The sequence below is a fragment of the Pagrus major genome, chromosome 12 (genome assembly GCF_040436345.1).
Source record: "Pagrus major chromosome 12, Pma_NU_1.0".
In the NCBI taxonomy this organism is placed as follows: Eukaryota; Metazoa; Chordata; class Actinopteri; order Spariformes; family Sparidae; genus Pagrus; species Pagrus major.
Genome location: NC_133226.1, coordinates 10,689,652 through 10,750,599, shown reverse-complemented (window position 1 = coordinate 10,750,599; position 60,948 = coordinate 10,689,652). Strand labels below are relative to the sequence as shown.

The following is a 60,948-nucleotide window of genomic DNA, read 5'->3' as shown; positions in this document are numbered from 1 at the left end:
TAAGTAGGGATATGTCAACAACTGTGAACAGGTATGCTCAAGATAAGGGTTAAAAATACTCCTGGTGGCGAAATGTATTTAGCTAACTGAAAAATAGCTTCATATGAACATAAAGAAATAGTTGCACATCTGACCTCTGCTTCAACAGTAGTGCTCACCACAGTGTGTAATAAGTCATTATTAAGTCATGTTTCTAAAATGACTATTGATTTTGTCCCAAGGCGTGAGAGAGCTGCCGAGGGCTGCGACAAGATGCACAGACAGATTATGAGTGAAGTTTCTATAAGGACAATCCCAGCAGGCAATCAGTTATCATCCACAGCTGATGATGAATCACTTTGCTGTTCTTTGATCATTTCGTGCTTTTCCCTTAGTGATAACCCCCTCCAGGTATTTTCGTCTTATTTCGCACTCTCCCTGGCAGAAAAATCAATGAAAGTTTGAAATACTTTGAATGGTTGATTTTGTCTGAACGGATAAAGACTGAATGAATGATGTATAAGGTTAGATGAGTGAATTTCAGAGCACACAATTCGAATGTCTCTCTGTTTTAACATCAGCTGAAACAGGGGGGGGGATTCCTGACTGCTTGACCTCATTTGGCTGATTCCGTCTCATGTTGTTGTAATTTACCACAGTCAGATTTTTAATGCAGGGATGTATATGTGTGCTCACGAGCATGTGTGTGTGTGTGAACCCGCTTAGCTCGGTGTCAGACCTTCGGAAAGGTGTATGTCGTAATACATTCAAGTCCATTAATGCCTGGGAATGAAACAGAATCCGAAAGAGGACACACACGTACACACACACACACACACACACACACGCTCCTGCGCTCACACACACACACACGCTCCTGCGCTCACACACACAGTGCTGTATGTCTCTGATAGCTTCTATTATCTAGGTCTCCCTCCTGGCTGCACATCAAACATGGATGAGCTCCAACCATAAAAGGCTCCATTTTCCTTTGATTTATACAAGGAATAAAAATCGGAAAGGTGAAAAGTCCAAACCATGCATATTTTATCAGCTGGCTGACACCAAAGGCAAGACGGAACAAATTTTAACGCAGAGCAAAACTTAAAATAGACCATGATAGGACCAAATACAGCAACTGCAACACCGAACCTCCTGACCTCGTCGGCCAAAAGCCTTCTAACCTGATCCTCTGTCAACCAAAGCTTGTTCATGAAGCCACAAATAAAGTGAATTTTAAGCATTTTACAAGCAAGTTTCACTTCAGGTATTGAATTATTCAAATTATGACACACTACTCAGACATTGAGTAAGCATGATCTCTTTTTAGCTATTTATACAGGAGAACAAACACGTGAAATAGAAGTCTAGACAGCAACGTAAAATGATATTTAATGATATTTTATATACGGTTCGAATTTTTCTCGACGCCGCAGAGATACAGCTTTAGGATATATCGTCCTCTGGGCCCAGTTTGTCTTGTTCCTTGTTAAAAGACAGCAGTGATTACAGATCAGTACTCTGGCAATGAGAGCCTTTATCTATGTGTCCCCATGGTGTTTCCACTAATAGTTCCTATGGCAGCGAGGGTGGGGGCTGGGCAGTGTGTGTGTGTGTGTGTGTGTGTGTGTGTGTGTGTGTGTGTGTGTGTGTGTGTGTGTGTTTGTGTGTGTGTGTGGGCACGCTGGCCGACCACTGGTGGACAGGAGAAGTGATTAGCTGCTACAGTAGCTACAAAATATATTTTTAAAATCTTTTTATATCATATCAATATGAGATATACAAATGTTTTAGATGTTTTTATAAAGCCACAAATGTGTATTTTAATCATATTTTTGTCATGTGCTGCCACAAAATTACCATGACAATTAAATTCAATTTGGCTGATAGCAAGAAAATCACATGGGGTACAGTATTTGTATCCCATCAATAACATGCCTGATCTTTTTGTTTGGATGGACAACACTCTTTACAAAACTCTTAATGGCAGAAGGTAGAATAAGCTTATGTTTATAGGCTGAATGTTCAGAATGACTCTTTTGTAATATCTGCATATTGAATGATTAAATTAATAACATGAATTTCCCAAACAATTCATATATCGTTAGATAAAGCTCTTTAAAAATGTAGTCACGTTTTACTCTAAATGTTTAAAGAGGATCTATTATGCTTATTCTTATTTTCTGTCATATATATAGTGCAGGATATTCATATTAAACATGGTCAAAGTTTCTAATAACAACACATAACACATTGTCTGTCTTTCATACCAAGGTGATTTACAGTGACTCCGACCAGGATTCTGATCTGGATAACATCTGAAAAAACTAAAATATTCACATGTTCACATTCACAAGGTAGACTCGAGGCAACGAGCACTAGCCAATCACAGCACAGTAGGACGGGACTAGCCGGACTGTCTTGGTAAAAGGTGCAACCCTCCTGTGCTACAGGTGCAAATACCTCGTCAGTCAGAGCAGTCAGCTAGCTAATAGTAACACTAGCTGTGGCTGCTAACTGAACACCAGCGAGGAAACAAGTAAAGCTGTCTGTCCATCAGGTTATCAGAGTTATTTTCTACATTAAATATGATCCAGTTGTGCTTAAATCAGTGTGTAAAGTTGTTGTTTATGCGCAGTAATCAAGTTCAGTGTCCTATATGGCTTGCCCGGGCAGGAGGAGGAGGAGGCGCTCGTGTCACTATCCGAGCCGTGGGTGCTGCCCCTCGGCAGGCTTACAGAAGTTTGACCACTCAGAAGAAAGTGGGCTTAAACGGCATGTTTCAGACAGAGGATGAAGAAAGGGGCAGCATAAAGGGCCGGGATAAGATAAATAAGGAACTGGTTTTTGGAACTAGGAATCATGCAGAGATACTCTAGTGGAGTCCCAGAATGAAAATATAGAGCTGTAAATGAGCACAATAGGTCCCCTCTAATGCTTTGAGTCAGAGCTGCCAGGTATACCACTCACATTCCATGCCGACACAATCACCTCACCTTTCCTTTTGTTCGTTCATCCACAGTCCGAGCCACCTATTCTCCTCCCCCAACTCAACCATCCATCTGTACTGTACATCCATCTGCGCCCCCTCCCTCCCTTCCTCCACCATTCTATTCATAAATTGCTCCATACATAGCCCCACTCCCATCCCCACTTTCCCTCCCTCGTCTCATCCTTCTCATCCTTCCTTCCTGCCCCCACCTCTTGTTCCCCACTCCTCATTTTCTTCCCTTCCCCTTTTCCTCCATCCATCCATCCCGCCTGAATAATGCAGCGGCCACGCAGCTGCACTGCCATTGTCCCTGCTTCAATGTTAATGTTGTGTCCTTGTCACAATTATTGGGTCACTAGCATCCATCACAGCTAATCATTGTCATACAGATACATGGACAAACAAAACACATTACGGGGAACAAAGGCACACACATGTAGAGAACAAAGGCACACATGGAGCAGAGAAACATGCCGCGGTTTATGACGCTCTTGTTGAATTAAATGATGCACTTTGGGATGAAAAGCACAACAGGCACTTAATTTTGGCACTGAAACAGATGACTCATGCAAATTGAAATGAATATAAATGCATTTGAATGTGTGATTCTTTTTAGATAAACTATAGGTAACAAAGTGCATTTATACTTTCAACATGACTTTTCGAAGATAAATATTCTCAAATATACTCAAATATCTAAATGTCATACAAAATCGCTGTTATGTTCACCTCACTCAACAAAAAGCATATTTTTTGTCACTCACACATTGTGTACGTAAACTAAATCATCTCTGGTATCATTTTTTCCAACAAAGCTGTGTAACGTGACATTAGTTCTTAATGGTTCTTTGCAACTTGACTGGATGCTGTTGGATTGGTTCAAACAAAGTGGATCTTGTGAATTACTGTCAGTGTCAACTCTATGGGAATGAATTGCGTTGACGCTAGTTGCTTCAGGAGATGAAGGGAAATTAATCGTTTCGTGGCACACTTTTTAAATAACATGCTTTCTAATCTTTGGGCTTGGGGGAAGCTATTTAAAGTCCACCTTAATTTCCGAGAGAGGATAGGAGTCATTGGCGTTAAAGTCAAATTTGGGTTGCAAGTGTTTTTTTGTTTTTGTCAAAATTGACTCAAGTCAAGGTCATGTGATTCTAACTACCCTAACCCTCATTCTATGGCTTTGGTTTACTTAATGCAGTAAGCAGCCTGTGAGTTATGTCTGCTCTCACCAAGACACACTGACACTGGCATCATGAAGAGCAGTTTATGAAAATGCTAAATTGATTTTTGCTGTTGGACACTCTCAGTCTTATAATTAAGAGTTGTTGTGATGGTTTGATTTGTAATTTCATGATGGGACCGTCCCTCTGAGTTTCAATCACCCCTGTGGTTTGGCTGCTTGCTTCAGATCCATGGATCAAGAGAATAGAGGCTGCCTGTGATGAAGGATGGGTCTTTTGCGGGATTATTTGCTTGATTTTCATCAAACAAACACTTTTCAGTGAAGGACTCAGTGTATGGATTAGGGCTGAGGAAGAACTGAAGAATTTGTGGGTGCAGGGCTGAAGGATGCCAGCTAATGTGGATTAGGTTAAACAAACCCATTAAAACATGAAAGGTTGTTGATAGCTGATGTGGGAGTATCAGACATCTCCTCTTAGAGACCAGGGGCTTTAGGGTATTTATGAGCATGTGTGCATGCGTGTGTGTGTGTGCTGCCAGGGAATCGATAGTGATGACAGCAGGCTGGTTTCTATTACCTATTTAATTATCCTCCATCAAACAAACATGATAGCACCTTGAGATCACTTAGACCAAGGTCCCTCACATCGACACACAGTGCTAGATACACACACTTTCACAGACAGAGAGAGAGAGACCTCACAAAAGTACAGGGTCACTTTAACTTTTACTATCATGGAAAATGAAAAAGAACCGAGGTCAACAAGGCAGAGGCGAAACACAAATACATTCACTAAAGGGAAGATCTTTAATTAACCCTGTTCTCTGACCTTTAGACGAAGAACAGAATGTAAATAAGGTAACACATGAGGCCATTTAGGTAAGATAGCATTATTTGATTCATTTGATTCCATACTAATGACCATGTTGAACGTCCCTGGTTAAATAATTGCAGGCAGCGGTGGAAGAAGTATTCAGATTCTCTACTCAAGTAAAAGTTCTAATCCCACATTGTGAAAATACTCCACTACCAGTAAAAGTCCTGTTCAAAAACTTACTTAACTGATAAAAGTATGTATTCTCAACAAAATGTGCTTAAAGATGTAGTTTTGAGGAAGACATTTTAAGAGAGGAGAAAAATCTTCATTAACTGATCTTCATGACTGAATAAACACAAGAGATTGTCCTTAAAGTCTCTAGCATGGAAGAATGGCTATTTTTATGGAAACATATCAAATAACTGTATTATTATCTTGTCAATATTGTTAATATTAACTTTCTGAGTTTAATTTTTTTCCCCAAAACCCACATAGTGCACCTTTAAGTACGAAATATAAAAGTACTCATTGGCCAGTAAAATGGTCCCTCACAGTGTTTTACCATTATGATGTCCTTGGTTCATATTACTGCTGCTTTAATGAGTTTGTTGCGTTTTACTGCTGTAGATGTTTAAAGTTGTGCAAACTTGAACCACTTCATATACTGCTGACTAGTTTAATCTGCACCAATGCATCATATTCAACAAGATCATTATGCTTGCCGCATCGCTGTATGCCCACAAAGTCAACTTTTCATGAGCTCAGATAAACAGCCCTGTTTTCAGCTTTGTGACAGTGCATTTTCCAGCTAATCCAAGAGGGTTTTTAATGACTTTATTTGATTTAAGAAGTTGAAGGATTTTCTCAGCCCATAAAGGAACAATTAATCCTTCAGATTAACACAAACATTCAGAAGCAATGCATTTGGAGATACGTGGTTTTCACTGGACAAGAAGGGTATGATTAATTGTAATCTGTAAAGTATCTAGTAACTTATGCTGTCAGATTAATGTAGTGGAGTAATAATATCTGCCTATGGGATGTGGTGGGGTGGAAGTATAAAGTAGTATAACACCAAGAAGGTGGAGAACATTACACCGGTCCTGAAATCACTGTGCAGTGAGCTTCCTGACTACCTGGGGTCTGCTAAAACTGTAAACTCATTTAAATCAGGCCTTCATAACCTTTTTTTAATCGTTAACTTTGCATTTTAAATGCATTTTTAAAAACTCTATTCATTTGCTTATATCTGCTCTTTAATTTATATTGTATTTTAAATGGAAAATACAAATGCAAGCATTTCCTAATGACTTATTTTTAATGCATCTCTTTGCCCCTGCGAAGCACTATAAATTGCCTTGTGTCTGAATGGAGCTATATCAATAAACTTGCCTTGCCTGCCATACAATGGAAGTATAAGAACCGCGAATTTGCTTATTTACCAAAGTACAATTCAGAGTAAATGTACTCAGTTAAAGATCACCTCTAATTGTAAGCGTGTGCTGACCTCGTGCCACTTTGCACCATGCCATGTGGCATCAAGCCTCGTTTATGTCTGTTAGGAGGCGACTGAGCCGTTGTTGTCTGTTGTCTGAAGCCATCTGACGAGGCGTAAATAATAAAGACTTTGTGTTTGAAATCAAAATATTTATAACAATGATGACTTGTCGACAAAAAAAAACAAATCAAGCTGTCTGGATGCTGCAGCTGGGAAAGAGCAACATGACCGCAGTCAGTGTCTGACAGACAGCTGTGAGAGGTGTGTGTGTGAGTGTGTGTGAGTGTGTGTGTCTGATTTGGCTGGGGTGCCTGTCCTCTCTCTGTCTCTCTCTCTGGCATGATTACATAACATGAGATCAGCGGTGAAAGCTGTGTGTTGTGTATGTGTGTGTACAGTATGCGCATGCAATCCGAGAGCAGGTTTGTGTGTCGTGTGACTCAGTTCGTATGTGTGACCTAGATGTGTCAAGCAGTCTCTCATGGCTTCATTAGGGCATAAACTGAAAGTTCAGAATCTATAACCTTCAAATTATCATCCTGCCCGCTCCCTGCAACTGTGTGTGTGTGCATGTGTCATTGTCATTTCTCTCTTATAGAGTTGGGAAATGGGAGGAGCAGCTCATTCTGAGAGTATTTTTCCCATTTTCGAAAGTTGTTTTTTAATGACACCCTCAATGCTCCTCTACACAGAAACACAAGAGTCTGCTGGATAATCACTTCAACTTCTGTATGGAATATGGCTGTAAATGCTGCAATATCCATGAGCCTAAAATGCAACAGTCCTTGTGTCATCGGACTCACACACATGTTTCATGCGGACAACAGACGTAGGTACAGTTGGTGGAATATGCCATGTATCCTGCATCATGACTCTCATGGGTGATGAACAGGCAAAGTACATGGAGTAGGACACAGTTGATTGACCCATTAATCAGGGAAAATGCCCACGTTGACATGCATACGCTCTACCATGAAATGATTGGACAAAAATATGCAGCTTGGCTACAGATCAGTTATTAGATCGCTTCCTGAGGAGTTCACGGTCAGGTTAATCAGCTTTGGAAATTGCGCTACAATCAGTTATCTGTTAGAAAAATGATTGTGGTTGGTCTGCTTGCTTTGGCATCAAAAAACGAACCCACTTGGAAGCAACCCGTGTTTTCAAGCGGTCTTGGTCCGGTTGTTTGGTCCGCACCAGGGTTTGATCTACAGCTTTCACACAAGCCCTAACAAACTGCACTAACCGTTTCAACCAGATACACTACCATTTACTTTGGAGGACAGTCTCGTCATATGCCGGCAGTCGGTTTCGTGCCACCGTTGCTACAGAGAAGAAGCTAGTCAGGGGTGAGAATCAGAGGTACAACACATTCAGAATACCTCGTTGTTGAGATGCAAAACAAAACACCGCATCACAGTTGCCGAATTCACCCAGAACTGATGCAGATGGGGGCACGGCATCAGTTCACCTGTTCGAGGTGCACGTTGGAGGGAAAGAGCATCTGAGAGTGAACTGATTCAAACTGTTCCATCAGCTATCAAATGTTGTAATGCTGAGTTTCTATCCAAAGAACCAGATATGTGCTCCTTTTTTTGTACCGCAGATTCAACCAGGAGAGTTTCGTACCTTTGAGGGTGCACCAGTGCCAGTCACCCCACACTGTCTGTGCAGGAAATGAACAGGGCTTTTCCTCCAGTCGATGCCTGAAATAACACCTCCTCTTTAGCAACTCTGTAACAGAGATAAGGAAGGCAGTACAGGAGAGTTATCACTTCCAGGACCACTGCAGCATTTCACTACCTCTCTCTCACTCGCCCTTCACTTTTCTCCCCCCCACCTCCTTTTCCTGAGTCCCGCCTCATCACTTCTCTTTCTCTCTTCCCACTCCTCTGGCGTTCTCTCATCTTTCTCTCTCTCTCTCTCTCTCTCCCCCCCCCCCCGCTGCATCCTCTCTCCCCCCTCTCTACCTCTCTTCCCCTCCTCCCCACATGTCTGTCTGTTCGAAACTGGAGCAACGTCTTAATCGAGGCTCAGAGACGTGACGGGAATTTCTAAGCAACCCCGGCTCTGCGGTACAGACACAAACACATGCAAGGAAACACACACATTCTGCTTGGCAGCCAATTAACAGCCTGCGATCCAGAGCCAAAGGAATAACTGCATGTTGATGAGCTGGCGGCTGTGCGCGTGTGTGTGTGTCTATGTGTGTGTTTGTGATGAGCTGGTGGCCGTCAGAAGCACTTACACAGATAGAAGGATATCTCTTTTATGTGTTGAGGGGAAAGAGGGGGATTATGGCGCATTATGAACCATCTCTGTGAGGGACAAACTAAGACAGGAACAAGGAAGTGCGAGATTCTCTTTGTGTGTGTGTGAGTGAGTGTGAGTGTGTGTGTGTTTGATGATGTCCTGACAGCTTCTTCTCTATTTATGTGTGTGTGTGTGTGTGTGTGTGTGTGTGTGTGTGTGTGTGTGTGTGTGTGTGTGTGTGTGTGTGTGTGTGTGTGTGTGTGTGTGTTTGTGCATGCAAGCAGCATTAGGGGCAACAATGCGGATGATTTACACGGAGCTGAGTCTGGCTTTCTCCTCCTCATCCTTCCTCTATTTTCCTTACCTTTCGTTCTGCTCCTCCTCCTCCTCCTCCACCTCCTCCTCACTTCTTCTATCTTGCCTTCACTTTGGGGAGTTCATCCAAAGGTGAACGCCTATCCCAAAAAAAAATGTATCTCTTTCTCTTTCCCCCTTCCAAAAAAACCTCATATATTCTCTTTATGTGTCAAAAATATTGACACAAGCCTTGACACAATATCCCTGAGCAGCAAAGCACCGTGTTTGCCAGTCCAGATTTCATCATCCGTCTGTGTTTTTTTTTATTTTTGAGAGAGAAGGAATATGTTGAAAAGGAGACTGTGGGTTTAAATCCTGCCTTCTGTGTTGTTGTCAGTGCCCTACTTTTCTGCACAGTCCCCCATGTTAGACTTTTCTGTATATTCTCTGGATGAATAGGTAAAAACCTGTCAGAGGAAAGGTGTGAAGTACTATATACAAGTGAATGAAATAATATTGAGTTGTGTAACAACCGCAGCACATTTTAAGTACACAATATTACAAGTCCAGCAAGAATCCATTGAAGATAACATCCGCAAAACATATTTTTTGTCTTTTTTTGTCTTTTTTTTAATTGAAATCCATCTTAAAACATGTAAAAGGTGCTTTTTTTTATTATGCAGCCACATGAGATCTGGCACACATTTTAAGTACACAATGTTACAAGGTCAGCCAAAAATCCATTGAGAATAACTTGTGCACAGCATTTTTTTCTTCTCTTTTTTAATTTTGTCCTTAATTTTTTTATTTTTATTTTATTGGTTTTTTTTTCTTCTTAGTTTTTTTCTCCTTCCTTTCATTTTTCAAGTTGTTTCATTGGAGTCCCTCTTGAAACATGAAAAGTGTTGTTTTTTTTATTATTGTTTGTTTAACTCAGTTTTACACTTATGCAGCCCGATGAGGTCTTTCACGTCTTGATCTCTTTATATGCAACCTGCTCACCACACGACATAGCAGTGCATTATGATCACTTCTTGCATAATAGCATCAATATGTGCGTGTTTCAGTTTTGATCAGTCGTGTCACAAAAATGAAAATGAGTACATGAATTCACAGTCACAGTTTGAGCAAGAAAGTGTGTCATCGTAAGCAGCAATATGTGTCAGTAAATTAATTTAAACTGGGATGACAGCTAGTGGCAAAGTGCTACGATGGCAGGAAAGTTGCCGAGGACAGGAGGATGAACATTTACCAGGATGTTGGTAAATATTTGTGGAAGGAAATGCTGCCATCTAGTGGACAAAGATGTAGAAGACAGGAGAGGATCAGAGAAAACTGAGTGCAGAACACTAAAAAGCTTGGACGGTCTCGTGCTGAGATAGCAACACTGTGTTTCATCTGTGAAGCTCAAAAAGCTAAACATCTACTGAAGAAGCTGTCTCTCATGGATTCCCTCAGAAGTATACTTGGTGGAAGGGGGAATGTAGTATTCACCCAATTTCTGTTCTAATCTGTTAATCTATGATAGAAAGAAGAAAAAAAAATGTCCCTATTATTAAGATTATTCACTGATATCTTTTACTGTTTCCTACATTCCTTAAGTTCCACATTTACTTATTTCTTCCCGTCAAAGAAACACAGAGACTGACCTTTAATTATCTTCCATCTTTGGCATTTTAAGCCAATTTCTCTCCCTATTGCACATAAAGACCCGCCCCACACACACACTTAAACATAACAAATAATATGTTGTGTATGTGCTAGCAGTGACATGTAGATTTGAAAATGATGTGCTTATCTGTTTATCTGTTTTTTCATCTAACAGTAAAGGTCCTGAAGACACACTGGAAATAAAAAGCATCCCTGTCTTCACCAGTCTGTATTTAAAAAAGTATGTTTTCATACACATACATACTTTCTACTGATGATTATTTTCATAAGATTATTTCAAACAGGAAACTTCCTGAACAATCAGGAATTATCCAGTGACGTCAGCCCTCCAGAGTAACAGCCCCACCCAGTGGAGAGCTGTGGTAAAGACAGGAAAGTTCCTGAACACTCTGGAGCTCCTCCAGTTAGAATATAAAAGCTGGGACAGTCCCACTGCTGAGACACAAAGCAACACAGAGGAGAACAGACACTTTAACAGTGTTTCATCTCACAACAACACCACTCAACACTAAACACTCAGTGAAGATGCTGGGCTCTCGTGGACTCCAGTCTGCCCTCAGTCCATTCATGGACTTGTACTGGCCTGTACGCAGTCTGTGGCCAGAGGTCAGACCTCTGCTCTACCAGCAGGATCTACTGCAGAGAAACCTACAGGAGCTCCGCAGCCGCCTGGAGCTGATGGACAAACTTCAACACAACATCCTGGAGGAGACGGAGCCTTTCCAAACCAGTGTGGCCGTACAACCGCTCTCCTACCAGCTGGAGAAAGAGGGAGAGCACTTTGGCCTGAGCCTGGACACTCAAGGCTTTTCCCCAGAGGAGCTGTCTGTCAGGCAGGTGGGCAGGAAGCTGAGAGTCAGCGGGAAGACAGAGAAGAAGCAGGAGGACGAGGAAGGCTCCTACTCTTACAGACGCCACGAGTTCAGACGGGAGTTTGACCTGCCTGAAGGGCTGAACCCTGAAGACGTCACCTGCTACCTGGCTCCAGACGGGAAGCTCCACATCCAGGCGGCCGAAGCTCCACGTGTGGAGGAGGCTGAGAGAGAGCTGACTATCAAGAGGAGCTTGGAGGAGAAAACACAGCAGAGTGTGTGTTCACAGAGAGAAGACAGCAGCACAGAGGCAGACAACAGCACACAGGACAAAGCTCAACACATGGACTCATCTACATGTTGTTAACAATGAGCTTTAAATCAAAATGTGTTTTATTCAAATGTTAAATGATGATCATATCTGTGCTTCTGTATTTGTATAACTGAGGATGATGAATAAATATATTTAAATTGAAACCATGTTTTTTCTGTGTTAAATGATAATCATATGTTTTAGCCTTTCTCGTCCTTTTGTGCCTTTATTTGACAGGAAAGCTTGAAGAGTTGACAGAAAAGGGAAGACAGAGAGAGAGAGAAAGAGGATGATTTGAAAAAAAGGCCCATGGGTCAGACACAAACCCTGGGCCACTGTGGGGAGGACACAGCTGCTGCACATTGGACACAAGCTCCACCAGCTGAGCTACTGGGGTGCTCCATATATATACTTTTTTATGTGTTTAAGTGAGATCAATAAATGTATCAAAACTGGCCTACACTATACTTGCCTTTTTTTATTATTAAAATTCCATTTATCAAGTACATCTAGTCTGGTTTAAAAAAGTTAACATTTTAAGAGTGTAAAGGACACTTTGTATTGTTTGAGGTGATTGAAGTGGAATTATGTGTTACATTCATTAAGTCTTTGGTGACGTGTTTGATTCAAGTGTGTAATAAGTGTCTGGATAAATCTATTTGAATTGAAATCATGTTTATCTGCCATTTTTTTTGGAAGAAACTATTCTTTACTTTTGCACATAGCTCTCCATTATATGTACACATTATATGTTACTGCATACTTCTATTTATTTTAATGCTAATTTAAAAGAAAAAAAGGAAATTTCGCTAATTCATACCACACAGTGGGTGCTATAAATAACTTTCTAGGTCCAACATCCTTTCTAGTATTGGCTAATTGTGAATTTCACCACAGCTCTCCACTGGACAAAGCCGTTACCCATAAACGGTGACGTCACCAGATGGATCCCATTTGTTAAGAATCTGATGTGAACATTGTAGCTACAGAACACAGGCACTGAGCAAAGATCTACTGAAGGGAAATCAATGTGTGGAGCTGCTTGTTATTTCTTTTTCAATCATAGATCATTGATTTTTAGCTCAAATTTCAGTTTTTTTTCTGGGTCAGCTGATGGAAATGATGAATGAAATGTCAAACCTTCATCCAACTGAGAAGAGAAAATGATGCGAATGTATTTGTTTTTCTTCTACATAAAAAGATTTTATAAATGAAGATTTATGTTTAGGAGAATACAAAAGGATTGGAATTTAAAACATGATTCATTATCTCAAAGCAAAACAAGAAGGTTTTAGAATAATTGTCCTGCCATGAAAAACTTGATGATTCTTACACAATGCATTTGCTGTTTCATAAACCTAACTAGATTTACTTGTTAAAATTGTATTTAAAAAAGAATGTTGATAAAAAAAAAAGATGTTTTTAAATATATAGTGTATGTTTTAATACATTTATTGAACATACTTTACAAATAAAAGGCACATAAATGATGGTCATTTAGCACTTTAGATTGAGTAACAATTGATTTAGACAATTTAGAATACATTGTTAACAACATGTAGATGAGTCCATGTGTTGAGCTTTGTCCTGTGTGCTGTTGTGTGTCTCTGTGCTGCTGCTGCTGCTGCTGCTGCTGCTGCTGCTGCTGTCTTCTCTCTGTGAACACACACTCTGCTGTGTTTTCTCCTCCAAGCTCCTCTTGATAGTCAGCTCTCTCTCAGCCTCCTCCACACGTGGAGCTTCGGCCGCCTGGATGTGGAGCTTCCCGTCTGGAGCCAGGTAGCAGGTGACGTCTTCAGGGTTCAGCCCTTCAGGCAGGTCAAACTCCCGTCTGAACTCGTGGCGTCTGTAAGAGTAGGAGCCTTCCTCGTCCTCCTGCTTCTTCTCTGTCTTCCCGCTGACTCTCAGCTTTCTGCCCACCTGCCTGACAGACAGCTCCTCTGGGGAAAAGCCTTGAGTGTCCAGGCTCAGGCCAAAGCGCTCTCCCTCTTTCTCCAGCTGGTAGGAGAGCGGTTGTACGGCCACACTGGTTTGGAAAGGCTCCGACTCCTCCAGGATGTTGTGTTGAAGTTTGTCCATCAGCTCCAGGCGGCTGCGGAGCTCCTGTAGGTTTCTCTGCAGTAGATCCTGCTGGTAGAGCAGAGGTCTGACCTCTGGCCACAGACTGCGTACAGGACAGTACAAGTCCATGAATGGACTGAGGGCAGACTGGAGTCCACGAGAGCACAGCATCTTCACTGAGTGTTTAGTGTTGAGTGGTGTTGTTGTGAGATGAAACACTGTTAAAGTGTCTGTTCTCCTCTGTGTTGCTTTGTGTCTCAGCAGTGGGACTGTCCCAGCTTTTATATTCTAACTGGAGGAGCTCCAGAGTGTTCAGGAACTTTCCTGTCTTTACCACAGCTCTCCACTGGGTGGGGCTGTTACTCTGGAGGGCTGACGTCACTGGCTCATTCGTGATTGATCAGGAAGTTTCCTGTTTGAAATAATCATGCAGTCTCAACAGTCATTGTTAAAGAGTCATGTTTATGTTGAATTCAAATCAACCAGTTAAAAAAATATATACTTTTAATGAAGGCCAGCGACAGCCGTGGCTCGAGGCATTATGTTTTTGGGTTGACCACTGCCGCCTGCCACAAATATCCATTTGGACTCAAGGATGAACTGAATAGATTTTGATGGTGAAAGGTCAAAGGTCACTGTGACCTCATAAAACACATTTTTAGCCACAACTCAAGAACTCATTCGCGAATTATGACAAATTTCCACACAAATGTCCAACAGGATGAAATGACCAAGTGATGACATTTTAGATCCAAAAGGTCAAAGGTCAACTTCACTGTGACGTCATAATGTTCTGTACATTATTCAACTCCATACCTCAGAAACAGAAGGGAGACTGTGACCATATTTCACATTTGTTCAGATACTGAATTGATAACTAATCTTGGGTGTCCATCTTGAAACTGAGGTGATGGTTGATATCTTGTCTGCATGTGTGTGAAGCATCCATGTTTTAGAATTTGTATCTTCTCTGCAGCAACATCCACATCTGCTGTCATGACTGTAACTTCATGTTCTATCAGAATCAGATTTATTTGTCAAACACATGAACACAAGCGAGGAATTCAACTTTTTTTGTTTCTCTCAATGAACTTACAATCTAGCAGACATACAGCAGTTATCCACCATAAGCTCATTGTTTCTGCTGATGTTGATCTTCAGGTGATTGTCACTGCAGCATGTAAAATAGTCTCTGAATGATGACAGAATGATTCTGACTGGACTCACACATGTCAGTCTAGTGGTAACTTCCATTTTGCCCAGAAAATAAACTCTACATGTTTTTTATTAAATTCCTTCAAGGTCTCACTGAATATATGTTATGAGGCTGAACAGACATGAATGTGAACTGCAATGTGACTGGTGCACAGAGGAATACAACCACGAGGGGTTATTATAGTTTTAATATAGACTGATGAAGACTTACACTTTTTACTTTACAGTGTCTGCAGTCATTTTTCTGGTAGATGATTATTTTCATAATATAATCATGTTGTTGTTAGAATCAGCACTGTGTTGTGTAATTTTATGTTTAATGTTAAATTCCAGAGATTGAACAAACTACACACTTTCAAAATTGGTCTATAATGCCAAAGATGGAAGATAATGAAAGGTCAGTCATTGTGTTCCTTTGATAGGAAGAAAGGAGTAAAAGGGGAATTTAAGGAATGTAGAAAAAGGAAAATATATCAGTGAATTATCTTTTTAATAGAGACGTGTTTTTCTTGTTCACATTTACAATAATACGTGAAGTATTTTGTAATTAGTTTCCAAACCAAAATATGAGCTATGTGCAAAAGAAAAGAATAGAAAACAGAAAAACATGATTTCAATTTAAATATATTTATTCATCATCCTCAGTTATACAAATACAGAAGCACAGATATGATCATCATTTAACACTTGAATAAAACACACTTTTATTTAAAGCTCATTGTTAACAACATGTAGATGAGTCCATGTGTTGAACTTTGTCCTGTGTGCTGTTGTCTGTCTCTGTGCTGCTGCTGCTGTCTTCTCTCTGTGAACACACACTCTGCTGTGTTTTCTCCTCCAAGCTCCTCTTGATAGTCAGCTCTCTCTCAGCCTCCTCCACACGTGGAGCTTCGGCTGCCTGGATGTGGAGCTTCCCGTCTGGAGCCAGGTAGCAGGTGACGTCTTCAGGGTTCAGCCCTTCAGGCAGGTCAAACTCCCGTCTGAACTCGTGGCGTCTGTAAGAGTAGGAGCCTTCCTCGTCCTCCTGCTTCTTCTCTGTCTTCCCGCTGACTCTCAGCTTCCTGCCCACCTGCCTGACAGACAGCTCCTCTGGGGAAAAGCCTTGAGTGTCCAGGCTCAGGCCAAAGTGCTCTCCCTCTTTTTCTAGCTGGTAGGAGAGCGGTTGTACAGCCACACTGGTTTGGAAAGGCTCCGTCTCCTCCAGGATGTTGTGTTGAAGTTTGTCCATCAGCTCCAGGCGGCTGCGGAGCTCCTGTAGGTTTCTCTGCAGTAGATCCTGCTGGTAGAGCAGAGGTCTGACCTCTGGCCACAGACTGCGTACAGGCCAGTACAAGTCCATGAATGGACTGAGGGCAGACTGGAGTCCACGAGAGCCCAGCATCTTCACTGAGTGTTTAGTGTTGAGTGGTCTTGTTGTGAGATGAAACACTGTTAAAGTGTCTGTCCTCCTCTGTGTTGCTTTGTGTCTCAGCAGTGGGACTGTCCCAGCTTTTATATTCTAACTGGAGGAGCTCCAGAGTGTTCAGGAACTTTCCTGTCTTTTCCACAGCTCTCCACTGGGTGGGGCTGTTACTCTATAGTGCTGTCATCACAGGATCGTTCCTGTGTTTTCAGGAACTTTCTTTCATTTGCATAGCACTAGATGTCAGTGAAATTCATATCATTAAATTAAAGTGGTCATTTACCCAAATTTCAGTAATCATTCTCACTTATCTTGAATGGTGTCTGACTTTGCTGTATAATAGTTTTGGTTTTATTTGTCCAGTTTGTCCTGGTATTAAGAGAGAGTATTTCAACCTAAGCCGCTTTGGCATGTAGTCTGTAGATAAATTTAATTACAATTACATCAAAATGTAGCCTCCATCTCTGCATTTCCTTATTAGTGCTCAGCAGCTCAGCAATCTTCCTCCTGTGGTCCTGAGATAGACTTATCTTCCTCTACAACCACATTACTCTGAAGCCACTGTCTGCCTATTAGTACCAAAATCAATAAGGGAAACCAGACAAGAATAGGCTTTAATATAATAGAGAGAAGAGGAGAGAAGAGAAGAGAAGTAGAATTTCATCCTTGTAATTTAAGAATTCAAGTGTAATCTATATTTTATTGTTTTAGAATTGTTCAGTGTGGACACTCAGTGTCTTACCTGTCCTCTCCTTTTTTGTTGGTGTTTTCTGCAACAGCCTCCATTCTATCCATCCATCTGCCAGTTTGTACAGATCCATCTGTACAAATGGCCAAATGACCACAGCATATTGCATAAATGGAAATTCACATCGTCTATCTTTGGTTTTGACTCAGAGACATGCAAACTAGTGCACTTCACTACTGACCGAGACTGAAGTGGACTATCAAACACTGTTCAATATTAATTTCATGCCACAAACAACTCTAAATTTAATGTGTACAGACTATACAGTAAATGCTTTGAGTAAATATTCACTTGAATTTAACTCGTAACTTGTAAGATGCATAATGCTTCATCTTCATTTTGGCTTTATATCTGCCTTTTTGAAGACATATTAGAGGACTTTTATATTTTTTCTATCTTATTTCTAAATGTTGTATTTCAACACCATAAACACAATACATATATAAGGATATTCGATATGATTGTTTTCAGAAACATTTATTTATCATTGAACATCATACACTTGAAGACAGCAACAACTAACATTTCTGCTGGTTGTATTCTCTGATAACACTCCCTTCCTATGTAGAAACAAAATATATCCTTAAATAGTTAACTCAATAACATTACCTCAGTCGGTCATATTCAGTTTTTCCACAAGTTAAATGATGCAATATGTAAGATCTGACCACTTGTCAAACCCATGCTCAAAACAAATAGGGGACAGCATATCACTAGAGCAATAGCTAGCTGCAGCTAACCGTAGCTGCTGTAAGCTAGTTAGCTCAGTTAGCTGTGAAGCTAGCCGTCCTGACTTGGAGCTCGGAGCACCGGGGAATTGTTGGTGTTTACACCGCTAGCACAGGAGCTATGGAGTGGGACAGGCCAGGGCTAGCTGTTAGCATGCTAACTTCAGCAGATATCTCTGTAACACATTACATAGGTGTCATAACCTCAAAACTATTATTCCTTGACCTTCTGTTGAAAATGTTAGTAAACTTTTGAATGTTTTCAACTAAAATTCTTACATAATGCACCTTTAAAATCCATAAAGATAAGAGAAATGTTGTTGTTTTTTTAGTTTTGTCGTTAGTAACAATTAGAAAGACATTTTTTAAATATTCGTTAGCAATATATTGTTCAGTAAAAAAGTGACTTAACTTTCATTGTTTCAAAATCAGACAACGTAATTTGCCTATACACTTCACTGTCCCCGGCTAAATGATAACCACTGTCAAAGTCAAGAATTGCTATTAACATTATCATCAATTTAAGTTATTATAGACTGTGCATGAAAACAACTGCATTGTTAATATTGGGCACAGTGAATGTGAGACATTTAAAAATGTATTCTTGGTTGGATCTGAAGAATTCAAATAAGAGAAAACACAAAACATATCCAAAGTATTCTCTTCACACAATAAGAAGCAACATTATTTTTTTGTCTTTAGAATGTAGTAAAATAAAACTCTTAAGTTAAAAGGCTACAAATAAATACAGTAGCTGAACTGATTTTTTAAAAGTACCATGTGCCCTCACTGTGTAGTCCCCTCATCATAAAAGCACCCTTTGAGGTAGATCAGTCTCCTCCTCAGTGTTGCATAACTCTTTGGGGGAAAGGTACAGTACAGCACATGTGACCATCACTGAGGTCTGCCTGCATGACATAAAGCTGCAGTCACAAACATGCACGTATTTTCCAAATGCATGTGGTGGTGCTCAATGAATCCTATTTGGCAGGCAAATGAGCCTCAGCACCGTAGATCCTGGAGTTTCTTCCACAGCGTTAGCATCTCTTTGGGACTCCGTCTGTGCACGAGCAGAACGGACTTGTAAGCGCAGGGATTGCCCCTGTCTGTCTCTGGGAGATCAAATGTTAAAAAGCCTGGGTGGTGGCTGGGTGAGAGCCCGAGTCTGTGCAGGCACATGCCCAGGTACACGTCGTCTATCGGGAAGAGGCGTACCCTCTCAGACACCTCTTTCAGTCGTAATGCAAGTGAGCTAGAATACACCACCCCACCTCCACCAGCATACGGTGGGTACCCGCCTTTGTAGAAACTTTCTGGGATGTAGTATTTAGTGGATGGCTCACGGCTTGGCATTGCGTAGTTGATTACATCCCCCACAAACAAATCCAAATCCATGTCAGTTTTGTTAGTATAGACTCTCCACAGGTTGTGCTCCTCCCACTGCTTGTGCAGGTAATCCAGAAGGACCCCTGTTCGTACGAAGACATCATCGTCCCCTTTGAACACAAACATGGCAGTGGGGCAGTATTGCTGGAGCCAGCGCCAGAACAGCAGGTCCTTTAGGGTCAAGTTAAAGAAAGTATCTCTGAAATCCCACTGCAGGATATCCCCGTATTTCTGATTCTCAAGCTCCAGGAGGTTTTTGAGGTCTGGGTGAGGACCTGTGCTCGAGTCCTGTCGTCCAAGCAGAAACAATGTGCGCACCAATCTGACTTTCTTATTGGATTCCCCCTTCACCAGCCCGCTGCGTCCCCACGTTTCACGGATAGCCTGCCTGTTTTCAAAGTTCCCTACTTGAGATTTGATGGCCATGAGCAGCATGGGAGAATCCAGACCAAAGTCACTATTGTTCTTCATACAAGTACCAGGCTGATTGATGAGGAGAGGATAATCCCTGCAGTGCATCGACCGGATAAATGCCTTCATTTGTTCCGGCAAACTGTCTAAATCATGCGCACGAGGGACTGAACACTTGTGTGACACACAGTCAGAGACACATTCATCTTCGATTTCTGATATAATCTTAACTTTTGGCTTCCTCAGTATCCCAGTAGTGTTTCCTCGCAGTATTGGATTGTGCTGACGATCCCAAGCATGCTGCAACTGGTTCCACAGGGCGCTGTCCTCCAGACGGAGGTTCCAGAAAGGGCCAAGTGGGTGAGAGGCCAATGCGGATGTGTTGGCAGAGTTCCCCGGGGCTATATAGTGGACGATTATTTTGGGGGGACTGTAGGAGATGGTGACGAATATGGACACCATGATGTAAACCAGAAGGTGGCCGGTCATCATGAAAGGCAGCAGGCACATGCACAGCAGTCTCCCGTTGCACTTGCAGCATCTGCCCATTGCCTGTCCTGTACAAATCAGATGCAAACCTGCACACAAAATAACACATAAGGACATATGTTGTTGTAAATAATCATAACGTAGACAAAATAAATACCCCTGCCCCCACTTAACTTAGACCACTGCAGTTACATTTGTCTACCTCAGAGATTTTTTTAGAGCTACGCTGCAGGCAACCCTCTGGAGTTTCTGTCTCCTTGGTGATGGTCCGGTGTGGCTTATTATCTGTTCTTGTCTACACACTCACAGCATCATCCAGTACATACCTGCCAGGAGGCATACAGCCCCTGTAGACACAGTGTGGAACATGTAATATGTAATATGCAACAAAGCGCATGAACTCCCTCTTTTCTTAGCTCATAAATGTTGGGTAAACACTGCTATGGTATTTTGCCCTTGGCTTCAAACAGTGTAATGATTATTGCTTCATACCTCCTTTATCAGTTATTTGTCTTTTCTTTTGCCTTTGACAGCAGCACTGTATTGTTTAATGACCTAATTCTACTTCATTTAAAATACTCAGTGTTACAGTCAGATAATAATAGCCTGAAGTCACCAGCACCGTTTCTCTATAGCCTTTACATTAACTTGTAATAATCTGCTGTAGAACACTGACAGTCATACTTACAACTATTAGAAGAAACCGTATTAAATCACTTACAGGTGTTTTCGTTGGTTCAGCCGACGGAGAAAAAAGACACAGTGACTTGTGGTCCCCTCTTCTTGGTTTAGTGTTGTCATCCGGCTTCAGGTTACAGTCTTGTTATAAGGTTGCAGGTCTGTAGCGCATCATTTATGTCCATAACGATGAACGATAAAGAGAAGCATCCTTTAGGTCCAAAAACAGGCGATCTCACAGCGCAGTAACAGCCGCAGCCCAGCAACAGGTCCCAGGTGACCGCGCGCACAGAGCATGCGCCTCCAAACGCTCCAGTGCGTGAAGAGGAAAAAATACTTCCCTACAGTCAGGTTGGACGAACTACCTGTGCTGACAAAGAGTGATCTGAGGTCGAGAGGGAACTTCATCAGTCAATAGGCAATGATTTCTCCTATGAGAGACACTTTGATTTGCATGCAGGTGCTGCAGGCGTATATTTGGTATATTTGCATGGTATGGCCAGATGGTTTTTGAAAGGAAAGGTTGACCCAATCGAAGCCATTTATCTCAGAATGACTCTAAAGGGGCACTTTGTGGTTTTGGAGAAAAACTTCAACCTCCGAGTTTTAATGTTTACAGTATTAATGAGGTAATAATACAAACTCGGAATTATTTATCTTTTCCATAACTGAATAAACAAGCTGTTGTCAGAGGAAACACTGTTTGAACTAGAAAGGTGGCAGGGTCCATATGAACATAGTAAAAGCGTTTGAAATTGAGTTGTCCTTTAAGGTCAGTTTGTTTATTCAGTTTATTCAGTCATGAAAACAAAGACAGTTTGTGTATTTAGTTTGTTTAGACATAAAAAGTGTGTCAATGGAGATCTATCTCTTCTGATTCAAATTTCTTCCCCAAACCTACATAGTGCACCTTTAACATGTCACTAGGCCACAAACACGAAAAAGCACTTAATAATCCATGCTGTGAAGGGATCAGTGCCCTTTTATACATTTGTATACAAATGTTATATATAACACATATTTATTTATTTATTGTTTTTTAGCATATATAGGCCTAATATACAAACAGTATATATATATATATATATATATATATATATATATATATATATATATATATATATATATATATATATATATATATATATATATATATATATATATATATATATTTGTTACATTAAAGGGATATGTTATATTTGTATGGTCTGTCAGCAGCATACTTTGCTTTATCTTTAATGTTACATCCTTTCATTGCAATGCAGGGGTGTTAAACCACAGATTGTGCCAGTTTTGAAAAGGTAAGTGTGGAAAAATAAGTGCTAACATTTGATTAACTATTCTAATCTATGAGATTTTTGTTCTATTTTGTTCTATTCCGTTCTATTTTGTTGTTTTCTATTAAATTCCATTATTCTCTGCTGACGACCTATGCAATTGTAAAAGGACAATCAAGGTACCCACTGATAAACATCACCAGCATACCTCCGTACATAACAATGTGTGACGGACACGACCTCCAGCCAATTGAACGCACGTCTGGCAACAGGTTATCGGCTGAACCCCGGGATTCAGCCAATGGGAAGAGAAAGGAGGCGGGGCGTGGTGCCGTCGCACTGCCGTTCATGTTTTGCGTGAAGCGATACATGTTTGGTTGAGCTTTGAATGAGGGGCCATCATCCCGGCGGCTCGGAGGTGGAAAATACAGTTTAAAGTCTCTCTGGGTGCGTTTAAAATGAACAAGCAGGCTTTTCTGACAGGTACCTGAGTGGCCATTCAGCGTCCTTTCACCTCCTCGTCGGGTAAGTGCGTTTTTATTTTTTCAAACAAAGAAACGGATTTGAATTGTTCGCGACAAAACATGCAACAGACCTGTTTATTTGTCTGTGACACAAAGTAGCAAGCTTGCTAGCGGATTTTTTCGTACTCTTTTTTTTTTCTTTTTCTTCTATTTTTTTGGAGGCGAGGGGAGGAGGAGAGGGGGGCTATCAGTCATTTCGAGACAAAAGAAACCTGAATAATCCCACTGTATCTGTACAGCACAGCAAATGACAGCCAGCAGCGAAATTAAGTCGCTTTTTGTGCCTTGTCAAAGTGTACATCCAGAAACCGCTAGCTGTTAAGTCTGAATTGTCGTATGTAGCGTTAGCTTATTCTTCAAGCCGTGATGTGTGTGTGTGTGTGTGTGTTGTGTGTGTGTTGTGTGTGTATGGTTTTGGAGAAGAAGTAACCCAAACAGACAGTTTCTCACACAAAAAGACGAGACGTTGTAGACAAAATAACGTTGCTTATGTTTTGCCCTCAAGGCCCTGATAGCCGTGGTCAGCATTTCGAGTAGACGTTTACTGTACATTCACATCAGCACGTTTTGTGCTTTTTGTTCCTTACATTAAGACTTTGTGTTCAGTTTGAAAGCCTCCGGCACACGACAAGGTCTTGTTGTTCCTGGGACAGCCCCTATCCGCAAGGGTGTTTGTTGTTGTAGGAGTTTATTCCTTCTTCTTTGTCTGTCCACATTTAGCACAGCGAGGAATGATATAAATAATCCTCAATTTTGTTAAATAATCACGTTTCAGTGACACCAATCTAGAACCAACCTACCGCATTTTACTTACACACCATGGTTTTCCTGCCTTCTCTTATTCTGGCATCAAAGCCTGTTCGCTAGTGCAGGCTGGACCCAATGGGTAGCATGCTTGAATGTTTAGACAATATCAAACAACCTCAGGTACTAAGATCAAGACTGTAGGTAATTATTTTCAGGAATGGTCTGCCTCCTTCTGAAAGCCACTCATACTCCTGTGCTATTAGTAAGCAGTCCAAGGGTTAAGCCTTTGAAATTAATTCTTAGAAGGAGCTTGGACTTTCAGAGTAGCACAGCCAAGACAGTGATCCCTTCCTCTCTGGCAGCTGAGTTGAGAAATCTGCATCACCGAGTGGTTTTACCTGTATTTATTTAAGTCTCATTGATCAATAATCCGCAGCACTAATCGACACTCAACCAAAGTTTTTTTGAGAGGACTGGGTCCAGTATTCAAATTTGATTTTAGTAATTGAATTTGAGTATTCTCTGTAGATGTTTCCTGGATTTACTCTGATTTCCTCATTAGGCTGGAGAATAGATCTTGGCAATAATATAGGATAATGTTACATTTGCGAGTTAGAGCTCATGTCAGTGCCCAGAGCAAAGTGTTATGTGGCCATTGAATTCCACATTTCATGAGCCGTTTTAGCAGCATTTCCTGTCTGATTATTAATTTGAAAATGATGAATTTACCATCTGCCAGAATGGTTGGATTGTCTGAAGAAAGGATATATGAAACTTAACAAGGTTGCAGTTGTTGTGAAATTCAGTGGCCCCTTTTATCTGACAAGGTTTTAAGACCAAGCTCCTGAGCAGGGTTCAGCACAGTCCGACGGTGCTTGGCTCTCATATGAAGGGGTGAATGCTGGTTTCAATAATGCGAAAGGTTTACTTTAGGATTAGCATTGGATTAGTAATTATTAGATGTCATACCTCAGACTTAAATAAATCTTTTCTTAGTAAAAAAGATGCTTGAATGTGAGTATAAATTCAGAGTTGTCTTAAATTAGTTTTTAAAGGTTGACCAAATAATAATAAAAAAAAACATATTGGGACACAGCATCATCCACACCCTCGCCATTTGGAATCATTTTGCAAAAGTAAAGGGTCTGGAATACTGTTCAAGTTTGAAGTGATTTGTGCAGACCTACACCTACTATCTGACCTGTGACCCAACAGTAGTTATGGTGAAATGTTGGTTGAAGATTAGAGGTGGGCAATCTGGCATTTTTAGATTGTGATCAATCTTGAAGGAGTCCACAATCTACTTTTCAGCAATTCGTAGAGATCACAGTATTTCATGTCACTTGACTTCAGTTTCCAAACCTCACAGAATCTCATTGACCAGCCAACTAGATGGCTATGCTGACTGTACGAATTACTTCACATGTCTCTTACTTGGGAGACCTATTGTGAATAATGCCATGTGAGTTATAACAAGCTTGATTTTTTTTTTTTTGATGCCATGCTGATCCCTATAAGATTAAAAAGAAGTTTATAACCTGTAATTATTAGTACCAGAGGGTAGGAAGGGCTAAGCTGTAGAAAGCAAAGATGGATGATTTACTGTTCCAACGTTCTAAGATTTGTTGTGTTAAAACACGTAGAATTTTTCCCTCCTCTTTGAACCCTTGTCGATAAAGTGTTGCAAATTAGAATCATGTTGTCTTCCTCTGAAACTGTATAAAACATATTTTTTGCAATCAAATTTAAATGTGCATACCACCACCTACTGTATCTGAGTGTGTAGATGCCTACAATAAGTCAATGAAAGCAGTTTGGCTTTATATTATTGAAGCAATTTGTCAGCCAGAATTTCACTGATACTGATAAGTAGCTGATACATAGCAGAAGTTATACATCCCTAGCAGTATTGTGTTTTAAAAGGCCTCTGTGGATCTTCTGTGTTGTGCCCGAATTAATTCATTAATTCACTCCACTTCTAAACTAATGTTAGCTGCTGTTGCTCTCTGTTAGTGGAGCAGAGAGAGACACTGAGATGAGGCACTCGAGAATGTGCATAAAGTCACATCCTTTGGACTGTTGCAAAGAAATCAACTCTCCAGCAGCATTAAACAACTTCAACAGATCTCCCACAGGCGTGTATAGGCTACCAAGTGAATTTCTAGAAATTGCTGATAAAAATTTAATTTGAATAAAATTGGGAATAGTAAAAGCAAGTTTTTGCTCACTTTAACCATCTTTAAAGTTGTCAGTAATGTAGGAAAAAGTGGAATTTGAAAATTCAACACTGGTGACAATGTGACATTTAAACAGACTGCATTACCAAAATTATTATTGAGTCATAGTCAAGATAGTGTATTCATAGTATATGCAATGTATAATTTTTGTATTTGTTCAAATTCTGATTGGTGAAACAGTATGTTAGTACTTGCCCAGTGTCAATTATCGACCTTAAAATAAAGGTATCTGTAAAATGATGTAAATATCACAACACCTTTTAATAAATACCTTGATTTTGATACTGTAGGGATTATTATTGATACTAACACAGTGAGATTTCTGATAATCAACAGTGATGTGGATAAAGTTACGCATTAGAACAAGTAGAACAGTCTGGTAAGTTCAGAAATTTACACTTGTAATGCAGTCTTTAAAACCAAGAAAAGACAACACATATGCCATATCTCGATAAAACAGTATCTAAAATCTCAGACGATATATAGTCTCATATCCTGATAATGACGTATCAATATATTACCCAGCCCTACGAGATGGCAACTTGTTTGTGCAAAGAGTAGAGCTTATTCATTTTGTCATTATAATCAAAAAAGCATATACTTGACTGCTCCAGATCAACAGAGGACCAAGTGCCGAATATAAAACAGAATCTGTTAATATGTGCAGGGTGTGTTGTGCTGTGACTGCCAGTCTGGCTGATAGAAGCACTGGTACATGGTGGGAGAGTAAGCAGCAGGGGGTTATGGTAGATATGCTAGTTATGGCTCTGGGCAGAAAAATCTGTCGGTGAATCTGGATGTGTGGGCATAATTGATGTCATCATTTCAAAAGAAAATGTTATGCAATGAGTTGTTCATCAGACTTTCATCTTCTGAACTGTCTTACTCTTTATATTCACAATCGTTAACATGCGCTTTCTCTTGTTTCTTAGGTTTCTTTGGATGTAGTTGATCTCGGCTCCCTATGTCGTGTTCTTCCCATCTCATATTTCCCCAAGACTCCTCCAGACTAATGCCTTAGTTCTGACGAGATATTAATTAAATACAATACATATAGTTGCCTACATATAGTTTTTGAAAATCTCCAGTAGGAATTCAGACAACCCATCACCCGCACACCCTCCTTCCCCTCTCCCTTTTTTTCTTCACATCAGAATACAAGGGGCATCAGAACACACTTAGGACACACAAGTGCACGCATACACACACAGGCCACCATGTCCTCCATCCTTCCCTTCACTCCCCCGGTAGTGAAACGACTCCTGGGTTGGAAGAAGACCCCAGCAGGGAGCGGAGGAGCAGGGGGAGGAATCGGAGGTGTAGGGGAGCAGAACGGAGGAGGACAGGAGGAGAAATGGTGCGAAAAAGCTGTGAAGAGCTTGGTGAAGAAGCTAAAGAAGACTGGGCAGCTGGACGAGCTCGAGAAAGCCATCAGCACACAGAACAGCAACACAAAGTGTGTCACTATACCCAGGTGAGATGAGGACATGCACGTACACACATCCTGTATTTCTATGTCTTCCTGACTCTGTCTTGTAAATGCTTACACACACAACATAATTATTATCACAGGGAATGGTAACAGCCATGTTTTTTTAAGATATTTATTTATATCTTTTCATACACATTGTACACACACAAACACATGTATACAGTATAAACATTAGCAGACAATAAGTTTGTCATCACACTCAGGGAAAACAGACAGAAGTGCTCTCTCAAATTGGAAACATTTGAATTTTGTTCAATAAATGTAAAATCAGATCAATTAATGACAAATAATTCCTGCACTAACACACTTGAAGTTGTGCTCACGTGTGCGCAAACACACGTCAGCAGTTCCTTTGTACTGGTATACCACAATACCACCAGTACAGACCATCACAGCGAGGTGTGTCAACACACATGGAGGCGAGAAGGAGGGCGACAGGCGCCCGCAAGCTTGCAGAAAGAAAAGTCTCTGTTGTGCAACAACAGGTCCACTTCCCTATTATGTTGTTCCATAGCTTGGCATGGCAGCAGAAGTGAAACCTGATTGGAGGAAACAGATGTCCAACACATGATGACGACCAAACTTGCCTTTGCGTTGAGCTTAGTCGAGATTTATGACCTATATGCAGCAAACGTATCCGTGCAACAAAAATTGGGTGCACCGTTGTTGATTGTCTGGTTGTGCCTTCGCTGTGGTCTTCTGCAACTACAAAACCTTGTTTCAGGATTGCCTTTCATCTCATCCTTACAATGACTGTTTAACACTCAATACCTCCTGACAACAGCATGAGTTTGTTTCGGCATTGGATGCTTCATTTAATGAGGTACTTTGGGCCTTTATCAGTTCTAAAGACATGCTATAGGTGCACCTGTAGTTGGAAAGAAATCTGCAAAGAACTGAAAAGGTTGCATTTATCAGGCATATTTACTATTTCATAAACAATTAACTAAGAAAGGAAACAAAGAAAAATGGCATTTCACGTTTGTTTGGTTAGTTTCTGTGCCATTCTAGTCCGTCAGTTGAATGAATAAATGCGTTGGTGGTTAAAGAATTTAGGAGTGTCTGTTGTGAAGACATAATTTGCCAGTACAGTTTTCTGATCCTTGTGGGGACTTTTCATACCCAGACCATGTCCATGCGACAGAATTAGCCTTTTTTTCAGTATGCACTCCTCGTTTTGTCTTGGCTGGTCTGAGTCCTTCGCCTGTTTGGAATTACCCTCTTCTGTGTCACGTTCACTGTCCTCCATGTTTGTTTGCATTACCTTCATGCAAATCTGCATTAAGCTGTATGAAAGAATGTGATGTGTTGTCTTTGCCACAAAGAGTGTGATTTACAATACAATATAAACAATAGTGCCTAATGTGCAATGACAGGCATTTTTCCTGTTGTAACACAATATATGTATATCATTATTTTGCCCAGCTCTAGATTTTTATTTAAAATAATGAAAGTCTGAAACTTAATACTATAAAGCCAAGCACTGCACACACAGCTGTGCTCAGTGTCGGATGTATGATATATGAGTCTTCTCATCACCTCAGAGTCTTGTCAATGTTGTCAAGGAGAAAAGCCACAATGTAAACAACAACTTTCTATCATATCTGTACATCTCTCTCTGACATCTCTCCCTCACCTTGACTTCAAATTGCTTCATATTTTTTTACAGGACAAAGTCAATCAACAGACTTGAAAATAAGCTTTGTTTGTTTAAATGTGTTTTCTTTGTTGTGCACCCGAAACTGCCAATACAGTAGATACTTAGCCTGAATGGTTACAGGTCATGTGTCTTCCAGTATAGATTTCTCCTGTGTCGCATGACTAGGTACACGAGCCAAGTCACCAGACCAGGTGAAACCTTATCATGACAAAGGTGGAAAAGTCAGGGGAGCCCCATGAGAAGCATGTGATTAACGTCAATCAATCCACTGAGGATCAGCAGAAAGGGGAGATAACTAGGCTGCTCAGTGAAGATTTTATGAGCTTCCCTTCTCAGATTTTCTGTGTAATCCACCCTCTCTCTTCTTTCTTTCATTCTTAGGTTCCTTTTAATTATAAACTATCAATAATAGAATTTGACCCTGCAGAGAAATTATCTTTTCCTATCCAACACTCCACACCCAAGTTCACCCCAAATCACCTGAGGCTGATGGGGATTCAGTGTCGAGGCAGCTTGATTTGAAAATGGTGTCTTGAACCTGCTTCGTCAAATTAATTAAGGACCAAATGCGGAAATCAAGCCTTCATTCATAGCAGGGATTACAATGCATTCTAGGTCAATCTGGTTTGCATTTGGCTACACGAAAATCTGAGTATTTGCATTTATAGCATTGTATTGATATCCAAGTGAGAAGCTGTAAAAGTGGCAAGAAAGATAAACATGGCCTGGTTAAGCAGAGGCGGTAAATTTACTGTGTGTTTACTTTTCTTTTATCATGGTAAGGTTTCATCTGCTATGACTCTAGTAATATCAGATAGTGATGTTCAAGGTGGGTGGAGAGTTTCTCAGCAGTATGCTCTCTACAGATTACTGGCTGATAACGGGCAGATCTACTCACAATGCAGCGAAGACCTTGCACTGACTTATATTTCTTAATATAGTTATAGAATTGAACTAGTGTTTGAAAATCAATGCTGGCTCGGTTCAGTGCAGTTCAGTGGAGCAACTTATCGGAGATAAGTGAGTGCTAGTGTGAGTGTTGAGAAGTTTGGTAGGTAAAGTGTAAAGTATCAAGCACTCGACGATCAAATCTTACTGAAGAAATGGGTCCAAAATGAATAACCAAGTGAAAATGTGGGTGGGGGTTGGGGTTAGTGACGTATCCTGAACTCCTTCTGTAGTTGTTGTTCACAGTGATGTAGCTTGTAATTTGACTCAACAAATGTCATCAGCTCGCAGATCGCAGATGCCTTTTTCTTCCACAAAGCTTAACAGGATCTCCATTCACCATTTTCATGATGAGCTCACTAGTCTTCTCTTTCTTGGTGGCCTCACACAATGCATCAAACATCAAACTAGTTGTCCTATAAGGTGCTGCTTTAAATATACAGAGCTTGCACTGCACATTCATTTCATTTGAATTGTTGAAAAGCCATTCTGGCTGTGACGTTAGATCGAGTGAAGTCTGACTGAAAATGTTGGAACCTTATCTCAGGCTGTGATAGATATTCATAGATGGCAGTTACATCACTGCTTCCCGTCCAACAAATGTAAACCTTATGACAAAAGAGGGTGAATTTCATATTCATTAGCCTATTTAAAAAATGCGATTACTCCATACACTAAAAAAATTCTGGCGTCCAAATCGAATGCTCAAGTTTCATGCCCATCCCTGGTGGATTTTGGTCCATGGTTACTCTTCAGCACGTGTCACCACATATATGTGGTTATATACTGTGTGCTAAACAGTCTCATTATTGAGGAAATGGTGGGAAGTTGGAGAAGTACAGTAAATGTAAGAAGTGGGTTAAAAGGAAAAATAAGCATGAAAAGTTCAGTGGTAGAACTATGTGAAGTGTCTTTGGCCAGGCCTCTCTCTGTTTCTTCACTCTGAGGAATGTGGGCCAGATAGTAGCTTCTGAAGGGGTGCTGATAAGGTGATGGTGGTTCTTGTTAGAGTTTTACTTGAATGCTGCTGTCTTCAGTCTCCGAAGAAGAAATTTGGATTTTATCATCTCAGGATTTCAGTATTTGGATAATAAACACATACATCCCTTCAACTCTATGACGGGTCACGTTAGCTATTGGTTTTGCCTTACTTATTTATTGACGGTGGCTTGGTAGGGTACAACTCTACCATTGAATCTCCAGGATGTACTCTTTGATAGTGCTCAGTACTTTGTGGTAGATAGCACATCAGGCCTTTGATGCGTGGCTCACTTCCCTTTGAACACTGTGCAGTAAGGTTGATAAAGGTCTAAGATAATTTGCTCTGGCTCTTGCAGTTTTCTTTTCTTGGGTGGTGGAGGATGACAAAGCAGTGTCTGGAGGATTGTCCAGAGATAGCAGGTGTGGGGGCTTTGTAGATTTCTGTTTGAGTGGCGGTAAGATGCAATGTGACAGCGGACGAGTGCAATAACTCAACTGTGTCTACAGATAGCAAGCATGGGGGAAAATATCCTCACAATGTTTTACAAATAATCCAGTTAACCTGCTAGATCTCTCACAACTACAAGTCTAGCTTTTTGGCTTTGATCCAGATGGACTTGTACGCTAGTGGATGAGGATCAAGAGTCTTGATCTGGCAGACACTGTAGGGGTAGGGGACCTTTTAAGTGAGGAAGGAAGAAGGGAAGACATTAGCTGTGTCAGGAGATTGTCCACACAGGGCTTGTGCTTGTAGAAGTCTTTGAGTAGGGTCATATGTGTCGAGATAGCAGATATTGTACAGACAGGTCTGGCAATTACTTTGCGCTGAACAGACAGCCTCCTCTCTTCTCCTCTTCTCTCCTCTCCTCTCCTCCATTACAACTCTTAAGAGCTTTACAGAACAAGTTAGTTGGAATGCGTGCTTTCTTAAGTCATACACACACATTTGTGTTGTATCTGTTTTTTCTGTCATCATGTCTTGACACATTTTGTGTATTCTATTGAATTATTTCCTCATTCACATGCCATTGTTGTGTAAGTGCATTCGTTTCCTGTTTGCTTCACATCAAGATTAAGATTAAGATTTTAAAGCCTTATAAACGAGTAAAATGATCAGATGTGTGTTCTTTTTCACATCTGTATACAGTGTGAGTATCACGTGAGGAATCAGAAGGTGAATATCATAGTTCAATCCTGTCTACCCCCCTGCATCACCTGTTTGCACCACCACATCACTGTCAATTTGAATTTATCACATGATTACGTGTCATCCACTCAGTGTCTCTTATTGAAAAGTGCGAGGGCGAATCTTTTTAGCTCCTTCCTTCTTGCCAATAAGAGACCAACTGTACATGTTTGTGATATCATCTTACTAATTTGGAATGAAACACCTCATGTTTACCATCTGTTTGCTTTTATTTTTATCCTTTTTGCACTTGTCCTGTGTGTCTGTTTGTGTGTGTGCATGTCTTGTGTGTGTGTGTGTGTGTGTGTGTGTATGTGTGTGTGTGTGTGTGTGTGTGTGTCTGTAGTAACTGCTCAGATCTATGGGGTCTAGGCTCAGGCCACACGATAGAGCAGTGGGACTCTACAGGCATGTACGGATACCCTGACCACAGCAGGTGAATATACTCACACGCACTCAAACACAAGCCCACAATCGCTGCAAATGTTATGCAGGAGAAATGCCACCACATGTTGCTTTAATGTTCATCCATCTTTCTATAATCTACAGTATCACTGCAGACTGGCTCACGTGGCCACGTCTGTTTTTATTGAGATCATCAAAGACTGTCTGTAATGTAATTGCCTCTCATAATACAGCCTTATCAATGCCATTAGTGTCATAATGCTTTATATGATACAGGTAATAGGGTAATAATTTAACTGTGTTTCAACAGGGTTCCCACAGGTCCTTGAAATTGTGGAAAGATTCTGAATTTGAGGGTAAAAAGATTAATGTGTTTTGTTTTTGCAAGAGGGGCAGGTTCAGAGATCACTCTCTCTGTGCAAAGACTCCTTCCAACTTTGCTGATAAGTCTAACAAAATAAGGTTTAACCATAAACTTAACCAGCATCCTGAACTTTACTGGTTGGCGCATTGGGGGCCTTTCTCAGTTACTCCTGTTTGTTTTTGTTTGCATATTGCCGTGCTCCACACTGCCAAACCAGAAACTAAAGAAAGCACAGTCTTCTTCTTTCATGCACAGTCATCTCTGAGCTATTAGTTAACCTCTCACACAACCCTCTCAGGTCACTGGACGGGCGTCTCCAGGTGTCCCATCGTAAGGGCCTGCCTCACGTCATCTACTGCCGCCTGTGGAGATGGCCTGACCTTCACAGCCACCATGAGCTGAGGGCCATCGACGCCTGCCAGTATGCCTTCAACCTCAAAAAGGATGAAGTGTGTGTCAATCCCTACCACTACCAGAGAGTGGAGACACCTGGTAATGATCTTTGAGAACTGAGTGTGTGTGCTTCTCTGACAGTTTTTACTCTAAATACTGCTCGCTGTGATCTTCAAGGTGCCCTCTAATATGTATAATGATGGTGGTCATGGTGACTGAAATTATTTGGAGTTTTAGCATCAGTCGGTGTAGATAAAACCAGTCAAGATATGTTTAAGTATTTATTTTTCTGTGTTTCTGAGCACACTTGCTAAGGAAAAAAAGGTGCATTTAGGTTGAACAATGTGATTTGTATAGCATTTTTTTTTTCGTCTGTCAGTGACACTTATCTTTCTCTCCAGTGCTGCCTCCGGTGCTGGTACCTCGACACACGGAAATTCTGACAGAGCTTCCACCTCTAGACGACTTTACAAACTCCATCCCTGAAAACACCAACTTCCCTGCTGGCATAGACCCTCCTAATAACTATATACCAGGTATGTATGCAGGGCAGGAACTCATTTTCATGTTTTTTCCACTCAAAAACCACAAGCTTTCGCAATATGTGCAGCAGTGTGTCACTGAAAATGGATTCTTATTTCATATTTGTGTGTTTTCCACAGAGACTCCTCCGCCTGGCTATATAAGTGAAGATGGAGAGACCAGTGACCAGCAGATGAATCAAAGTATGGAAACAGGTAGAATAGCCGAGTGCAGTGCCAGTGACCATGCAGCTTTGAAAAAACACAAAAGCTCAGTATTAACAACTTTAAATCAAACTAATGACAAAAATACAATACAGCAGTTATCATTAATACTACAAACAGTACCAGTAACAATAACCAGCACAGTTCACACAATGTATACATCAAATATAATACAGATAAAGAAGAGTTGTTAAATGATGTTTCTTTTTTTTTCTCCCAGGCTCACCAGCAGAAATGTCACCAAGCGCCCTGTCACCTGTCAGTCATGGCCTCGGTGAGACTGCTTTACTTCTGTCTTTATCGGTTTTCTTGAATTTTATTACAAGTCATACAGAGCTCTTAAATCAATGTGCGAAATTCGTTAATTCACTGGAGATCCTTGGTAGTTTGAAAAGTGTTGTATAAAATGGACCAAAATCTTAAAATTAATTTGAATGAAGGCCCAGAAAATCAGAAACAGGATTTTAAAAGATGGACCTGTAAAATATCTTCTCCATGATTTCTTTTCAGACCTTCAGCCAGTTACCTACAGCGAACCAGCTTTCTGGTGCTCGATAGCCTACTATGAGCTCAACCAGCGGGTTGGAGAGACGTTCCACGCCTCGCAGCCGTCTCTGACAGTCGATGGCTTCACGGACCCCTCCAACTCTGAACGCTTCTGTCTAGGGCTTCTCAGCAATGTCAACAGGAACGCAACGGTAGAAATGACAAGGAGACACATAGGTACAAGCACACATGCACACAGTAACCGGTACACTGATTTGTTTGAGCAAAGTTTTTTGTATCTTTACAGAGAAGGAAACTTCAATTTGAAAATGTACTGTATTGTGGACACACTGCTGAATAAACATGATACTTTCTATAGCACAAAATTCATGATTTCTTTCCAATGATGTATGTCTTCCTCCCCTTTATCTCTGTCTCACACTGTGTAGGTCGTGGTGTGAGGTTGTATTACATCGGAGGGGAGGTGTTTGCAGAGTGCCTCAGTGACAGTGCCATTTTTGTCCAGAGTCCCAACTGCAACCAGCGATACGGCTGGCACCCTGCCACAGTCTGCAAGATACCACCAGGTTAATACACATAAATAGTTGTTTTTTTCCCTTTGACTCTTGATCCAGATGAATGCTATACAACTGAAAGATTTCTTGTTTACTAATAAAATATATTTGCAGTCTTGACATTCATTGTCATAAAATGGATTGAGCTCCTTCTCAAACTTTTATCTGGAAGTATGGATCCATATGAAGGACAAGATGTTCCACCAAACAAAACTCCAAAATAGTTCTGATTGAATAGTGGAACATTCTTTTATTTTCACCTGATATCGATCGAGTAAAGCTTGAGGAAGAGCGCCATGCCCTCCACAATGTGACAGTTTGTCGCCGACTCCCACCCACACACACTGACTCATCTGTACCCATGTAACTTTGAACATTTCATTCCTAGCTAAATGAACAGTGTGAACAGTATCATTACTGAGGCACAGAATTGTACAGAAAGGAAACAAGGATCTTGTAGACATGCAGGGGTCGGACACTTCAGCCCTACGAAGAATAATCAGCAACAGACAATACACCCACACCTCACAGTGCCTCTGCCTGGTGCTTTTAGGTTGTGTTTACAGAAATGGCGAAGTAGATTCACAAGTTTTGAAGTCATCATCACATTTTTATGAAGTAGTTCATCGTTAACTTTTAGTTTAATCGAACATATTTGTAAAACATATCAGACCATCAGGGATAAAACATTTCTGAAATACTTACATTTTTATCACCACTCTTTTCAGAGTGCGCCATCGTCTACCAAGATGACGAAAGCTCTTCAATGTTTTAATCTTTTGTCTGTTTTTTAGGCTGTAATCTGAAGATTTTTAACAACCAGGAGTTTGCTGCACTGCTGGCCCAGTCGGTCAATCAGGGGTTTGAGGCAGTCTACCAGCTAACCAGGATGTGCACCATCAGAATGAGCTTCGTCAAGGGCTGGGGAGCAGAGTACAGGTATGTTACGCTCTCAAGCACATCAGATGTGTAGGTCCTGGGTCAGACCAGAGAGAAGCCCAGTGAATTTTTTTGTGTCCTTGTGAAAGACATCACACTGGGAGCTCCTTGACATAAAGACTACTTGCAGGCTGTGCAGTGGGTGCTGTTGAATGTGGATAGTTTTGTTTGTGGCAAAAGGGAAAAGTAAAGGACAGTTCAGTTGACAATGTTTTTCACATTGCAGAGCAGTATTCAGGACAGCACAACTGATGCAGTATGGCCCAGTGGAATATCCAAATTCACTGATATGTGATGCAAAAATGGTATTTCCCACAAATCGTGGATCATATTGCAATCCTTATATCTGTCCAAATCATTGCAATGTTGTTGTTGTTTTCCATATTATACTGCCCTAGCAGATAACATTAAAACTTCACCCACATTTTTCAGCCTGGACTCGCTGAAGTCATGTTGGTCTGGCTAGAGCCTAGCAAAGCCTGCAGAATCTCCAAATGATGTTTGGTGCATACAGCATATACCATCTGCCCTGAACACTGACTCACAAGCTGATGTCATATGCCCTCAGTGTAATGGATTTAACCTTTATATTTTGAATCACCACCACATGGGCACAGATTATACTGGATATGATATGATAAGATATAATATAAGATATGATGAGACCTGACACCATTTCATTTAAGCAAAAAGGGCAAATGTACACAAACATTTTTTAATCAAGGTAAATAAATAAGGGTGTATCTTTACATGAAGATCTAGGGAGTGACCATGTACTCAGCTGTCTGAAAGGTAAAAGGATTGTGCATGCTCTCATCTGCACTGCAAGGTTATAATCTCTATTATATTCCTCCTTTTGTTGTAAAATGTCAGAGATTACAGGGCATTTGTCTGTATCTCTCTTGTCTCTGTGGCCCTCCAATGATACATCCAGCAAACATCTGTTCTGCTCCTGGCTCTGCTTTGTGTTGTGCCCTCCCAGGAGCCAGACAGCGTTTGAGGGGGCGTTTTGGCTTGTCCTCACTGGCCAGGGTTAAGCCGCTGCGTAGCTTGTCTGGTTAACAGTCAGTGTCTCCACTGTCTGTAGAGCGCGGGCCAAGCCTGGCATGACCACAGAGTCGTCAGCTGTGTTTGATCATCTGGTTGGACCTTGGCAGTGAATGCTTCCATTCACTTTTTATTTATTTGATGTAAAATTACTTGGAGAAAGTGCTCTACCGATGCTCACACTACTGCTGTTTCTTTTTCGTTTTGTTTTAGTTTCCGGACCAAGCAGAACTAGTGACAACTTTATCCTCACCCTTATTCTCTGTTTTGTCCCTGCAGACGTCAGACAGTCACCAGCACTCCCTGTTGGATTGAGCTGCATCTCAACGGCCCCCTCCAGTGGTTGGATAAGGTCCTGACCCAGATGGGTTCACCATCGGTGCGCTGCTCCAGTATGTCCTAAACAGGGTTCTGCTGCCGCCTACGCAAAAGCAAACTGACATTTCACAACATTAGTATGTCCTAAGGGAGACCACCATGCAGTCTTAAACTGATGTACTAACAACATTATAAAAACAAAGAAAATAAAAAGAATTACACAATGGACCTGGAGGATGGGGGATTGAGATCACTGATGTGATGTCAGACTTGGCCGGATCACCTCAGGCTCTGTTGGATTAATGTTGACATTCCAGTAATCATGGACCTAATAGTTGAAATCACCCTGCAATATCAAAATGACAAGAGAGTGATGTAGTAATGGACCAGACTACATTCATGTTTTTGGTATTTGACTGAGGCTCTGATCCAGAAACACACAGTGGGATGGAGCTTTACTTTCCTGTTCCAACTCAACACGAGAGCGGCTGTTTTGGGGGACTGAGCATGTGACGTTCTACTTACAAGACAGTTACGACCATCAGTCCCACCTCGTGCGTCACTACCTACCTACCGCAGCACAACTTTGATTCAAGATTTACACAAGGTTGACCAACAGTAGTACTGCCACTCCAGGCTCATGTACAACCAAAGTCAGCGTCATGCCTGGACTTCTACTTTTTTTTATTTTTCCCTTGGTTTTGGTGACCAAACTTCCATTTTTATCTGAGGTTTCCACTTCTCCTACTTTTTCCTAATCAGTCCTGTGTTGTTGCCATCACAGACCTGACTATGCTGGACTGACGGTCCCTCGGCTGTCAAAGGGGTAACTGGGAGATCAAGTTGATGTCTATAATTACTACTACACACCCTGTCTTCACATGCTCGCATAAATACTGTAACACAGACAAATCTTTACAGCTCATCCACCACTTGCTGTTTTAACACCTTTGCTTTGACATAACAACAAATCATTTCCTCTGCGGTGTCAGTTGATCCCATTCAACCACGAGTGTGCAGTGTGGATCTGAGCTGAAAGTATGTCTTTTGTTCTTCTGTGAGGAGTTTTTATTTTAAAGTGTGGTCAGAGGCTAACCAGCACCGATAACTAAGATATGTTACTCTACTGAAACATCACACAATATATTACGTTGTTTTCAGTAATAGAGGCTTAAGGAGAGAGCCCCCCCCCCCCTGCACGCACGCACGCCCTTGTTTTCTGTTCCATACTGTGTCTTCCTTAACTTTTTACAATATCATCTTACTAATGAAGGAGAGTTGTGTGTTGGACTTGGTGCAGGATTAGGACTCAGTATAAATGCAGTTCACGAGTCTAAGCCTCAATGTCACCCCCTGCTGTTTAACAGATGAAAAGATAAATGTCCATCATCGCTTATGTTTCACTGAAGTCTCTTCATTATATGCTTGGACTGATGCACGATTTCCCTATAATTGACTTTCTATTGATAGGAAGACGACCGTAAGAAGTCCTGCAGTGTGGGACTTTAAAAAAGTAGCTTCCATACTGTACTTGCACTGCCCCAAATTATGCACCCTTGATATTGCTACAAGAAAGTTGCCTTTGATGTAAAATACAGCAAGATATGCTTTGAATTGTACAGATAGGAATGTTGAAAAGCCCAATTTAAGTCAAGACAATTCCAAAAATATATAATAAATGACACACTATAAAGATTTTTTCCCCTTATATTGTCTGAATTGGCTTATTAAAGAGCATCCATTTGATTTTAAATGAGATTCCTTGCCGTGATTTAAAAACCAGCTGGTACCTACATCGATATTTTTAGAGTCCAAATCTTTTGTGTTTAAAGTGTTTAAGCTTTAAGTATTTGACAAGCTAGTTATACGACACAGCTATTATTTTCTTTACATGTTCTTTTAGCTACCTTTTTGTATTTCCATGTATTTTTTCTATATGAATATATTTAAAATTGTCAAAGCTTTCTTCCTTTTTATTAGAATTCAATATTTTTTTAGAAGATACCCTCTGTTTGAAATGATCACAGCTCGATGATTTATGAAGTATGTAGCATAGGATATAACATTTTCACTGAAATTATCACTGAAAAGAGTTCAAATTGTGTTCTGAAGTCACCATAATTACCAGCCTCTTTTCTTCATAACCTAATCTGGCTGCTAAAATAGTAAAAGTGGCCGGTGACTTTTGGAGTTTATCATTTGTTTGAGCCTTTGATGAAGGTAGTTTCCTGCCTTAGTGTTACAAATTCTTTCTGCTCTATGGACGCGACCCAAATTATGATAGTGCTTTCCCAAAGACTGAATGCATGTATTTACAATATGTCCTGTACACTGCAGATCCACACTGTGTCATAAATGTAACTGCTGATGAAAACCTAATAGCTCAAGTTGTTCTGGTATTGAATTTTATTGGCTTAAACGTAATATTAAAACTTTCCGATGTCTTTTTGGGGGTTTGGTTAGATTCAAATTGTTGGTTGTAATTCAAGATAACAGTTTAAAAAGTCTGATATTTTAAGCGTTACAGGGTCATTAGAAGATGAAGCAGTTTAAACAACAATTCATACGTTTTGAAGATATTAGGATTTAATCCAGCAGCCGGACCATACAGTATTATTTTTCAGTATCAAAGCAGTTGGTATTTATTTTAAATGCTCTGACGTTGTAATGTGAATTTGTTGAATTCTGTCTTACTCAAGCAACATAGGACATTCCAGTAAGCAGTGTGTAAAAGCTGCTGCCAATTTCAGCTCTGCAGACATTTAATTTTCATGGCCCCTTACGTATGGCTGTGCACTGCGAGTGTGTTTACATGCATATGATATTATATTATCTCCGAGTGTTTTCCTCACAAGTGTTACCTCAAAAAACGGGATTCTGAGTGGGACATGTAAATATATGTAAATCGGACTCACTATCTTGGCTTATGCTGTCATATTCCAGGTAGCTTGTTTTCTCCAAACTGTGACAAAAACCTGACAGCGGTCTTAACTTGGTGCACAGAAATGCTGGGGTGCATGTAAACACATTCACATTTTCTGTTTTATGACTCACTACTGCAACATGTAGGGGAAATGCACATTTTAAAAAACATTTTGTAGAACACCAAAAGAAGGTTTAGTTTATCACATTATGTCTGTGACAAGAAGTCCAGAAATCCTGATGTTTAATCGTATATTGTGAGCATCCTACAGAGACATAACAATTCCAGATTTGGGCAATGCACTGGGATCAGACCAAAAGATTGACATTTGTGGAAAAAAGTCAAAAGCAAATGATGATCCTGCCGTTTTTATGTTCTTTGACCACAGCAAATCATGATCTCTATTTTTTATAGAACCATTTTCTTTATTCCTTGAGCATTTGCCTGGGTCAAATATTTATAGTACCCACTTGTAACCAGACTGAAACCAGCCAAATGCAGTGATGTTTGTCTGTCTGTATGTGTATATATCTGTCCACCTGTCTGTTCTGGTCAGTCATTTTCTTTTCATTTATTGGGGGAAAAAAGTTGACAGGACTTTGCTGAGGTCAATACACATGCTAAAATATAGCAGGTTGTCGAATCATTGCTCATCCACATGTTTGTCTATGCAGTGACATCAAATAGTTTGGACTGTATACTCTAAAACATTTCCCCATGAAGAAATATACACAGTGTATTTTCTGATGGCTACACATGCTGTTTTATGCATGTTTCCAGGGTCCAGCAAGAGCCTTTGTATCTACTTTTTTTTTTCTTTTAACGAGTGCCACCCAACATTGTACCCCCAGAACCAACCAGCTTCTCCTGAGAAGTCTGTTTTGGAGATGGAAGATGAGACCAAATGAGGTTTCATGTGGTTGACACATTTTGAGGGTCCACATTCCTATTTACAGATTACATATTGTATTTTTTTTTTCTTATTGTGATGACAATTGTGTATCTCCAAATAAGCCTCTTTCTGATGGATTCCCAAGAAGGAGGCTTTTTGGAGAAAGTAAAACTTCTACATGTCACTAGTGATGTTATTGTATAGTTGTACTTTTTATTTTACCATACACTTCCTCTTTCTTGCTATCAACAGAGCAGTCTCCATTAGACAACAAGCTGTTAGGATTTCTGTCTTCTTCAAACACTGATGATCTTCATAGGCTTTCCAACTATTCTACATATACAGACAACTTCTTACAGTGTACACTAATAAAGCTGTTTTAATTCAACTGAAAACTACATCTTCTGTTGCATGTTTTCATCTGGGAGCACTTAAACCTGTCAGGTTCAGTTGCATACATAACCAAAAACACAGCTCATAGGGGCACTAGGCTGCGGTTGATGCCACATTGGGAAAAATAATTTGTTATGACGCTCTGTTTAAAACCTGTTTGCAGCCATACTTGCAACATTTGGGCAGACAGACATTTATTGAGGCCTGACTAGCCAGTTTACAAATCACCATCCTCTCTTTAACATATAGGCCATCATGACATATTTTTGACACACAAGCCAGCATGTACCCAAAGCCACTCAGTACAAGACTATAAGGCTACATGAATCTTGAAGCAGAATTTGTCTTTTTGCCCACCTTTCATACAAAATGTGCTTTGGAAAGGAATTGGCTATCATTGAAAACTGACAATTTACCTTTTAACTTTGCACTTTAGGACTATTTGAAATAGGCCTAAAGTGGAGGATTTTTTTGTTGCTCTCATTTTCTTATGGGAAAATACACCGATATACCGAAAAGTTCCCAATCAGTGAATTTAGACTGTCTCCCAACGAACTTGGCCCTACAACATGTGTCACTAGGCTGTGTATGCCCACATAAATGTGTTTCTGTCGCTGTTGATGTTTTGTTGAATGTGTCCGCCAATGGCAGGCTAGTAGAGGGCGGGGCTTATCAATTAATCGACAGGAACCAGGTGCAGTGATGAGAAGGTAATTTTCGCGGGCGTTTTTAACCGAAATTTGGATTAAGCTAGCAGGGAGCCTTTTTCTGGAACCACGACAGTCTGCTTTCTGCGAGTGAAAGAATTTGTTAAAGTAATACCCTTAAGATTGTTTTCATCTTTGCATTGAATTCAACAGTAAAACTTGAAGGAACAGACACCATCTGGGCTGGCTGCTTGCAGGAGTCCTGTTTGGTCCTGTTAAGCTAAGGCTTCATATGGAGGTAAGTAAGCCTAAAACAGCCAACTGTTAGCCATTTTCTCCCTATAATATCCTTTCCATAACTCTTTCAGTACACTTAAACAACAACCACAGTGTTTAACAGACTATTACACTAACATTGCTAAAAATATACACTAGGCTATTAATAGGTTAAAACACAAAGCTATATTTAATTCACTGGACCTAACTTCGGTTTGTACCGCCCATATATTAGCATTTGCTAGGCATTAGCATTTGTGATTGCACAAAGTTAACTTATCAGGGCTTCATTCACAGTTCTTTTTTAAACAACATAAGGAAAAGTTAGTTTTATTCAAAGTCTTAAAAATATATTTCAGCCCTGCCTTTACACTTTAAATGTGTTTGCCGAACCTCTGTTGAATTGCATTCATGATGCTTTTTATGCACAGCAACTTGGGTGACATCATATAAACTGAATTGCCTCAAGTGCTAGATGAAAATCCTATATGCAGTTTACAGGAATTGAAACAAGGGCATATCTTTCATTTCATACCAAAAACGAAGAGCCATGTTAAACAGTTGTAGGGAACCTCCACCATACCTTGTAACAGGAGTGTAGAGCATAGTAGAGGTGTATTATATTAGTGGTGCTAGATGTAATACACTTTAAAAGCCAGTAGAGGGAGGTAGAGGTACATTAATGAAAGATCTAAAGTGAGAAGCTACAAACTGTATATTCTAAATGGTTATTAATTTGTGAAAGTACATATAATTTAACGTCATTTGGAACTTGAAAATTGATATTATATAATGTTGTGTCTTATCTGTGTTACATTAGATTGCTCTGGTGTGTTGAAAATATGCGTTTAACCCTTGAACATCTAAAAAAAACAGTGTAACATGCCTCAATTTTTGTCAATGTTATCTTGCTACAGACAGCAGATGTTATCCTTTTCCAACATACATTTTTGTGGCATCCATCTTCGTTGAATGCAGTCTTTAAAAAAAAAAAAAAAATGCATCAAAATCCTTCAGTTCTAACACATCTGAGACACGATAACCTGGATTTAAAATGTCTGTTTGTAAGGTTTTGTTAGTCCCAAACTGAACCAATAAGGTTTTAAAAGTTGCTTTTCAAGCTAAAAAGCAGAAATCACATTTCAAAGTAGATGTAGCAATGACAAACGATGGGAATTTGATATATCCAGAATTACTGTAATCTACCGCTAAGAGTCACAATTATCTTTTCATTTTCCTTCTCTACACACACAAACGGACAATGGATCATAACCCTGAAACAGTAATTGATAAATAACAGATAAATAAAACGTTTATTTCTCCCTCTGAATTATTTAGATTTGTTTACTGTCAGCGAGTGAAACCTCTAACCCCTCCCTTCTATGCACAGTGCAGCAGGCTACTTAGTGAAATGACAGCCTTACAGTTAAACATCCCAGAGACATTAAAACACATTAAAAACCTTTGCAGTTAAAAGGTTTGGTGGGGTTGGAGAGTGAAGACACTGTCTGTATATACGTGTGTATCACTTGTATATCCTTTATTTATTAGGGACAAACACAAGGGCAGGGCTATTTTATTATTTATTTATAATGTTATTATCGATTAATGTGCTGATTATGTTTGCAATTAGTCGATTAGTGTGAAAAATGCTCATCACAATTTCCCAGACACCAAAGCCCAAGAGTCTTTATTTATCGTCATAAATGACAAAGAAGAGCAGCAGAACCTTACATTTGAGAGGCTGTGCCCAGCAAATGTTTGCCATTTTTGCTTGAAGAATGATTGCAACAATTAATTGATTATTGCCAATTAATTTACTTTCGCTTGACTAATCAATGATAAGACTCATTGTTACAGCTGTACACAGCAGTTGACTATTATGATGTAAATATACAAAAATTACTGAAATGGCTCATTTTCATCTGCATGGATACTTGGCACCCACTGGGTCTTCCCATTTGCATCTGTGTTAGTGTGCATATGTGTGTGCAAAGTGTGTTTTTGCCTGTCAGAGTGAGTACTCTTTCTAAGAGCATCATTAAGCTGTTGTTGTTGATGCTTGCCCTCCTTCCTTATGGTTTGGCCTTGGATCTCATCCGTTCCCCCGAGCCCTATTACAGTCCAGAGCAGTAAGCATTTCCCAAACAAATTAATACCATATCCTGAGTGTACCTAAACTTTCTGGAAGTGTAATATAGACTGGTAATGGTGGCAGTCATTTTTATCTCTTGTGGTTGCAGAACGGATTTCAGTTTATGTTTATGTTTCTGAATGGTTTATAGACACGAGCACGTTAATTCCTGTGACTGTGGCGTCTACTTTATGGACTGGATATTGATCTGACGTGCTGTAACCTTGCTGTCTAGTGCAGCAGCTGCAAATGCAAAATGCTTTCCAATAACTATGAGAGTAATTCAGGTTGGTAAATTACACCCAGGATCATATGTATTGCAACAGTGAGCTTACACCAGCCTATCCACAGTGTACTAAGGATTTCATATGTACATGAGGTAGGCTGGAGAGTGAAGGAGGGTTCAAATTTCTTTGCTGGTAAGCATCCACTCCGGAAGAAGAGAACTTTTCTGTCAATATCATATCGCATTAAGAGTAGTGTAATTAAGGGCTTTCATTGGTCTCTGTGCTGAAGAAATGAAAGTACAACATTTTTAGAAGGTACATCTTAAGATTGCTGTTCCCATTACACTTTCAAACACATGGATACATAAATATTATAGCTTTTTTCTTAAGATGTATACTGCTCATCCAAAATCACAGATTTCCATAGAGACATAAAATCTTTGCCTGATTTTTAATGTGTTGCTATCTATATCTATTGCTATCCATCTTTCTATCTGCCTTTATGTTGCTGTCTATATTTCAAAGGTAAAAATCTTACCTGTCACACACAGGGGAGGATTTTTAATAACACGTTTAACATTCCCTGTCTGCCATCTTCGATTCCTGGTGACATAGCAGTGCAGGTCCTGACATACGACCTGAGCGTTGACCCCAGACTGTCATCTATCATTAACATGACTTTTGTTTCTGACGTTGTTTTTGTGCCGTCTGACGTCCTGGGGTAAGGTTCCACGCAGGGTTCCTTACATTTCACCTCCCTGACCCCTCGATTCTAAACCTTAGACATGATGTGCGTGTGTGTCCATCCCTCTCTGGTTCGTTCCTGGACAATCCCTCTTTACTTCTTGGTTTCTGGTCTTAGAAAGGTACTATGTGTGTTTGTGTATGTGTGTGTTTGGGAGCCATAGGACCTGAAGAGGGGTAATCATGTATAAGTTATGTCAACTAATTAAGGCTAGGCCCTAACCTATGGCTGACCCCCGGGAAATAACAATGCACCATCTAAAAGCCTTTGTACCGCTGTACCTGTGGCCCCTTGGCCACACCAGAGTGTTGGATGTCCTGTGTGTGTGTTCTGGCTGGCTAGTAGTGCAGGGCTACCTTGATCTGGTAACTGGAGCACAAGGAGAGAAGAAACGAGAGAGCAAAGAGAAAAGGACAGCGTGAGAGTGAAGGAGAAAAGAGGGGGGGTGAAAGAAAGAAAGTGCCTCTTCAGTGAAAGAAAGTAAGAAAGGCAGAAGCCTAGCCCATGTAATTAGGCCTAAATGAGTTTTCCACTGACTCAGTGGGTTGAGGCGATACAGTGCTGGGACAAAGATAGACTGGAGGTCAGGGAGTCATCGAGTCAGATAGACGGGGCATTGCTGTAGTCATATGAAGAGAGGGGGCGCAGTAAGGGATGCTTGAACTGTAGGCCTCCTCTGGTCAAGGTTTTTCAGTGGAGATGCACCGTTAATTTTATTTTTCTTGTTGATTTAGAGCTACTTAAGTGATTACGTTATTTCACTTATACAGTCTTACACCGAAATTAGCACATATGTGCAGGTCTTTTGAACTGATTATAAAATTGCAATTGATTCCTTTTCTATTGCCAGTAGATGAATTTGCCTTTCTGTTTTTTTATTTAAATATGTTCATTTTTGCTGTACAGTTGTGCATTTTGATAAGGGGACCTTTAGGGGACCTTTATTACCTCGGTTTTGGAGCCAGCCTCAAGTGGCCATTCAAGGAATTGCAATTTCTGGCACTGCCGTATTGGCTTCATTTTCCAGCCCCAAAGGTTTCCGTTTGGTTTCATTGTCCTGGTATTCAGCATGCTGACTCCCTGTCGCACTGTCAAGGTTCTTTATTTGTCACATATATTTGTCATGGCTTACTGTGACACTAGAATAGCATGGAGCCAATTTTATTAATAATAAAACCTGTGCTTTTCCTACTATGATCAATTGAATTATCTGCAGTTAGGTCTTTGAACTACAGGAGAAAAAAATCTTATATGTAATAATCTGTTTGTAACTGAAGTTACAGAAGTAGCTTATTTTAACCCAAACCACAATGTTTTCCTAAACATGCCGAAGTAGTTTTCTTGTCTAAACCCAAACAAAGTGTGAGTGTATATCAAAGGCCTGTTAAGGCTGTCACTGGTACGCTGCAACAGTCATGTTGTTTCGGGAACAGTCAAAAATGTTGTTTTGGGAGTCGTTAGCAATCGACCTATTTAGTCGTTTTGGTATAAGGATGTGTTGTCTCTGTCACACAAGCGTGACAGAAGTTGCCTTGTGCCTTCAGTGGGCGGCATTTCTAAAATATACTCTGTAAAAGAAAAAACAATTCAAGTGAGGCACCATGTTTGAGCATAATGTGGTCAGGTTGGCTGAGTTTTTCCAAATACAATTTGCTCATGTGCTGAGGCAAAAAGCAGATTGGACAAGAAATAAAGCGTGGGTAGGATTGTACTGCAAGTATTAATTCTTGAAGCTAGCGGGCTAGCAACAACACTCCTCAAGTTTAATATTGTACAGTTGCATAAAACACTGGCATTGTTATGCAGCATAAAAGCCTCCTCTCTTCCGCAATGGTTCTCCACAAGGTTTTGGACCCTGGCTGAAGGACTTTGCTCCCAACCACACAAACAGTAGTAAAGTCGGGCTCTGATGTTGGCTGACATCCTGGCTCACAGTTGTGGCTCCAGCTGATCCAAAAGGTGTTGAATGAGGCTGAGGTCAGGGCAAGTTATTCAACACCAAACTTAATTACCTCCGCCAAGGAGTTTATGTTTTCACCTGTGTCTGTTCGTTTGCTTGTTGTCTGGTCGGTGTGTCAGTTGGATTACACAAAAACTACTGAATGGACTTCCACAAAACTTGGATGGAGGATGAGTCTTGGCACAGAATAGATCTCACTAACTTCTGGTACAAATCTGGATAAAGGGTGGGTGTTTTTCTTAATTTTCATTCATTTCTGAGGGAATAATGCATGGATTTCCTGAAAAAAATCTGACATATGTAGGTGGCTGGTATCTATTAGTGAGTACAAAATTTGACTGTTAGGCAGAGGTATGCGCTCTACTGAGTGCCATTCTAGTCTCTACATTTTGAATAAGTGGGGAATATAAGAAAAACCCAGTATTCATCCAACTTGCAATACCTGTATGATGTTCATTTGTACTGTGTACTTGGTATAGACTCCCTCCCCATGAGTGATGTCAATTTAAAATATACACAGTCGGAATAAAGTCTTCAGGCGATGACAAAACTGTTGGATTTTTACCCAGTTTCATACAGTGCAAGAGGCTTTTTGTATTCCCACTGTGGAACAGAAAAAGAAACCACAGCTGTTGTGCAAGCAGTTTTGTATCTGTGTGTGTGTGTGTGTGTGTGTGTGTATGTGTTCTGACTGGTAATTATAACTGTAAAGAAGATTTGTGTTGCATTGCTTATGAGTTTTGTCTTACAATAGCAAAGACTATAGTGTTAACATAATTTCTATTGGATTAGACCTGTCAGTGATGCATTTGGTGTCATTTCATTGTGACAGAAGTCAGCTGCTGACTGATATTAAGAATTCAAAAGAAAGCCAAACTTTTGTGAAAAGGGAAAATCTGCCCTCCTCATCTCTCTCTCCTATGAAAAGTACATTTGATAGAATACCATGTGCTTGCTGCTCTTTGCATTAGGAAAGATCATTGACCCTTTGTTTTATTTTTTTTCAAGCCATGTAAAAAACTAAAGAATGCACACCTGTCAAGCTAAAAGCAAGCCTGTTTGTGCCTACTTGTAAATCACGCTCCTGAGACTCACCATAAAATGTGAGGACCATACTCAATGGCTTAGGCCCAGATGTGTCACTGTTAGAGTAAATAAACCACGGCTTGTCCACTTCGGTACTATTCAGCTGGTGTAGGCCCAAATGGATGAATCAAAAACAATCAGTGTGCACTACATGCTCAAACACTAATGGCAAAAAAGAAGAAAAAAATAAAAGAAACCATTTAGTTTGAGATCAGTTTGCCCCAATTCAATTTGGAAGTTGAGCTCAAACACATTTTTTTTTTAAATTCTTGTTGCTCACTTGAGAGTTCCAAATAATGATTCAACCAACCACAGACCATTAAGATCAACCAGCAGGAAGTATGTTTGTGGTTGAAATGACATTATCATTACCAGTTCATGACCTGCACTCAGGTTGGGTTCAAAAGGTCGCTGGATTACAGCAGTGGTTGTTATGTAAGGCCACAGAAAAGGTCAGTGGGCCATTGGGGAGGTAGTACAGTAAGAAGTTTGTACTTCATGCCAGCTCGCTATATAGATAGAAAATATGAATCAATACACTTTATTGTCATAGTTCCAATGAAATCATACATGTCAATTTGACTGTGGTATGAGCAGATAATTTGACTTGTAATTTCAGTAAAAGCACACGTGTAACTAATTACAGTAATGATGTCTCAGTAAAACATGCCAGGGAGCCTGCAAGTACAGCACCAGGACCATGGAACTGGGACATCTAAATGGAATGCAGCCTTTCTTAATAATATTAATTAAACCTGCTCTTTTCCTGCACTGAACTGTCAAAATGTCTGCTGTCAAAAAGATTTGTAGCACTAACTACCGTAGTAATACCCTTAAATACAGGTTGTGTAAACAGTCATGCTATGCTGTACAGTATGGGCAGCAGTAGGCTTCAGTCAAATCAAAAGCCACAGATCAACCTATTTTGTTATAACTTAAGGATACATATTTTCAATGCGTTATTATTTATTTAGCCATGCCAGTGACCTGGCTCTAGGGGGGCAATGCTCTATGGGCAATGTTTGTCTTTTCATCTGTCAACCACTCCAGGTCCAGGCAGAAATATTAAAACCATTATTGGATAAATTATTGTTTGATTTTGTTCATACTTTTGTGGTCCCCAGAGGATGAATCTAACTGACATTTGACCTCCTGACTTTTCCTCTTGAGCTTGACATTTGTGGTTTTAAGTAAAATGTCTCAACAACTAATGGATGGATTGCCATAAAATTTACACAGTCATGTCCAACTGAAATAACTTTTGCTGATCCAGTGACTTTGCATCTAGTGTTGTCATTAGGACAAAATGCTAGTTTCTTTAATTAAAAAGAAAATTTTGCACATTTTAACGTTAAATGCATCAATATGGTGCACTTTGAGTGAAAACTTAAACTTAACTTATCTTATAAATAACATGACCATAAATAAAATATTGAGGGAAAATATACAATTTTAAAAATATCAAATATAACAGTAAGCTTTGGCTCTGCTGCCAGGTGACCAGTCCTCACAATTGACTCTACTACACAGCTCTGGCTATACAGTGTTAACACAAGCCTATAATCTATAGTCAGTAGTCAATATCAATCATTGCTTTTCATCTTGTAGCCTATTAGTTCTGACTTGTAACCAAACCTTGTCTGAGAGACCAGATAATCAGTGTCTTGTTTCAAAATTATGAGCGCCTGTGAGTGCCATCCTAACTACGTATATATTGTCTGGTCTGTGTGGTTGAGGTTGCTGGAATATAGCTGATCTGTGATTCGAAGGGGTCACCCCCCAACGTTGGGCAAACATGTGAACTGTTGCTTAATTGCTAAGTTTAGCCATCATAGTGTGAAATACAGTTTTACTGCTGCTGTTACTTTTTAAAGAAATAATTATCTCAATGCAGAGTTGCACTGAAAAGAAAGACAAAAGAGATGCCTGCTGTGACGTCTGAAGCACAATGAGCATCTGATTTAAAAGCAGTCGCTTATCGAGCTAAATGCTGTTGGTTGTAACACTGGGCATTTTCAGTGGTGTAGCCGGGAAACTGAGCATGCTTGTGATCATAGAAATATATCAGATAGTGACGTTTATTGCAAGTTTGGCAATATCTATTGCCTTTTCTTAGACACAGCTCCAGTCTTTCTATGCCTATCAAGCACAGTATAGCCTTCAGTGTTGAGGCTAATAATCGCAACGTGTAACCAATCAGATAGTTCTGTGGATGGGACATTGAGTGAGACTGGTGATCATGGATATACAATAAGGCATGTAATACAATACTTACGCAATACAATAAATACATTATTATTGTTAAATGAATTAAATAATAATACTTAAAATACATCCATGGTTGTAACTACTGACTGAGAGAGGTGCTACATCAGTGCAAAAGTAGCACATTTTTAAATTAATTTAACCCTGACCTGTTTTTTCTTCTGGCTGATCCGAAAAATTATCTGATCTTGTGAACTGTGACATAACCTAAATTGCAAGGTTTGTGATCCATTGCACTCCTACTCCATTGATATCTTGACTTTTGAGTAACATAAACTTGTGAGAAGAACTGGGTTATCTAAAAGCTGCTATATCTACATTAGATGTATAGTAAGTTGAGGATTTCCATGGTATATGTAATCATGAATCAAATCAAGTCAGTGACACAGCTAATGCATTCCAGCCATTGCAGAACCATTAAAACTTTTGGACTAGACTTGATCTCTGCCAAGAAGCATCTTGGCTGCACCTAAAGCAGTCACCACATACTCTTAGTTTACAGTATGCTTCTCCCCGAGTTACAAAAGATGAGGTGAAGATGTGATTAGTAACAATTTGTGATTTATTGTAAGCGATTGACACACATGTATATGTATATGTGTGTGTGTGTGTCACTTTTTGTTCTTGTCCATCTCTGCATTACGCCGTTCTCAATATGTAAAATCTACAATATTTTTTCATGCCTTTATCTTTTCAATGTTCTTAGCAATGGGATACTGTAGCATGTGCATACACATGTATATTCACATCTTTCCTTTCTTATCATCACACACACCTCCACCCCTCTATTATCCTTCCCCTCCTTCCCCCTCCATGTGCTACATGGTGGGGTGTGTGTGGGGTTATGAAAACAGTTAGGCTTAATAATTGATGTTCTGCATTTCAATCAATTTCACCACAGTGTTAGGCTAATTAAGGTTAGCTTCATCCTCCCAGGGGCTGTGTGTGAGTGTGTGAAAGAAAGAGAGTGTGTAAGAGACGCTATGTGTGTATTTTCCTGCTCCTGAGGGCTCCACGCTCCATTTTATATCTCAGAATACATGGGAATTCTCTATTTCAGGAACAGGAGATGAGAGATAGTCTCTCTCTCTCTCTCGCTCTCTTTCTCTCTCTTTCTTTCTCTCTCTCGCTCTCTTTCTCTTTCTCTCTCTCTCTCTCTCGCTCTCTCTGTCTCTTCCTCTTTTTCTCTTTCCTGTTTTCTCATCATCTCTCTCTCTTCCTCTCTCTCCCTCAGTCTCTCTCTTGCTCTCTCGCTCTGTTCCTCCCCCCTCTCTCTCCCCAGGCAGGATCCTAAATGCAATTAACACAGCCGCTTTACTGCCTGCTAATTATTAACACACACATACATGCACACACCCACCTCGCACACACATACAATACACACACAGAGAGTGGAAATGATTATTTTATGCTGGACTAATTTAAAGTTCATTGACGATTGTTTTAATTAATTAAATAAGAAAAGTACACACTTTAAAAAACGTCAGGCTGCCAGGCGGGCACTGCAGGCGTTTGCATATGAAGGTAATAATTATCCTTTGTGTGTGTGTGTATATGTGTGTGTGTGTGTGTGTGTGTGTGTGTGTGTGTGTGTGTGTGTGTGGTAGTTCACCTACAACATCGTTTTTGTGTGTGTATCTGTGTCTGTGTGCATAGTTCACCCAGCCATAGAACCTTAAGGTGTGTGTAAGTGTGTGTCTGTGTGTTAATGAGTCTTTAAACCCTCTCTGCCAGTATTTAACATTAAGAGGAATAACTAAAGAGTCCAATTAAGAAGTAGAGACTGCTTTATGTGCAGCAGATTTGTTTCTGTTATTAAATAGTTACTGGGTGGCCATGCTTCCCATGAGGAAGCTGCACCTCACTTACTATAGATCACTTTAATTTGTTTCTGTTTAAGTGATACATTTGGTAAGGACAAATAGTTACATGCACATTCTGTTTAGAGGTGCTGGGTATATTTTGCTTTATTTTGGGATAATGTATGTGTTATTTTCACTTTGTATTTCAGAGCTTTTGATGGAGGCAGTGTCATATATGATAGGCCTTTTTTTCACAGATATTTTGACATGCAACAGCAGGAAAAGAACAGGTGTAAATAGTAAAATTAATGTAGGGCTGGGCGATATACGATATATATTGTTATCGTTATATGACACTACAAATCATCTATATATTATATATCGATTTGTCATAAGTGTTGTCTTATGAAAAAAAATGTCATTGTGTTACTATTTTGTAAAAGTACCAATAGCCATCCCTGCAATATTGTTGCAATATCAATATCAAAGTAGGGCCTATTAGGTCAAACATACAGTCATGGAAAAAATTATTAGACCACCCTTGTTTTCTTCAATTTCTTGTTCATTTTAATACCTGGTACCACTAAAGGTATAATACAATGAACACGACAAAAAATGCATGTGACTTGTTCGGCAAGGACAGTTCGAAACCGACTTGTTGAAGCTGGTCTGAAGTCACACAGAGCACGGAAGAAGCCCTACATCAACGAAAGGCACAGGAAGGCCCGGTTACTCTTTGCTAGGGATCACAAGGATTGGACTGTTGATGATTGGGCTAAGGTTCTCTTCAGTGATGAATCCAATTTTGAGTTGATGCCCACTCCAGCTAACTTACTGGTTAGGAGGAGGCCTGGAGAAGCCTACAAACCAGACTGTCTTGCCCCTACAGTAAAACATGGGGGTGGATCAGTGATGATCTGGGGTTGTTTCAGTATGAGTGGAACAGGGCAAATGCAATTGTGTGAAGGGCGAATGAACCAGGTCATGTACAGGGCTACTCTTGAAAACAGTCTTCTTCCATCAGCTGGAAAACTCTTTCCTGCCTCGAATGACTGGATTTTCCAACAAGACAATGCCCCTTGCCACACAGCAAGGTCAGTTAAAGCCTGGATGGAGAACCACAACATTCGCACCATGCCTTGGCCTGCTCAATCACCAGATCTGAATCCAGTTGAAAACCTATGGAAAATCATCAAACTCAAAATGGAGAACCACAAGCCCAAAAACAAAGCAAATTTGTTTGAATTTGTGCAACAGGAATGGGCTGCTGTGACAGCAGAACAATGTCAGAAGCTGGTGGAGAGCATGCCAAGACGCATGGCTTCAGTCATCAAAAACAATGGTTACGCAATCAAGTACTAACTCCTGTGTGTATCATGTGTTTAAAGCAAACAGAAAAGAAAACATGGAATGCTTAAAAGCAGTGTTTTTGGCAGTACAGTGCCATAGCTATTGATGTAAGAACTTAAGTGATTTTGGTTACTATCAAGAAAACCATGGAAAATGGCTAGATATCAGCTCTTAAATTGAACTCTTACGAGCTATTTTTGTTGTTATCATTATATTTGTCCAAACAAATGTACCTTTAGTTGAACCAGGCATTAAAATGAACAAGAAATTGAAGAAAACAAGGGTGGTCTAATATTTTTTTCCATGACTGTATGTGTGAAGAGTGCTTTTGAGAATATTTCAAAATATCGAGGTATATATTGTTTATGGCCTAAAACTTATTTTAAGGCCATACTGCCCAGCCCAAAAGTGATGGTGGCTGAATGTGATGCAACTGCTTCTGCTTCAGTATCCTGGTACAGACCTTTTTCACAGCAGACATTTTCACTGTCAAAGCAGAAAATGCACAGGTGTGACCAATAATGTTAACAATGGCCCCATTCCTTTAAGTGTCCCAGTAAGCCATGTGTCAGTGATTGAGCATGTACAATACTGGATACAATGGAACAAGCTCAACTAAATGGAATAAAGCCATCTTTAATGTAAGAAATTGCACCTGTGCTTTTCCTGCTTTGACAAGTCAGAATGCCTGCTGTAAAAAGGGTTTATTGTGCATGCTGGCTCACCCGCATGGCCTACTGAGACACTTAATGAATCAGAGCAATCGTTAATGTGATTGGTTTCACCTGTGCTTTTGCTGCTATGGAAAGTCAAAATATCTGCGTGAAAAGGCTTATTGGTCCTGCCTGAAAACAGATTTGTAATTATGCAGATCATAACCGCCTGTGTGATGAATAAGTTTGTGTGCATACTGCTTGTCACTTGTTCTTCCCTATATGCGATTAAAATTTTGCTAAATTAGATTTATTGGAAGCTTACAATAAAGTGTGCAGAGCCTGACTTCCAACCTCCAGATACATGGCCACATGTGAGTTAACAAATTGCAGAGAAGAGTAACATTTAAGCTTGGATACACTGACAATACTGTGATTCTCAAAAAGGATAAGTACATGTGATGTTTGTTGTTTTGGCATGCGCTAACTAAATAAAAACTATACATTACAGGATGCCTGCACTTTCAATAAAAGGACAACCCCCTCCTCAAAATCATTTTGTATCAGCTCAACTTCCTATTGACTGTTTATATACTGTGCTCATGACACACGTTTACAGAGTTGGAGACAAAACCTCTTCCCTTTTATTCTCTTCATTTTTATAGGCCCCTTGTGCTTGCACATCATTCTGGACAACATTTTTAGGAACAACAATGTCAATGAAGTAGAGAAACACTGAACAAAGAGACATACTCAGAGATAAGAAGATCGAGATGTGAGATGATTGGATGTGTGCTGCAAAGAATTGATATGTTGTTCTTGTGTTTGAAGAGAACAGAACCCATGTGTGGCCTCAAGTAGACTAGATACCAGGTGTGTTTGTTTATGATGTCAAAGGAAAAGGAAACCAGGAGAACCCAACAAAAGAGACAGAAAGACTGTAATCTAACTAAAAGATGAAAGAGAGAATGAACAGTGAAAGACCTCATATGAGCATGTGTGTGCTTGCATGTGGTGGACTCAGGTGTTGAAGTACACTCCTATTACACTCAGAAGTTGTCAGATACAAGGCCATAGACACAGAGCCACCGTCGTCCCACCTCCTGGCTTCCTCTCTCCTGCTCAATCCATTCATGCTGTTTCATTAACTCCTCTTGTCTTTTTAATCCCCTTTCATCCCTCACTTCCCCATGTTCCCCTTTGCAGTCTATTCCATATATTCAGTATAAATAATTAGAATAATTTCTACAGCTAATTTTTTTTTTATCACTGAGATATAATTTATGGAGAAAATAATCCACCATATTGTAAAACACTCTGGACATTTTGCTTTATGTCAATCATGTCCATTCTCTAGTGATTGCTATAGATACTATACAAGGGACATTTGTCCCAGCAAGATTTATAAAAAATGCATGGTAATTGAGACAACTGAACAAAAATTTTGAAAAACTGGATGTTTTGAAATCTTCCCTTTTCCAATTTGTGAAATGTCATGTGGCCATCCTGGTTGTTGTTGCCTAGTGTCCTGTAAACCCACATGGGCTGGGCACCATTTGCACTTAAACAAATCAGTCAATTATAGGAGAAATTGGATGTTCCAAGAACAGCTGCCATGTTTTACCATTATATAAAGAAGATGCACAGACCAATGACAGGCCCCACAAGTGTAGGAAGGGTTAATATGTATGTCTTATTAAATGAGAGTCAATCATCTGTCAGTTGAACTCATGCCTATGTGAGGACTTCTTGAGGGCTGATTCAATTGCATGCAAAGTAATCTATTCTAACTGATACATATTTTGTTAAGTTTTGACAAACCACAATATTGAAGTTTTAAGAAATATGCAGAACAGGTAGATACATAATTTTTCTCCACCTGCTTAACAAAAAAGAGAATGATGTGACATACATGGGGCATGCGGTTGTGTGTGTTTTGTGTGTCAAGGGTGACTTTTTTTTTTTTTACTCTATCACTTATGCTAGAATCAGTATTTGACGACCTGTGAATGAGACTCAAAAAACAACTATCTTCCTTTTAGAGTTTAAAAATTTGCATACATTAACGTTTCATACTGTTGCTTAAATTGTCCACCTTAATGCATACACACTGGCTTGCTTTGCTTCTCTTTTCTCTCTCCTTTCTGTTTCTCTATCAGTAACATTATCTGCTTTCTTTGTCAGCAGTTAAGTTTTTATAAAGTCGTCAAAAAAACACGCCCACGATTCCCTCGTTCCCTTGGTCGGCTGCGTGTGGAGAAAGCTTGTTGATTATGTAGCTGATCAAAACCCAACATGCACCGAATGACATCGCAACAACCAGGTGCACTTACAAGCTTGTACGAAACCACAGTAGAAGTCCTAGTATTAAATAGGAGAGGTCGCATCAGAATCAGTGTGTTTACAGGAAGGATGTAATACCAGAGAGGGTCTCTCTTTGTAGAGGTTTTACAGTAAACGGGAGGGGAAGAGAGAAGGCAGATTGTCAACTAGTTAACCTATCGCGGATGATGTCGTTGTCTTGAACAGATTTAAAAAATAAAAGTATAAAATGATAAAATGGATCACCAAATATAATTGGCCAGCAATTAATATACCTAGTAGGACCACCTAAGTAGAGTCCATCTGTGGAAAACACTGATATTCTATTGAAATTGTGATGGGTGACCTTACAATCTAATACAACCTTACTTCAATCTTATGTTTGATTGTATCCAGTCTGATTGTACTGATGAAAGACATATTGTACTTAAGCTAATACAAAATAACAATAACCACTTGTAGACATTATTCATACTTGTTTTAATTGATTTTTTTCTTGCGTATATTATACCTGATTTACATTTTTTTGTTTGTATAAAATTTGCATTAGCATCCACAGCAAGCTTCTATCTTCTGCCTTTTTCTCTCTTTTTATTTCCTTTAGTCGTTACTGTCTTTTTTTCTGTTTCTCGTTTCCCCCTCCATCTGTTTTTACCATTTCCCTCTCATCATCTCTCCATTTCACCTTGCCCTTTACAGAAACAACTATATTTCCTATTAAATCACCTCTTATTTCCTCATTTTGGCTGTCACTAAACACAGAGGCGCTGCAGTGGGGCAGTAGGAAGACATGGGGTCCGGAGGTGGGGGTAAGGCCTCAGGCCTGAGGGCACACAGCCATATTGTGGGCTTTTTTGTTCCTGTTATTCTCCTTTAGCCTGACCACCTTTTGTGTGTGTGTGTGTGTGTGTGTGTGTGTGTGTGTGTGTGTGTGTGTGTGTGTTCGAATGAATGCATGAATATGTGGAAGCGTAACATATGGGGGTGTATTTGTGCACAGGCTTGTGCGCATTTGTGTGAATGAATGAATGTGTGCGGCTGTGTGTGTGTGTGTGTGTGTGTGTGTGTGTGTGTGTGTGTGTGTGTGTGTGTGTGTGTGTGAATGAAGGCCCCTGGCCAGGCCATACGTTATTGATGCTCCCGCCTCAGGGTATGTCGGGGGAAATGGATGCGTGCGTGTGTGTTGAGTGTGCTTGTGTATGTTTGTGTGTGTGTACAGGGGGTCACGTTGTGTCGTCAAACGGCGGCTGGTGAAAGATGGCCAGTGCTGATATGATCAGTCATCTGTTGATCAAGATGTACTGCTGCCGCCTCGTTGCAGTTTCTCTCTTTGAAATTCACTGTTAACTCGCTCTCTTTCACTACTCTCTCTCTCTTTCTTTCACACTCTGAGTCTTTCTGTCTTTGTCTCCCTTGCCATGTCTCTTTTTATTTTTTGTCTTTGAATTTCACTCTGCTTTCTTACTCTTATTTCTTGTCAGTGTACATTTAGCAGTAATAAAGAAATAAAGAATGTTTAAATAAGGAAATAAAATAAAGAATAATTAAAAATGGAAAACAAATATGCTAATGAAACACTGTAACAACATGAGATATACTTCTAATATATTTTTCTCACACTCTAAATGCCTCCGCTATTTCTCTTTCTTGCACTGTCTCCTTCTCTTATACCTTTTGTTTGTTTTTCTCTAGGTTTAGTTCTCAAGTTATCACCCTGTTATTTAAATTATTTCTCCCCATGTACTGTAGCTTTCTTTCTTTCTTTCTTTCTTTCTTTCTTTCTTTCTTTCTTTCTTTCTTTCTTTCTTTCTTTCTTTCTTTCTTTCAACCTCTCAACAACTTTCTCTCTATCTCTGTGTATGTTTCATCCTCCCTACATTTCTGTTTTATGATCCCTCTGTCAGTCACTGTAACACAGTCTGGGTATTGTCTTGTGTGTCTGATGTGACTTTGTGGTTTGATAGTATTGATGTACACGTGTGTTGTGTGTCTTTATACTCTGCATTTTTTTCCCTCTTACGTCGCTCAATATTGTTCTCCTCTGTCGTGTCTCTCCCCCCGTGCCTCTGTCTCTTTCACTCCAGTCTTTCCCCTCCTTTCATTAAAGTGTCATATTACATGTACAAACACACAGACAGACAGACACACAGCCAGGAAACAGTAACACACAATCACACTTACACTCACATATACATGGTCAAACATCGAGACATGGACATAAACTGTATGAGAGAGACACACATACACACAAGTACACACATTGCGGTAAGTAGGTAATGTGCTGTAGAAAGAGTGGTTAACTGTAAAACACCAGTCTAAAGTGCTCAGCTCTGCGGTGAATAGCTAATGGGCTTCAGAGAGTTTGTTTTTTTAACGTGAAGGCTCTGTTGTTTTCTGTGGTTAAAAGATAATGGGATTTTACTGTGTGGTTAAGACGTGTGTGTGTGTGTGTGTGTGTGTGTGTGTGTGTGTGTGTGTGTGTGTGTGTGTGTGTGTGTGCATTACACATACTAGAAAAGTGCCAGCAGTGATTTGATTTGAAAAGCAGAAATTAAAATCTTACATGCTAAATAAAAAATGTGAACTTATAAGACATTATATGATATAAGATTGTGGGTTGATTGTTATGGAAGTAAGATTTTCACTAAAATTCTCATTACGGAAAAACAAATACCAGCACAGACTCATAATCACAAAGTTTTTGACGTTTCACAGTTTTCGGAAAAAAAAATATTAGTTGGCTGCTCAGCTTGTTACTTAATGCCTGTAAGTAAGATTGTGACTACTAAATAACCTCCAGTGTTATAACCTGCAGTGTTTGAATCTGTAAAATGCAGATAATTTCATTGTGGGATTATATGCAGAACATAGCATGCACTCCATGTGCACTAGTTTTACTTTGTTCTGTCATGGAATTGTTGAGGTCACTATATGGTGGGTAAACTTGAAATTATGACATTCAAATTAAATGCTGATGGGTAAATATAGTGCACTACACAGGCCTAGTCAATAGAAAGTTATTTATGACACAGCTCTGGACTAAGAAGGATGGATTTCATGTTTAAAAACACTTATAAACAGTATGAACAAAGTCCTTTTCACAAAAAGTGTTTTCCTCCTTGCTGATGCGTGCACCATTCACCAACTCACAAAATGTTGTTGGTGAAGTTCAGTGCAAGTCCGTCTCTTTGGTGGCTTAACATACTTGTTATCACCATAATCTGTAACTGGTCATGGCACTTTGGCTCCTTCTTGTATAAGCTCTTTTATGTGGTTGTTTAACTGAATATAAGGTATACTCTGTACTGTATAATGTAGAAACAGGCTGTATTTTATCAATGTGAATGCTCAGGTCTGCATATATACAGTACACTTGACGTGTGTGTGTGTGTGTGTGTGTGTGTGTGTGTGTGTGTGTGTGTGTGAGAGTATATGAGTATATACTGGAACATCTATGCATATATGTTTTTAAATCACTCATCATTGTGTTGGTGTAGGTTTTCTGTGGGAAACAGATAATGTCTTTACAATGTGTGGTTAGAGTTGAGACCAGCACAGTTCAGCGTACGTCGACCCCAACTGATACATAATGTAACAGCACTGACCACACTGATGTATTAGTGGACTAAATGACTGTATTAATGGTGCTCAATGCAGGGAGGGAAGGAGGCACTAAGAAGCCTGAAAAGTGCTTTAAATGAAGGTGTGGAACAGTGATTGGCTATGAAAGGTTGAGTGTGTGTGTATTTCTGTGTGAGTTCTGAATTGATGTACTTGTGAGAAATGCCTGGATTGATCAGGGAATCCATCACAAGTGACGATACTTGTCAAGGTTTCCCAAGTCTTCTTTAAAGTACTTTGATGGTGCTGACCTCAATGAAAGTACAGGTGTGAAGGAAGATAGTTGCACACTGACTATTGTGTATTGAGGGAAATCTGAAAAAGACTGTGACTGTGTGACTGTCTCCTATACAGCACTCCTATGCCAAATCAAATTGCAAGACATGGGGTC

The 60,948-nt window shown here is 40.1% G+C and overlaps 5 protein-coding genes across 5 annotated transcripts; 2 read left to right on the top strand and 3 right to left on the bottom strand.

The window, feature by feature from the left end:
- Window positions 1–11,168: 11,168 nt before the first annotated feature.
- Window positions 11,169–11,890, top strand: LOC141006161 (heat shock protein 30-like). The gene has a single exon (XM_073478295.1). The coding sequence runs from the start codon at window positions 11,219–11,221 to the stop codon at window positions 11,870–11,872; it is 654 nt and encodes a 217-aa protein (XP_073334396.1). The 5' UTR covers window positions 11,169–11,218; the 3' UTR covers window positions 11,873–11,890.
- Window positions 11,891–13,254: 1,364 nt separating this feature from the next.
- On the bottom strand, window positions 13,255–14,107 carry LOC141006117 (heat shock protein 30-like). The gene has a single exon (XM_073478239.1). It carries the CDS (start codon window positions 14,048–14,050, stop codon window positions 13,367–13,369), a length of 684 nt encoding a protein of 227 aa, XP_073334340.1. The 5' UTR covers window positions 14,051–14,107; the 3' UTR covers window positions 13,255–13,366.
- A 1,595-nt stretch (window positions 14,108–15,702) lies between these two features.
- LOC141006102 (heat shock protein 30-like) lies at window positions 15,703–16,563 on the bottom strand. The gene has a single exon (XM_073478222.1). The coding sequence runs from the start codon at window positions 16,473–16,475 to the stop codon at window positions 15,816–15,818; it is 660 nt and encodes a 219-aa protein (XP_073334323.1). The 5' UTR covers window positions 16,476–16,563; the 3' UTR covers window positions 15,703–15,815.
- Window positions 16,564–18,974: 2,411 nt separating this feature from the next.
- LOC141006284 (N-acetyllactosaminide beta-1,3-N-acetylglucosaminyltransferase 2) lies at window positions 18,975–20,991 on the bottom strand. The gene is made up of 2 exons (XM_073478434.1): window positions 20,980–20,991; window positions 18,975–20,347 (listed from the first exon to the last, which is right to left on the bottom strand). The coding sequence occupies exon 2, from the start codon at window positions 20,316–20,318 to the stop codon at window positions 18,975–18,977; it is 1,344 nt and encodes a 447-aa protein (XP_073334535.1). The 5' UTR covers window positions 20,319–20,347; window positions 20,980–20,991.
- A 1,624-nt stretch (window positions 20,992–22,615) lies between these two features.
- On the top strand, window positions 22,616–41,471 carry smad2 (SMAD family member 2). The gene is made up of 11 exons (XM_073477916.1): window positions 22,616–22,738; window positions 26,654–27,195; window positions 32,335–32,424; window positions 33,056–33,249; window positions 33,552–33,686; window positions 33,813–33,887; window positions 34,117–34,170; window positions 34,407–34,619; window positions 34,832–34,969; window positions 35,752–35,896; window positions 37,223–41,471. The coding sequence occupies exons 2-11, from the start codon at window positions 26,939–26,941 to the stop codon at window positions 37,344–37,346; spliced, it is 1,425 nt and encodes a 474-aa protein (XP_073334017.1). The 5' UTR covers window positions 22,616–22,738; window positions 26,654–26,938; the 3' UTR covers window positions 37,347–41,471.
- Window positions 41,472–60,948: the final 19,477 nt, after the last annotated feature.

Coding starts and splice junctions, on each gene's coding strand:
- LOC141006161 (XM_073478295.1), top strand. CDS start 11,219: ATGCTGGGCTCTCGTGGACTCCAGTCTGCCCTCAGTCCATTCATGGAC.
- LOC141006117 (XM_073478239.1), bottom strand. CDS start 14,050: ATGCTGTGCTCTCGTGGACTCCAGTCTGCCCTCAGTCCATTCATGGAC.
- LOC141006102 (XM_073478222.1), bottom strand. CDS start 16,475: ATGCTGGGCTCTCGTGGACTCCAGTCTGCCCTCAGTCCATTCATGGAC.
- LOC141006284 (XM_073478434.1), bottom strand. CDS start 20,318: ATGGGCAGATGCTGCAAGTGCAACGGGAGACTGCTGTGCATGTGCCTG.
- smad2 (XM_073477916.1), top strand. CDS start 26,939: ATGTCCTCCATCCTTCCCTTCACTCCCCCGGTAGTGAAACGACTCCTG. Junction 33,888..34,116: donor GAATCAAAGTATGGAAACAG/GTAGAATAGCCG, acceptor TTTTTCTCCCAG/GCTCACCAGCAGAAATGTCA. Junction 34,620..34,831: donor AATGACAAGGAGACACATAG/GTACAAGCACAC, acceptor CACACTGTGTAG/GTCGTGGTGTGAGGTTGTAT.